The sequence below is a fragment of the Ixodes scapularis genome, unplaced genomic scaffold (genome assembly GCF_016920785.2).
Source record: "Ixodes scapularis isolate PalLabHiFi unplaced genomic scaffold, ASM1692078v2 PGA_scaffold13__105_contigs__length_92229423, whole genome shotgun sequence".
Lineage (NCBI taxonomy): Eukaryota > Metazoa > Arthropoda > Arachnida > Ixodida > Ixodidae > Ixodes > Ixodes scapularis.
This window is the reverse complement of record NW_024609839.1, coordinates 18468290-18540176: the sequence shown is the minus strand read 5'-3', so window position 1 is coordinate 18540176 and position 71887 is coordinate 18468290. Positions and strand designations below refer to the sequence as shown.

Genomic DNA, 71887 nt, shown 5'->3' with positions numbered 1-71887 from the left:
CCACCCCAACCCACTAAAACATAAAACACAAAAAAAAGCATCGGAACAAAGACTAAGTAAAAGGCGGACTTACACTACAAATGCAGTATAAAAAACAAGCATCGGAGCAAAGCGCATGAGGGGAAGAGGGAAGTGAATCTCGCTTTGTTTTAATGCCGAAGCAAACCCACATTTCGCACTTCAAAGGAGTGCGCGCGAATGAACGTGGAAGGCAGCAGGGCCGCTAGGACTGGCAGCCTGCTAAACAACGCTCCTCGAACTATAAGAAAATAATACCTGATCATCTTTCGGCGGCGCCCGAGTCAACGAGTTATCACAGCTCTGCGAGTTATGAGTCGCTTCCACTCCCAGATCTCAGTCTGTGTGCGCTCCGCATTCTACAAACCGTCGCAACAACAAAAAAAGCATGAGAAGTAGGACGATGAGGAGTTTGTGCATGGCAGTTTCTGTCTTCGCCGCTCCCTTTTCCTTTGCTTGGTGCTTGGTTTCTTGTTTCACTCTCGTGTAACGCCATCGAACCCCGACGCCTGCTGCGCGTCCGTGAAAGGCGCCACGTTACCCCCCTTTCCCCCTTTGCTTTGACGCTTGTCTTATGTATTGCATCTTTTTTTTTTTTGTATAAGTCTGTTAGGGCTTTACGCGGGCTAGCAGTTTCCCGCTCATTTTATTTCTGAGCAACTGACTCGCTCACTGGCCCGGTCTAGCTGACCGTAAACACACACACAGAAGAAAAAAAAAAGAACCGTGCCAATTCCATTCCCATTCCATTCCGGGCAAAAGGCACCTAATTCCATTCCCATTCCATTCCCCTCAAAGTTGCCGCCATTCCATTCCCATTGCATTCCGGGGTCGTGAAAATGCGGATTGATTCCGGAATCATTCCAACTTCGGAGTGGCAACTCCGCAACACTGGTACAAATATACGAAAGACAAAGATCAAGTAAGGCAACGCCGAGTAGGCTCTCCGTCGCCCTCCATCCTGTTTTTTTTTTCTTCTTCCGCGCAGCGGAAAGCTTTTCGTGTTAATTTTTTTTTTTTGTCTTTTACACCGTTTTAAACTTTCCAAGCTCTTTGACGTCTCCCCCCCCCCCCCCCCCTGCACAGACATCAAACGCGAGTCCGTAAGCCCCCCCCCCCCCCCCTTTCCCGATTTGAGGGTTCAAAACTCAAGTAACAGACGATGTAGCCTTGTGCGAAGAAGTGAATTTTTTTTTTTTGTCGGTGATGTGCGCTACTTTATTTTAGCACGCTCTGGAGGCATGGCCGAAGAGCGCCCGGTGTGAGTCTTAAAGGGGCCCTGCAAGGACTTTTTTACTGGTTTTTAGTTTGCACCGAACCTGAGCGCACTGAGCGTAGTATATTAGTGAAACTTTTCTTTTCTCGATATGACCTCTATTTTAAAAGTTATAGTGGAATGAAAATTTCAGAAACAAGCAAAAAACAACCTCCCTCATGACGTCCTTGGTTGCTTGAGAGTGGCCGTGAGCTAGAGGAGGGCTAGTGAGCTGATCGAGCGCTCACGGCTGCCGCACTCCGTGTCGAAGGCGCGAGAGGGCGCCACTAAAGCATGTCCTGGATAGGCTGTATGCAGCGGGTAGCCAAAGCGGCTCCCATTACATTTGCTGCGCGATTAAACAGTAATTCGGAATGAGACTTGATTGGCCACAAACGACCGCAAACACGGGGTAAAGATTAGTTCAGAATGGGAGCCACTATGCGCTGCCATACCGCGAAATGGCCAAACTGCAAGACAAAGCTTCTCGCCGAAGGCCTTCGGAACGCTCGGAGCCGGTCGGATCCTCCTGTCCATACAACCGCAGCGCCGCCGCGTACATCTGGGACCTTTCTTTGTCGGCGCCTGATCCCACTACTCCTTTTTAGTATGGGCCGCCTTTTCTGCCGCTTGGTTGCGGGTATGTCGACGGGTCATTTCTTCTTTCCGTACTTTATGAACTGCATTCGTTTCTTTTCTGGTTTTAAATACTGATCAAAAACTACTTTTATAAATAGTTGAAACGGTTCACGCCACTTATATTTTGTATTTCGACTAAAAAGAAGCTTTTAGCGGCTCTGACCAGTAGTAAGCCCAGGGTCCAGACGTCACATTTTGTGCACTTTCGGTACCGCGGGTCTCCCTCGTCGGTGGAGGAGGTTTCCGCGTCGTGCGGTTAAAATATGACGCAATGATATTTAATTACTCTCTCCGTGCCCGCTGGCTTGCCCGAACCCCAAGAGATCTGGAAACCGCAAAAAAGGTAGACGCTTAAATATGATTGCAGGGCCCCTTTAACAGCATCATTTTTGAGGTGTATACGAACGATACTTCTTTTGGTTCACTTGTCTTACTTGTACGAGTCCACTTCTCACTTTACAGTCAACTATCAACATAAAGGGGGGGGGGGGGGTGGAGGTTAGTTCATCTAAAGAGTGCTGACAGAAAGAGAGACCGCGTAAAAGCCGTGTGACATTATATATTTTTTTTTAGACCGATGGCCACCGCTGCTCTCGCTCTCTGTTTTTTTCCCCCCTGGCCTCCATGAATATTGGCATGAAAATGAGACCCGATGAACAATCGATAACCCTTAACCACCACCTTTTCTCTGACTGGTCGAGTTTTCATTCATTCATTCATTCATTCATTTATTTTTCGTGCTCATGAACGGCGAGTAGCCTATGTAATGATGCACAGAGTCAAAAGAAACACACATAAGAAATCAACAGCACATCCAACAGCTAATATCTATTATGGGGGAACAGGAAATAGGTAACAGTTAAATATCAGCAAGAGAACACCTAAACGCTTGAACACTTGAGTTGAAGTTTCCGTCGTCTCCATGACCATCTCTTAATTAGATATTAAAAATTCAGGGCATTAAGGAGAAGGAAAACCTAGATTTTCAGTGCATACTTTGCTTGCCAAAAACACACACATTTTTATCAGAAAGAAAAACGACCATTATCTACGGAAACACATCAAGGTAAGCTGGGACACGTGCATTATGGATTGGCTGGAGATTGTAGCTTTAGAACCAAGTTTTTCTTTTCTTGTGAGTAACAGGCGAAATACCCGAGTCAAACGGGAACTTTCGTAGATCGCTTCTTTAGCTCCGAATCTAGTAGGGGAGGTAGACGCTGCTACTGAGCATGCGCACCGCTAGGTTTGTCTGCTCGATTCCATGGATCATTTCCGGAGGCCTTAAGCTAGCGGGATTGCAGGTGTGATTGCCGGTTTTGGTGCCTTGTCAGCTTAAGGTGAACGAAGTGCACCTACACTCTTTCCCTTAAATAGACTGTTTTATCTTTACAAGGACTAGGATAATAAGCCGTCTGAGAAATGAAAGCCAGTGGTTGCATAACATTTTAAAAAAATATCAAACTTGTTTCAGTTGTTTTCTGGGTAAGTGTACGGAAAAAATAACGTGAAAGTAATTTGTAACGTAACAAATAAAGTAATCTGTTACTTTTCAGCGAAAGTAATTTGTAACTGCAATCCATTACATTTGAGGCTCGGTAATTTGTAATTGTAATTCATTACATTTTTCAAGTAACGAGCAAGGGTCTGGGAGAAAGTAACTAAAATCAGTGCGTCATATTTTAACCGGACGACGCGGAAACCTCCTCCACCTACGGGGGCGACGCGCGGTGCCGAAAGTGCGCGTAATATAGTCTTTGGTCCTGGGCTTACTACTGGTAAGAGCCGCTAAAAGCATCGAAATACAAAATATAAGTGGCGCGAACCGTTTTAACTACCGGGTGAAACAAGGAGACGGTAGGCTCTTTAAATCGACCGGATAATTCGGTTTCTTAACATATCGCGCTACGACTTTGCGCAGCGTTGCCCACACATGGTGCATTTTTTTCGTAAAATTTGCAAAGAGCGGACTTACCTGAGGAAAAAGTAAAGCAAGAAAAAGGCTTAGCTCCTATGGAAACGCAGCGACGCCACCGGTCTGCAATCAACACGGCGCCGTTTTGCACCGTAGACAAGAGATGGCGCAAGGGGTCGCGACGCCAACTGCCGCCAACGAACGAGCAGACGACGCCGAGAGCCGGCGTAATTAGCAGACAAGGAACTGCAGTGCCTTGTTGTTACCGCGCGTGTATTTTTTTTTTTGTTTCTGCGACTGTCGCCGCCTGCGGAACGCGCGCCCTGTTTTGAGTCGAAAAGATCGTCTGCTAAAGAGCCTTTGAGGAATACCTCGGCCGGCTCTCGGCGCCCGTATGCTCGTTCGTTGGCGGCGTTCGTTGCGCCATCTCTTGTCTACCGTGCAAAACGGCGCCGTGTTGATTGCAGACCGGTGGCGTCGCTGCGTTTCCATAGGAGCTAAGCCTTTTTCTTTCTTTACTTTTCCCTCGGGTAAGTTCGCTCTTTGCAAATTTTACAAAAAAATGCACCATCTGTGGGCAACGGTGCACGAAGTCGTAGCGCGATAGGTTAAGAAACCGAATTTTCCGGTCGATTTAAAGAGCCTACCGTCTCCTTGTTTCACCCGGTATTTATAAAAGTAGTTTTTGTTCAGTATTTTAGATCGAAAAAAAAAACAAAGAAAAACAAATGCAGTTTATAAAGTACGGAAACAAGAAATGATCCGTCGACTTACCCGCCACCACGTGGTGCAAAAGGCGGTGCATACAAGAAAGTTGCAGTGCGATCAGGCACCGGCGGGCGGGGAGCGTAGAAAGATCGAGGATGTACGCGGCGGCGCTGCGGTCGTATACGGGCTCGAGGATCCGACCGGTTCTGAGCGCTCCGAAGGCCTTCGCCGAGAAGGTTTGGCTTGCGGTTTGGCCGTTTGGCGGTATGGCAGCGCGAAGGGGCTCCCGTTCGGAACTGATCTTTACCCCGTGTTTGCTGTCGTTTCTGGCCCACGAAGTGTCATGCCGAATTAGTGTTTAATCGTGCAGCAAATGCAATGCGAGCCCCCCTGGCTGCCCGCTTCATACAGCCTATCTAAACATGCTTAAGTGGCGCCCTCTCCAGCCGTCTACAGTTAGTGCGGCAGCCGTGAGCGCTCGCTGAGCTCACTACCCTTCCTCTAGTTCACGGCCACTTAAGCAACCAAGGGCGTCATGGAGGAGGTTATTTTCTGCTTGTTTTTTGTAATCCTATTTTGCCTATAACTTTTGAAATAAAGCAAAATTTGAAAAAAAGGAAAGATTTATTAAGATACTACGTTCAGTGCGCTCAGGTTCGGTGCAAGTTAAAAGTCAGAAAAAAAAAGAGAGAAGGTTTCCTTCTATCCTTTCCGGCATTTCGTTTGCTTCCTCCGCCCCACCCCCCCATTTCCTTCGAATACTTTTCTTCATCTACAACTGACTATACCAGAGATTAAATTTAATAAAACGCGATGACAAACAAAAATCCCAATAACTTCGGGAATATATTTTTTTCCGTTAGAATTTTGTAACTAGATCAGCGAAATCTTGTGTTACATTGAGCCACTTTTAAGGGTAATTAACGAGCATAAAAAATGAAAACGGCGAAGCACCAGCGGACCCTAAACATTTTCTTACCTCACAGATAATGTGGACCACAGGTGGATGACACGCAATTAAACATTTTATTTGGAGAGCCCATTTTATTGCACGGCTGTGTTTTTTTGAAGGAGCATCACTCATAAGGGCGTAAACACATATATTGTTTCGAATATGGTTTATTAGTTAGGAAAACCTCCTCTAAATATTTACCAAGTGCGGCGAAGGAAGTTCAAATAACATCTCTTCAGATGCGGTCTGTTCACAATCTATGAACCGCACCAATAAAGAGGATTCGATTTTGGACGGTGTCAGAGATGAGAAACAGAAAAGGGTGGTCGACGTGAAAATCCAGAGCATCTGGATAGCTGAGGTTTTCAAATACAACCTTGACTTCCGTTGCAGCGGCTGCGACAGTCCCTTCTTCGCTCACATCCACCATAGCTTTGTGCACAACATCGGACACTTTGAGTTTCCCCTGACTTGAGATCCCCGATAGGTCGGATCGATTGCTGAATATGGATATTAAGCCCAGCCTCTTCAACGCATCCACAAGCTTGTAGCTTGTTCTTAGCTCGAACTTCGGGAGTCTGAGTTCCACTTCGTGCGGAGACAACTTCTTCAGAAGTGACAGAAGTGTTCTGACAGAAAGGGCTCCTATGAGCTGAGGAAGTCCGGTCCTGTCGTTTGGAAGAACAATGACCATGCTGTATCGGTCCCCGGAGTATGGAAGCTGGACGGCTTGAGACTTGAGCTCGGGTAGCGTACAATAGTTCATAGTACTCCTGCATGTCATGGTTTTCACCTGGACAGGTTCGATGCCTCCATTGTAGAACGGAAAATTAGATGTTTGATTGGTGTCGAAAGCGTTCTCCCAAGAGCCTTTGAAATATATAGCATTTATGAGGACCATCGCTGCCTCGCGTAAGGAACCTTCGCTAACGATATCGGAAATTTTGCCTTTTGTCTTCGTCTTGACCCATTGGTTAATTTCGGACACAACGTTTTTCAGATTGTTCTCAAAATCAACAGACCGAACCTCGGCACCAAACGTCTCAGCCAGGTCCTGCCTGTAGCTCTCGAGAAGTCTAAGCCTTTTGTCGACCAGAGCTGCGTTGGCTATATTCAGGGTCACGTTGGGCGACTGGAGGTCATTCAGGTACGTCCTGTACGCCCCGAGAACGGCGTGCCGCGTCGTGATTTTTGCCCTGCTTAGGCCTAGGACAGTCTCAAGTTCCGCGGCAGACATACCCTTTGCACCGGCGTAGACCATGGTCAGCGCTGCGAAGATGCTGCTTGGGGAGAAGAAGATGTTTTCTTGAGGCTTCCTGGTAGAGCACAGTTCATTGAGAAGTCTTAAACCGAACTCTGAGCTTGCCCTGGCGAGTTTAGTATCGTCGCTCTGAGTACTAACGTGCCCAGCAGCCGCTAGCGCCGTAATCAAGACCATAAGTGCACCCTGGGGAGACATCGCTGAAGAAGTGAGAATGCGTTGAGATTTCTGACGCTTTTATACCCTCACAGGCGGATTGAAAACCAAGATCAAAACATACCACCACAATCCAGTCGGCTCCTTTTGATAAAGAAATATCCCCATGAACGCCATTGTATTGCGCGAAAAATGGTGGACACTGAGTGGGATTTTCACAAACTATTTTGCGTGTGTTGTACTCCTCACGCTTTGGGATTTCGGTCTTGTAGGTTTTGTTTCTATAAACGGTAATTGAACTTTTTGAAGTTGATTCGCTCGTCTCGTAATAAAATTATATTGTATAACTGCGCGTATAGAGAGCTTGGTGTAGCAGGAAAATTGGGCGGCGCTTGTGAAGTAACAATTGTTTAGTGTTCGTGAGATGTCTTTTACAAAGTTGTATAGCCGCGGTTTAATAATTGTCGTTATTTATTCTTCTCTGCCGCGTGAGTTTTAATTGTAATCAAAATTACAAATGGCGTTTTATATGCCAAAAACGACGCAATAAAAAAGAGCGTGCTGGTTTTAATACAGAAATGAATACAAATAAACAAAACCTTTCGTTACCTTCTGTCTAGTTATTTTTCTTTAAAAACCACGTTGCATTGTTTGCCGGTGCGACTCTAGTGCAGTAATGTCTCGCTATTTTTAATAAAAAAAGAAACCATTTGGCATTTATCATTATTTGGCATATGTTTCGCTATATGTGGACAGGTCTACAGCTTTCGATAGAACACACAAATATTGTCTACGTGTGGTCTCGCTTTAGGGGAAGCGTGTAACGTTCTCGAGTGAGATGGGTGGCCGAGTGGCCACCGATCTCACTCGAGAACTTTAACGTGCATCACGCATCAGTACTGCGTGATGCACGTTAAAGACCCCAGACTAGCGGTTGTGCCGCACTGGCTAGATTTCTCATCTACAGCTGGGAGACTCGTCGCCCCTGTGAGGCAGACCAAGTTCTAGGCTGTATAAACACACACACAACCAAATTTTTTTTAACGTTCTCGATAGATTTGAATGAGGGGCACGTAAGCGACGTTGACTGGTGTAACCCCTGCAGTACCCTCCACCGACGTGGGACTCTCGTGGGTCCCACGTCGTTGCGACGCGGGCATGCCCATTTCGGGCTGCCCACGCAATACCGTCGTGGTTTTCACCCCCGTTATGCGAAGGCAAAGTTAACGTAGATATCGGCAAAGCAAGGACACGCCCACTTGGTCTGCCTACGCAGTACCGTCATGGGTACAAGTTCGGCTAGGAAGGGGCCATGCTCACCTTGGGCTGCCCTGGCAATTCCCCCGTGGGTCTCGCATGCGCTATTAGCCCCGAGAACTTCGCGTGGCGCCCCCTTACGGCCAACCGGTGTGACGTCACGGCGAGGGGAGAATTTTTCCCCGACTCGCCTCGCTCGCCCTGTCGAGGCTGTGACAACGCTAGCTGTCGGCGCGCTCGTTTCTATTTAACTTTTTGGCGTGTTTTTCGTAGGAAGTGTAAATTTTTATATGTGCCTTTATTAAGGTATGGCCTGTAGCTAGAGGCGAGACTTCAACCAACATTTTAAGCATAATTGACAGGGCAGGCAACGCATGAATCACAGCTGGTATATGAAAATAAAAATATGGCCACAATTGCAGGAGCATCACTATAGATTTACGTCTCGCGCAATAAATGCTGCTGATGGTCTGAATGAATTGGCAGGTTATGTATACTATTTCTTTTGTATCTCTGTTTTTAAACAAGATAGCCGATGCAAAAAAAGCTGCATGCAACTCGAGCAACATGCTAAATACAGTATGGGCCATGGGGAGAGAATCACAAGTAAGACAACCCAAGTGCAGGGGCAAAGTAAAAAAAAACAAGGAACATTTATTATGCACATTGCTCGCATTTAACCTTTGCTGGATTCGGTTAATATTTCAATGGACTACACAGGTGGTATCTGTGGACTTGTTTATATAAACCCTCAAGTAATGTATAACAAACGGAAGCGAAGGTGTCTAGCTTGTTATTAGTCCCTTAAGCCCTAAAATTTAGATTTTGCTTAAATCGAATGTCCTGAAGCTAAAATACCAGAAGCTTTTCTCACGCAGACTGTCGCCCTTCACAGGTTCCACATTTTCTGCTACTAATGCTGCATCTACCACTGGACAGGCAATCGAATGCTTGCTTTTACTCCTGTTTTCCTTTGTTGTCAAAGAGTCCAGCTGTAGGGAGTTTGGAGGGTGAGGAAGCTTTTGGGGACCTGCAGCAGTATCTCTTTTGATTGGAAATGACTATTCAATCTAAACTGTGTATTTTCCGAATACCCAAGTCTGGAATAAAGAATGTCAGAAAAAAAAATTATAAACATTCCAAATTACGGCACTATTGCTCTGCATATTTTGGGCAGTGCAAGACATATCATACAGGAAACTGGGGGCAATGCGGCCGTTTTTGCTGGTACCGTACAAACAAATTTGCAGTAAGTGTGTATCTTCTAAGAAATATGCCTGAATACGTGTATAAACCATATAATTAATTTACGAAGAAGCTAGATTTATGTAAAACAACCCTGTTCCACGAGCACTTCAAAGATCATCAGAGGCAGGACCTTTAAAACATCTGCGAATCAGCGTATGCAGAGTGGCAGCGCAGAGTCGGGGTCGCTAGCTAATTTGCCGACCACCCAAAGGCCCATAATATAAATGCCACTTCAAATGCCTTGAAAGCGGGATGTAGTATCGTCCTAAATCATGAACATGCAAGGGACAGAATTCCAGCGTCTGAAACACTTGCGCTACCGCCTTCACCGACCTCTCGCAAGATTGCCTTGTGTCGTGTGGACGGACGGGGAGGCTCATTGACGGAATCGCCTCCGCCGATAGCTTTCGAGATTTGTAACCCAACTTTAAAGGTAAAAGGGACAAGCAGGCGTATAAAATGTACGGAAGCATGTCAATATCGGCCTAACTTAACGTCTTGTACACCGGGTAAACGAAGTCCAGCTCCTCGAAGAGCTTGCGGCACACAACGCCAAACCAGGAAATCAGTGCTGGGAAGCGAGCCTATGCGAGGTCGCGGAGCGGAGTCCTCCCCCTGACGTCACGGTACACCTCACCCAATCAGTGCGCGGCGACCGCAGCGACGCTTGTGTTCGCTCTCGGGGACGCGGACTTGACGTCATGGAGCTGCGGCGGCGCTGCGATCGCGCCGGAGCCGTGTGGTGTGGGCAGAAGGACGAACGTTTTAATATGGGCGTCATAGCATTCTAGCATGCCGCGAAGCTGTGTAGCCGTCAATTGCACTGAAAGGTATAGCAAAAGTAACAGAGTGAGTTTCCACAAGTTCTCGGAGGACCCTGAAAGGCGCAAAAGGTGGATAATATTCGTGGATCGAAAAGAATGGTCGCCTCGCGCGGACGACCGTTTGTGCGGCAAGCAATTTCTTGAAGGCAAGTGTGGCTTCCCTTTTAATCTCCGTCCCGAGGCTTGGTTATGTGCAGGGAAACCGTCGTCTGATCGAGACCACCCAGATTTTGTTCCCACGTTGTTCACGTGCAAATCACCGGCCAAGCGATTGTAGGTGGATCACTACGGTCGTGTGTAATAGAAAAACTGGGTGCTTGATTTAGGAACAGTTGTAATAATATACATAGATACAAACTCGGAAACTTGGGTGCGGGCCGGATGCCCATTCGACCGCCTCCAAGGCCTCGGTAAACACGATATGGCGGATACTCAAAAAAGGGCGTGATGTCCATCACGCTAATGCTGACGCTAACACTAGCTATCAGGCGGAAGGAGATCTTCGGCAGGACGGAAAAGGCGTTACCTTTTGTCGCGCCTTGTGTTCATGGGAGTAAGAAAAATATCATACCTTGATATTTCAAGGTACGATATTTAAAATATTACACCTTGAAATATCATACCTTGATAGGAAGGAAGGAATTGAAAATTGGATTTAACCATGTATAGGGGACGAAAAGATGAAATAAAAACAAGAGATTACAATGATAGTTTATTAGGGGTTCGTTGTTGTTTGAGGCTAGAACGGGAGTGTTGAAAGCTAAGACATAGTCACAAGTTTCGAACGTGCACGAATTATGGGCCTTTTCTGGCGCGAAGTCTTTTCCTTCGATTATATCGAGCTCTAAAGTAACAGCACCCACTCAATTGAATGGATTTACAAGACGGAACCCGTTCCAATCAACGTGCATTCGTACACGTCAACAAACATTGACAGCGCAGCCTTGCATTTCGTTGCGCTGATTCCTAGAAACAGTTCCTTTGACAGATCACTTCAGCTGGAAAACGATCAGCCTTGCGAACCCGTAAACTAGACAGATACGTCGGCCGTGAGCGACTCTCGTTACACTTTGGATCTTTTGCGCCAATTTAAGCATCGCGAGACACCGCAGCGAGACTCGCTTTGTCTTACCGTATATGAATCTATCGCGACACTCGATACTGACGACTCTACGGCGAGAGAAGACGCGAAGTTTCTAACTTTTTGACTTCTGAGGTGGTGAGAAACAACGTCTGCTCTGTCAACCAACCCTCAGATGTGCGCGACGAGGGGTACACGGAAGTGAAACGAACACTTCTGGTTTATGAAGTTTTTATAACCCCCGAAAGAAAACTTCGTCTATATATAAAAACATCTTGAACACTGCATCAACTTCGCCGACGAAAAGCCTGTATGCACGCAACCATATCCAACGAGCGACACCAACAAGAAATTTATTCGAAAAGAAACAAACAAATAACTTCGAAAAGACACCATATGACCTTGCAGACCATGGCATGTCTCATCCGTCTTTGTCATCGAACAAACGCATCACGAGTGGACCCCGAAACGACTCTGCGTCGACTACTGATTCCTCATTGCGAAGGCAGTTAAATGCGCTTACCCAAAGCCGCGTACTGACTCACTTCACCGAAAGATTGCCGGATATCGCTACTCCATCAAACTGGACTTCAAGAAGGCTTTCCTGAATACTGCCCTCCACGAAGAAGACATCTAGAGAACAGCGTTTGTTACAAAGCAGGGTCACTTCGAACCTCTTCAGATATTTTTCGGTGTTTATACAGCACCGGCCACGATGCAGAATGGTATAGACGTCTGTCTCCTGAATCTCATCGCAACCGAACAGATGATCGTCCGCGTCAACGACGTATGCATGTTCATCAATAATTTATCAGATCGCATCGTACTTCTACGCCGAACTATGACTCTCCTCCGCGACCTGGGACTACGGATCGACATCAGAATGTGTATATTCATTGCAAGTACATTTCCTTCTCTTGGCGTAATAATTTTCAAAGAAAGAATTGTCTAAGACACTAAGCTCGCCGCCACAATTCTGGATGGACCACCGCGCACGAAGAAGAACATTTGATCATTCTGTTTCGCATCACACTACTGACGGTACAGCAAAGATTGAGCGCGGATCGCCCGCCCACTCCCAGATCTGCCCAAGACGGACTTAACATTGTCACGAGCTGGTCAGCAGGCATTGGACACGCTAAAGTAACGCTTGGTTAAGGCGCCAATTCTCGCAATGTTTGACCCGGACCTCGCAACGGAAGTTCACGTGGACGCGTCGTACACAGCCTTTGGAGCTGTTCTCTCACACCGACATGGCAACGAAACTCGAATTGTGGACTACGCAAGCGAGAGGGTGCCCCCGAATCAGACCAACATGACCATTCCATGGACATGAAGGCTATCGCTACGCACTGGGCAATTACCGATCGGTTTCACACGTACCTCCTAGGCCTCAAACATTTCTACTTGTACACGGAAAGAGTGCCGTCACATATATCATGTCAAAAAATAAAAAAAAATATCCGAAATGACGTTTCGCACGGGTCGTTCTCGACCTCGCCTCATGTAACTTTACGATCCACCACACCCCGGGTGAGTTCAACGTCATCGCTGATGCGCTGTTCCAAGTTGCAGAAGCCGTACACTCAGTATACGTGCTCTTAGCAGAAGACTCAAGACTCAGGGACGCTCAACGTCACGATCCTACACTTGTCCCAATCATACGGCGGCTAGAACAACAAGCCCTAGCCAACGACACCGCCCGTGTCCCCGGCCCTTGCAGACTCGTCAACGGCGCCCTCGTAGACGTGCAAAGCGACGGCGACACGGAACGCCTCTGTAAGGTTGTCCCGACTTCCTTGAGATCAGCCGTTTTATGAAGCTACCATGACCAAGACAAGCATGTTGACAGCTCTCGCACTAAATCGAAATCTCAGCGCCATTACTAATGGACACGCATGACTCGCAAGACGACAGGAGGAGTGGCCTTCAGCCAGGCACCCTTAACCCTCGTGCCCCGCCACGAACGCCATTCCAACGAATCGCACTGGATAACGTTGAACCTATGAACTAGGAAGAAAAGAAGTATTTTATCACCGCGGTCGATCTTACGACTCGCTTCATTGTCACACGTGCCTGACAAGTCGACGGAATATGCCTTTAGAGTTCTTAAAGAAGAAATCGCACAGTCATTTGGTACGCCACAACTTGTCATTACCGACAATGAGAGAGAGTCCTAAAGCACACTCAGCTTCAAGGTACTGCGCCGACAGGCAGATTTTGCACGCCCTCAGAGTACCTTATGCTCCCGGTACTAATGGCTAAGTCGAACGCGCAAACGGAAATATCCTCCCATGTGTGCCAAAAAAACGCTGGCGGCGACATCGATCATTGGCGCGACTACGTGATAGTAATCACTTTTGAAGTGAACCAACAACCGCACGCAGGACTTTACACATCCCCTTTCGAACTACTGTTCAACTGAGTTCCCCGAACACCGGCGGGCGACGAACGTACCCCGCTTGCCAACGAGATCAGCGACATTAACGCCAACCGCGGCGAACCTTTCGCGAGCCTCACAGATTACACTAACCCTCTATTCGTTATTTTCACAACCACTAGAACCCGCATTATCGGACAAGTATTTAGGCGTGTATTTTATAGACACATTATCGTGGAACAAGCTCATCAAGCAAATAAAAAATAGCGCACTAAAACACTTGGTTTCATTAGACAAACATTATATCCAGCTCCGATTCAAACAAAACTACTCCCGTACAAAATCACAATCCTCCCAAAATTCGAATGCGCAAGCATCATTTGGAATCCACACCAAAATTACGTATTTGCAAAGGTCGTATCTATTCCGAGCAAAGCAGCCAGATTTATATGCAGTGATCATTCATCCGAAAATAGTGTCTCCGCGTTAAGAAATAATATAAATCTTGCTCTTCTAGAAAAAAGACGAAAAATAGCCCGATTGTGTTTTTTTCAAGATGAATATTACTTAGAATCTGATTTTCAGTCTACTTACTGCCGGGCTGCCATTTTTATATTATTCAGATAAGACCATTCCTGCAAGGTTGAACCATTTCAGTGCCGTACTAACACTTTCCTCTTTTCTTTCTTAATACTTTGCATTACTTACTGGAACAAACTTTCCTCTTTTCTTTCTTAATACTTTGCATCAGTTACTGAACCGTATTGTAACTGAGGGCAATCCCATTTTTTTATTTAAAATCAAGTGCATCAATTTGTTAAACTGTGAACCTTTGTAAAGCTGCATCTAAACGATAACTTGCTAATAAGCTTTTTTTGTGTAATATTTAGGTGTTGCTGTTTACTTATTTTTGTTATTTTTCATGTTAAATTACTCTTTTCCTTTTATTTCTGATTCTCCCCTGAAGTAATGCGTCTTCGGATGCTTTTGAAATCGATAAAATGAGAATGAAATGAAATAAAAATTGCACACAAGAAATTTCCTGCGGCTCATAATTACTATTTAAATGAACCTCCTTTGTACAGAGTGCCCTAATTCAAGTAAATGGGTGTAACAATAACAAGCTATCTTCGGTGGGACAAGCACATTATTAATATTAGTCACTAATGGCAATACTAGAAATGGGAACCCCAGAAACCAAACTGTTAGCTGTTAAAACGTTAGTTAGATGGACGCTAGAATATGCCGGTGAAGTATGGGACCCTTACATAAAAAAGTCAGTACTGAAACTAAAAAGGATAAAGAGACTTACTCCTCGTTTCATTTTTTCTAAGTATCGGCGTTTGGGTCTCCCACAGGACTTTATACCAAGGCGGGTATCACCACGCTGGAAAAAAGGCGCAGGAACAACCGGCAGGAAACGCCTTGCATGGTTTTAGACGAAACACTTTTAATATAAAAAACACAGATTCATTCGACCTCATACTTATCGAAATACACGAAATGAACACACTAAAACAATTGAGAATTACAAATTAAAAAAAAAAATTTAAGATTCTTATTTCCACCCGAGCAAAAAGAGGCTGAAATGCCTGGTCAGGGAGCATTGTTGTAATAAACACTGTATCGGAGTTTGAAAGAAGTAGTATTATGTTGATGTTATTCCCCTTATACCAGTTGTATACCTGTGCCGTTTTTGTACCGTCTAGTTTTAAAATGCATTGGAATGATTAGAATGATTGCAGACTTATAGGGGTTTGTAAAGAACAACTTTTGGTGTTCTGCGTGCGCGTGTTAGAATTTGAATGCTGATGTTGTTGCACGTTTTGGTTTTTCCAAGTGCACTCTTCTTTTATAGTCCCCGATGTGGGTCCGATAGTATTGTAGAAAAAATCATTATATATATATAAATAAATTACGCCAGGAAAACGAACTTGGTACAAGCTGGGCTATTCCAGATTAGTTAGTGCCACAGTACTTATCTTTTGCGATTCAATGGCTTTTCTTTGGCTCACACCATTATTAGCAAAGTGACAGACTTGTGCGAAAGACGCCACACATGAGACAAATATACAACAGCGAATTCTGTTGGTTCTTTGACTTGACTGATCTGACTTGTTTGGCAGTTTAGGCACCTAGACAAACTACCAGCAGTGACGCCTTTCCTTGACATTTGTTTGGCGAACTAAGGCCAAGATACCCAGATTCTGGCCAGAAATTATCAAGTTTAGATATAGCTTGGCTTCTAGGCACGGTGGCGAATGAAAATCATGATGATTTATATTAAACCAGTTTCACTATGATCATTTAAATCAAACCTTCATTGAAAAAAGAGTTCCAAAATTAGTTTTATTTGCCGTTTTTCTATAAGTTGCTGCTTTCTACGTAAATTCGTTTTGTGCTGACAACAAATAATCATCAAGGTGGAAATATATATCTCAGGTTGAAAACGATTAACAAGCAATGAAGCATGGCGTTACTTGAATCAAAAGGTACAAAAGAAACAATTTATTTTATGAGCCGTCGTTCCCCTATGCCTAATATTCTTCAAGCCAAAAAATTACATTGCGGTCATCTGTAACATTAATTTCCGTCAAAAAGACTTGTCAGTTCAGCGAGAGAGGTGATACTGCTTGCTTTCTCGCTTATGACAATCCAATTATTCAAGAGTCGAATAGACATCTCCAAACAATAGTTTTTGTAGGAACTATTCACGCCTGCAAGCTACTGCCAGACGAAACTGAATTTTTAGCAGAGTTGTAAACCCGAGACTGGGGATACGGACATTGCTTCATTGAATTTTTAGACAATATTATACTTTAAACATTCCATCACTCAACTGTTAAGCTACTAATGGAGTCAGAAACTTGTACTGCGAGTTAATGTGTGTTAAGTTTTTACTGTTCCCCGCATTGCCGTGTGACACTCACTCGGTCTAAAGTGACGTGACTCGATTATATCACCAATCACATGAATTCAACGTGTCTTCTGGGTCTAGCTTGCCCGGGACGTCTGCCAGGTACGAGCCATCGCAAGGACGGACACGAGAACATAGATGGTTAGGCCTGGGAAGTCTGGACGCTTTTCGCCGTAGACCGAAACCTCGCCGTATTTTTTAGGTTGTGGCTTCAAGGTAGGAAACGTTCTGAACTTGTCTGATTGGCTGGTCCTTATAGAATTGCCCAGAAACGGCCATACGATGCACTTGGGTTGGCTAGCGCAGTGATTTTCTTACGCAGCCCCTTGGGGGGTGTATACCCCCCCCCCCCTTCTTGTTTCATGTGAAGGCAACCCCTTAATTTGCAACGGCTTCCCCCCACCCCTTAAAAATTTAGACACCACCCCTAATATCAATTCCTTGAAAGAACCCTGGGGACATGAAAAATGGGGTCAGTGGCCTTGGTTGCACTGCACCGGGACAAAGTGAGCGCACAGACCCTTTCAGTTTTTCAGTGGAGCGTGAAAGGGTTAGGGAATTGGAACCCCAATCGTCAGCCGAGTGGTCGAAAGCGAACATTGCACACTCACCATGTTGAGTCGTCTACTTTGATTGTTGTTGTGTGTATTCCTGTTTCCGTGCAGGGTTCTTTTTTTCTTTTACGGTTGTTGGTTGCTACGGCCTTGAAAAGTGAAGGCGAAGTTTCTGGGAAGTGGGACAATAGTTGAACTACTCACCCTTTGACTTTTGTTTGTTTGTCTCTTTTTTGTTTCTTTTACTTTTCTATTGCGTCCTGGAGAGGAAAATTGATTTTCGTTTGTCGCAGTGACGGAATCGGTATATAAGGACTGGATGTAATAAATATCGTAGCTGACTTTAAGACGCCGTCTGTTGTTCTGCCTACCTTTTTGTGTTTTAATACCCTTCTCCTCCCGTCTCAGGGTTGCCATCCTGTTCAATATCCACCAGCTTGCCTGCACTCGTAGCATTTGCCGCCACTTCCTTTCGTTTGCCTTCGACTATGGTTAATGCACAGCATTTCATATATGTAACTATATATCCAGTATCTAAGCCACACGTGAATTTCAAGTCACAGTCCTTTACCACCATTAGGACATCGTTATACCGAGGTGATGGTGTGAAAATTCGTACACTGTGATCCACGTCAAAACACTCTCCGATCAGCGGGCAGTACTGCAGTGCAACCGACCATGACTGTCTCAAACTGTAACGTGAGTCCCTCTTACACTGTCCTCTCCATTTCTCGAAATTGTGGTTTAATTGCATTTATATCGCATAGTTTTTATTCATTTGGTTTAACCTGAAACGAGAAGGGGGAATATTGGAGGGAAACGACAAAGGTACAAATATACATACCGATACAAACAAACTTGAAGAGATATAATGGGATATAATGGGAGAAAGAATTTTTTACAGTTGTTTTACAAAGATTATGGAAACATAGTCACGCTAAAGCATTGAGGCCACATCGTTGGGTTCCCTAATCCAGTCCTCAACTGTACGTAAAAAAAAAAAAAAAAAACAAGAACAAGTATCTGAATGCACCGCTTCTCCAGTTGAATTCCTGCACTTTGAAGATGGGAGTAGACATTTGTGATGTAAAATATGTCCGATACATATAGACTAGTGTACGCTCTGTTGCATGAGCTCCGTCATGTTTGTTTATGCTGACGCTATGACATAGTAAGGAGGCTGCGCATTTTGCGAAACTTCGTTTTTTAGAAACCTTCGCGCACATCGTAGTGCGAAAATGTCAGAAATGCATATTCACGAAGCTTCAGGAACAACACTTATGTCAAGAGTACCGTAAAAAGCGAAAATCTTGTTTTATGCGCGCTCCCCTCTTCACAACAGCCTGCGTTCGAGATTATAATTTTTATCGCTGTGGGCTATGATTTCGGACACTGGTCTATACTTACTTATTTAAATCGTTGTCTTGCTCGATTATACGCTGTGTATTTGTTTCATCCACGAATATTTTCTGCGAAAATGCAGTGGCTTGAATCGAAGGTGGCCGGCGTAAAACGGACCGTTTGAAAACTATATATATATTTAAACTGGATAACGGGACACGACCATCTGAGACGCGTCTGGAGGTTAGCCTATTTAACATCGAACGACAAGTGTTACTACAATGAAAGCTAATTTTTCCCTCCCAGGTATATCAGTTCCCAGGGAAATGTTTTGTCTTAACTTATTTTATAGATTTAATTCTAATTCATACTTTTTCAGCGCACGAGGATTATTACGAAAAGACGTTCGCGTTAAAATTCTGGCAAGCTGTACAAAAAAAATAACGGTTTATATTTTTTATTTGCAGATTTCTGCTGGGAAACCAACTGCTAGAGCAATAAAGGAACGTAAAAAGTGAACGCTTCCGGATTCCACAGCTCTCAGCGCACCAAGCGGATGGTAAGGCGTTAGCACTGCAAACTAGTCGGTGACAAGTTGAGAGTTCAGAGCGAGAAAGAAGGGAGGCTGGGGAGGGAAAAGCAGATAGATTGCTGGAGAGGAAGAAACATCCCCATCGCTCCAGCATTTTGCCTGTGGGGTAGATGCTTTTCGAGGAGCCACCCCGTGGAGCTACGTGCCTGTCCTAGCAACGCCGGAAGAAGGAAGCGGTTGACTGGCTGGGCCAAGCCGAGCCTCCCCGATGGCAGCGCAACGCGCCCACTTCACGAGAATGCTCAGAAGAACGACATTCATGCTTTCATATTTACAATGCATAAGAAATGTACCTCGAGCCTTTTTTTTTTTTGGTACTAGTTATTTTGTTGTTAACTTGTACAATCGACTTGGCCAACCCTCCACCGTATTAAAATGAAATGTTTTTTTTTGGGGGGAGTAGGGGGGAGGACTCTTTTTTTTCATAAGATTTTAATTATATATTTTCGCTTTTTTTTCTTCAATAAGAATACAACGATGTACAATAAAGCCGTTGCGTAAAACTGCCAGGAAATTACTTCAAATTTAGTCTTCCAAGTACGTAATTAATTAGTTACAAAATTACTGATAAACGTAAGGGATTACGAGTCAACTCCTTGCATCTAAGAGATCACTTACAAGTGCGCTCGCATCTAGCATCAAGCGCCACTGCAGCCTTCGATCATGCACGAGCTAAGGTATTTTACAACAGTGAGTCAGCATCCACTCGCACGCGGTAACAAAGCGCCTGGAAGTACAAAACAGGCTTGAATGAGCCGAAAGGCAGCTCGCGTTGTGATGGCAAAACAATAAAAGTGCTTCGCCTGTAGCTTTTCTGTTCTTATTATTTTCGTTTTTTTTCGCAAATCTTTATCTGCCATTGATATTCTGCGACCTTAGCATCCGCGAGCAGCGTGAAAAAGCGCAATAACGCAGAACCGAAACGCGACCGACAAATATTGCATTTTACTCGCTAGAGGGGCTACTTAATCTGGAGAGCTACATACCTATCTCGATCAAACCGGAAATTACAGTGTCATTAGTATCTCGCAGACGCAACCGACACGCAAGATAAATGCACACAGCAACGCAAAAAAATATTAAAAAACGGCTGCGAGCGGTTGCAATTGCCTGATTCACTCTCAGTCAAACTAAGCTGATGCATCCATTTGTTTAGAGTTCTGACGACTGGAGCGCCGCGAGTATTGTCTATATGCGCGGCTTCACGAGCTCCCATCGCAAAGCCGCGGCGGTTGCAACACTATTTCGTATGCTAGTATTACCAGTACTAGTATTAGTATTCCAGTATTAGCAGTGCGACCGCAGCCTGAAGAGATTGTGGTACATTCATGGGGGATCATTTTTGTCGTCTCCTTTCTCTTGGCTACGATGATTGTGGGCCCGGCTAGTGCACCATCTTATTAAAGAAATACTCCATCCAGCCACGCATCCACAACAAAAAAAGTTAAGCCCAGGACACAACATTTCACGAAATTCGAGAGATTTAACTGTTTTTTTTATTCTGTACTTTCTTTTTTGGTCATGTCAAAAATCGACAGCAACCGGCGAGGCCATGAGAAGGTTTGAGCAACGTCCGTGCAAACCTGTCCCCTACACCTTGATGTCGCACTTTCCCTTCTTGCCGTGCGTGTAGTCGTCGATGAGCTTGGTGAAGAGGGCCACCCTGGTGTGGAGGATCGGGTGCTCGCCCACCTTGCAGCCCTTGGCCCCGCCGGACACAACGCCGTACAGCGTCCACAGGTTGTTCAGCTTGCCGACCACTGGGGCTCCGAGGTCGTGCTGACGACGAAGAGAAGAGGGGGGGCATGATTAGCATACTGGTGGTCACTTCTTGAACTCCAGGTTCCATCAAGGCTAAAGCATACAAGCGAGCTCGCAATCCTTATTGAAACTGAAAGTTCCCTCTAGGGCGCGACTTCACAATTTGCTCGAACTCCAGATGGCTTCCAACCGGTTGAATTTTCGGATTGTTGCTCAAGATCATCTTGATTTCATGGTTCTACATAAAAGACTGTTTAGTTGAATGCAGTGACTGATATAGCGACTGTCTTGTTCGTTCCCGTTCTATCGAATACTGCAATGTACGGCGACAACTGGATGTATGTTTCCTCGTAAAGCTGATAACGTGCATGTTAGTAAAACACTTAAGTCACGAATCAAGTTGTAGTAGCACGTATACAGGTTTTTACAGGGTACATCGTATGTACCTTGTAAAAATGTTGTATCCGTACTGCTACGAGTTGATTCGTGATTTAAGTGTTTTATTAACTTGCACATTATGATCCCACCCCCTCTCTCATACCTTCGGGCCGTGAGGGTACCACTAAATAAAAACAGAAATCCCATTGGCATTTATTCTACTTAATCATTATATCTGCTGATGTCACACTCTCACCGCATAGGGACTCGCCATCTCCTTGATGCCGTGATCAAACAGCTAATGCATATTACAAGAGAGGCTCTGTATACATTCTCTCATGCGTGTTTCTTTTTTGTATGGAGGGTCTCTTATATTGGCCAAACAGAAATTGTTAAAATACATGTTCTACGGATACATATATATGATTGAAATATACATGTGTATATTGTAAGCGTGCTGTGCACGCGCTTCTGGCGGGTCAGCAGATAATTCTGTCAGTATTTATGCTTCGAACTCTGTGTCCTTTGTCTGATGCATGTGCAATGTAACCGCGGCTAAATGCGACAATGTACCGCCAAAAGTGAATGCATGCAATGCATGCTTCTTCGTAAACAACAAGGCACACATCGCAGATGTCACTGTGATGCTTTTCTGATCTCCCCCTCATGAAACTGACTACCAATGTCACACAGTTAGCGCTTTCAGGTACCCGTATCACCTTTAGGCTAGCCGTTTGACATAGGTAACAATTTTCATGAGCGCAAACGTTGGTAGATCGAGAGAGGCTCAATCGTCGCCTAATTAATCATTTGAGCTATTCTTGAGTTTTTTTTAACTAAACGGACTTCTCGCGGTGGTGTCCCTCACCTTGCAGGGCGATCCCACGTCGTACACGGTGCAGAAGACGCTGTTGGGCACCTCCTCGTCGTGCTCGTTGTAACACGCGTTGTTCTCGACGGACTTCACCCTGGCCTGCTTCAGACCGGAGTTCAGGTCGTCGCCGGAGTGGTCGTGGCCGTGCTCGTGGTCGTGGTCGTGGCGGGCGTGGTGGTCTAGAGTTAGAAACCGGATTGCTCAAGGCGTTAGCCGTCTGGCCTCGCTCATGAGTAGTTGTGCCTAGCATCCTTGTAGTCACCAACAGAGTGAGAACGGCAAAGAAGGGTTTCAGTTGAGCCGCCTCCAGCGCGAGCTTCTTATCTCTTATGGTGCTTCGGCGTCTCGTGGGCCTCGATAATGCACGCACAGCCATAGCACGGTGGAAGTCAATGAGCGCGTATTAGAGGCCGTCCGTCCAAAAAAGACGCTCTGCCGTTCTCAACTTGTCAGTGACCAAAGGTCACTCAAGGGACTCTAGTTCCCGATGTGTGAACTATTCGCGTTTATCTTTCAGCTTAACCGACCGGAGACAAAGAAATATTCTTGTGAGAAACTGCTTAAGGTTGCCCGGGGAAGTGAGGACGTCATATCTTACCGAGGTCATGGTCCCATCCGGTGACATAAAGCGAGAGGTCCTTGAGCACGGGGGTGTCTGGCTTAGGCATGCAGGCGGGCTGGATGTAGTCACCCAGCGGCATCTTTTCTTTCAGGGTCAAGATGGCGATGTTCGACTGTTTAATTGCAATAAAACGAAAATTCCCTTTAGTCCTTTGCACGTCGACGAACTCCCGAAGTGTCTTCTGGAGTGTATATAAATATAGAATGAATGTCATGAGTCGGCTCTTGTATGAAAAGTGCGTTTGTCAGAAGACATTTCCCGACACTACTGGTACATCCTGGAACGCATCCATCGCTTGAATCTACTTAACCTTTGAAAAATGTCTTTTTTTATCACAACGTGGTGGTACACATAATTTCGCCCGCGTTTTAGTTCAAAGTGAACTTTATTTCGTCAATATTACTTAAATTATTCGAAAGTTTAGTCTTTTACCACCACAATTATACAGACAATTGTTCTAGAATAATCTAAATCACGGTGTTTCTAAAAATATTACAACAGTAAACGTACATTATATTGTGTAGTTAACGTATCGATCAATAATATAAAGCACAGTTTTTGGCCTCTATAAATAAACTAGACATCGCAGAAAGTGGAAACTTCATGAGAATCTGGCGCTGGCGGTGTTGATAAACGAGGGTGAAGCGTTGGGCGCGTTGGTGATTTATAAGGGTTAAAAAGCGCAACCGCACGATGGACACAAAAAAAGACACAGACAAAGCGCTAGTTACAACGGAATTTTATTTTTGTTGTCACTCAATACATATACCGGTGTCACTCTTTGCTGACTGTGCTGTGTTATACAAAACAAAAATCACTGAAGAAATACTTGTCAGCCATGAAACCTGGGACTGGAGTGTGTCAGCGCACCCTGTTATCGTTGTAGCATAAAGGATTGCTGTTCCCTAACCAGGGATGCCTAGTCTCAGGTGCTCCAATCATTGATGTCACAATTGTAGCCTTCTAGGAACGTGTATTTGGATACTTTTCTTAACTTGGTTTTGTTGCCACCGGTATATATATTGAGAAACAACGAAAATGAAGTTCAGTTGTAAGTACCGCTGTCTCTGTATCTTCCTTTCTGTCCGTTGTCCTGTTGCGCTTTTTAACTATTGTGTTCATAAAATATGAAGATGTAAGGACGTGACACTAAATGAATCAAGTGATACAAAAGAAAAACAACAGTTATTTATGAGTCGACGTGAAACTAAGCCTAATATTTGTCCAAGCAAAATGTTTGATTGCTGTCGTCTGTAAATTTTATCTTAGTGCAACAACTTATCAGTAAAAAGGTGATATTGTTTTTTTTCTTGCTGACAAAGCTTTTTTACTGAAATCTATTGTGCAGTCGTCCAGTATCTGAAATATCGGTTTGATGAGTATTAGGCTTGGGCGGACACCAGCTTATATATAATGTTTCTTTTATTTTGTAACTTTTGGTTCAGGTAACGTCATTTGCTCGAATTTCAGCATTTTAGCCCCGGCACTAGTGTCACATTTTCATGGAGTTTAAGCTTTGTTTGATGAATCCTTTCTCTGTGCGGTCCAAAAAAACAAGATGCCCCTGAACAAAATTTACATTTTGTTCAGGGGCATCTTTAGTTACGCATTTATAAACGAAACCTCGCTATGCTGATACAATAGTTGTTTATGACGAGACCAGAGCAGACATTTACTTCTAATATATTGGTTTCTGCAACATGTGCACAATTGGCGGTTGATGACCACAATGCCAAACGCTATCTGTCAGTAGACATTCGAAACTTGTAAATGAGGCACTAGCTAGCCGTTCAGGGACGTAAGAAGAAACGACTGTGACCTTGGAATGCGGACATGAACTCGTGGAAACAAGGACACCGCAACCGGAAGTAGAGTGTTCTAAATATACAGGTTGCGAAATTCTCTTTACAACTGTTAGAATGGCACCTACGTCATGTCCTCCGTCATAACCCTTGTACAGGCAGGCTTCGGCAATGGTTGTGGTCACTTGACTCTGGCTCTTGCCGTCCCTCGTGTGAGAACCCAGCATGACCTTCACGTCGCTCACCTTCTGGTGACGCCTGGGTGGAAAAGTGAAGGTGTACTTGACATTCGAAAAATGCGCTATATGGCAACGACTTGCTCACATACAAATCGGCGTTTGCACACATCATGGGTGTGCACTGTGCGTGCGCAGAAAACAGAGGCACGCGAGGTAAAGAGCTTGCGCACGAACAGTGCTGAGAGCAGCACCACCGCAGCGATATGACGTCAGAACTGTGTTTTGGTCTATTGAGTATTGCAAGGCCTCTGGGCGCCGCCATCTTGGTTCTGGTATTTGCAGATTGTCTGATAGTTAAGCCTAGGCGTGCCCACAATTGCGAGACTGTTGCGCCAAAAAAGGGTTTACACGCAGACGGTGGCCAGATTAGCTATTGCAGTGTGACTACTGGCGAAAGTCTATAACCACTAGTTTATGTCAAGTAAACATCCGACACATCTAAACTGCGACCTTACGAGGAAGCTTTTATATAGTTTAATAATTTCATCGTTTACAATAACGTACAGCCTTGTATGTTATCGAGACCTCAAAAACTGACAATGTACCTTGTCTTACTCCTATGAAAATAAAGAATTAAAAGTTACATTGCTTTTCGCCTTCGCGCTCAGCCAACACCTTTAAAGGATGACAAAAGGATCGAAGCAGATACGGAGTTTATGCAGGTTTTAGATACTGGCGCTGACAAATTCCTTAATAGTGTACTTCGATTAGCGACAATTATGTGCATCTTTTCTGGGTGTGGCACTTATTGACTAATCGTCCTGACATATGTGTCAGGGTAACTAGACGCGAAACAGAGAAGTTGTAAGTGTGCGCATGAATAGAATACTGCTCGCTCTATATATATGTTATGAGTTTCGCAGCAAACTGTTAACCTCTCTTGTGACGCAGGGGCGGGGGAGGGAGCTTAAAGGAAAAGGTTTGGCGCCAAGATGGCGAGTGCGGTAGCAGACGATGGAAGTGGAGCACTACTGCTCCGAGGCGCTGCGCACTTGGGCGCTGAGACAGCAGCATTCAGACTTTGACGAAATGAACATATGATGTGTGGAGTAACGTTTGGCTTCTGGAAATGATTTCCGAACGAGTATTTTTGTCTTTGTTTTGTTTTGTTTGTGTGCTAGAAAAATTGCTACAAATACCCACAAATATGCAGACGTATTGGTTGCGGAGGAACTGTAAACCTCACGTTTCTTGTGGTTTTTTCGCCGACGGCGTTGAATCATATATAGAGATATGCACGACGAGGGCCATTGCAATGATCTAAGATAAAACACGCACTTTGTGTTTTTTAAGACCCGATTTCTTCTCACCATATTCTTTCCGCTCAATATGCTTTGTCATGGACGTTAGTTGCTTTTACTTCTAAAACAAATTTTCACAGAAATAGCCATGTGTCTTGTCTACCAGCTCACCAGAGGCACTTGGCGGCAGTGAGGACGTGTTTGTCGGAGATGAGCACACCACTACAGGCGTGGTGCCCGTCGGCGCCGATCAGCTGCGCGTGCCACGGCCAGCTTCCTGGTACGGCTTCCTCACCTCCCTGGATCCTATCGCCTGCCGCCACCCTGGGCTTGATCTTGGGGTTACCGCACACTCCTGGAAGAATTGCCAAGAAAAACATCCTTGTTTTCTTGATCATTTTAATTTAATTATTTTATCATACCGCGCCCATGGCGATTTACACAAAGTAGGAATATAAAATGCAGGAAATTCAATGCAGTAAAAAAGAAAAAGAGACGAAAAACAAAATCTCAGGTGGCTATGCTTAAGAAGGTTCCAAGTGTAGCTCTAAAGCTAGATGACTCCTGAATAATAACAATGTTATCAGTAATGGTCTTGCATCAAGCAATTTATAATTTCAGAGGTTAAACCTTTTAAGGGCTTTGTTCCTGATGTCACTAATAGACCAATCACAGCAACGGTTCGGCGCGTGAGCGAGCTTCAACAAGCCCCATGGTTGCCGCCATAACTTTAGTCCACGGATGCGACGGACTCGGTGGAAACGCGGAGGGTCCGTGTTCACGTAGATCCAAAGCCAAGCTGCCGCCGTTTCCTTGTTGCCTCGTTGAAGCATTCTACCGCCAGAACAAGCAGAAGTGGTCTGTTATTTATCTACCCTAAGGTAGTATGAATGAATTGTACACTCTGTATTTTAGCTCCCTAGTATTTAACACGCGACCCATTTGAAGGATTTGTCCCATGCTTTTACCCCAAAGTTTATTTGCTGTGTTTAAGAAGGAATATTGTCCATTGTGACCACGGGCTCATGAAATCCCTCTGGAGCAACAAATCACGTGTTAATTAAGCCGTCATTCAGGCGGGATGCTGTTCAGCGTTGGCAGGTTATTTGCGGATGTTATTTGCACGTGCGTGTTGTTTCGTTCATAACACACCTCAGGAAGGAAGATCAATGTTGCGCAATCTTTTCTGTCGGACATTTGTCGTTGGTTTCTATTGTTCACAATTCGGCTTTCTATCTTGGCAAAAATGTCTAGGGTATGTTTTTAAACGAGGCATTTGTTTGCACTTTGAAAATGTGTTTAGTAATATGAAACGTTGGGCTAATTGGTAATAATCTATATTGACAAACAGCGCGAATACGCTGTTAAATTTGAAAATGTGCTTTAGCGACGTTAGTTCGTTGCTTTTACCTTCGACTCGGGTTTTAAAACATTTGGTGGTACCAGCTCCTCAGCCGTGTTCTTCTCTTACCCACGAGCGCTTGGCGAGCGAGCAAAGGCAATGAAAAAAAAGCTCGATAATTTCACTTTGTGTGACGAGTCACGGGCAAGACGTTGTAAAAACTATAAATGTAGAAAACAAAGGTGCAGCTAAGGTAAAGACAGGTCGTGTGTTTAACGAATGGGTGCCGAACGAGACATGCCGCATCGGGACGCAAACACGATCTGTGGAAAGCACGATCTTACGGCACCTCCAGCACGGAGTCCACCCGCGGGTTCTGTCAGTTTTGTCCTATTCTCAGCGACGGGGCAATCAAAATCCGCGTGAGTTCGTTGCTGCCCACCCAACATTGAATTCATAACTCTCTCGAACAAGCAAATACTCGTTTTCCGTCCCCTGCTGCCTGCTCGGCGAACTTTGGCAATTCATTCTTATCTGAACTGCCCGTCCTCTGGAAAGCAATAAGACCCGACACGTTTGTGCCTGGTGCTCTTGTTTCTGAGCTAGGGACACAACACGGATAACATGCCATACCGGCGGAGCGAAAAAAACAAACAAAAACATTGATGAAATGACAATGCTAATGCCGTCCGTGCGAGGCTGGCCGTCACCCAAATCTTCAGTGCATCTCCGCCCGCAACGGCACCAACACCGCTGCGTTGAGACTAAAGTTCCCAGAACGCGTCACGGCAGCGGCGGCGCAGCGAAACTTGCTGGTGAAATCGGTCTTTTGAACGTTTTGAGAATTTTCACTGGATGTCGGTATGTGCAATTTAAGCGAACAAAACAAATGCTATATTATAGGGAATGGCAGTTTTTGGCAATTTAACGAACGTTACTTCAGCATCTGATGTAAATCTGTTCATTACTAGAAGGGAAACGATGTGTTTACTTTCAGAAAATTTGCCACAGCAAGCTCTGATCTCTTCTTCCTTTTTTTACTTTGGGAGCATAATAAAGTATCGTTTGTCCGTATACACCAGATGTTTTATACCGCTTATCTCATACGCCAGACGTAACTTTACTTGGTTTTAAAGTTACTCTTTTGTTACATAGTTACCGACGGAACATGACTGCTTAATGAGGTGTCGCGCACCAAGGCCGCCGTAGATGATGCGCCATAAAGTTCGCAAGAGTAGTCATTGTCATTTAAGCCTGGAGGAAGCACTAGACCGATATTACTCAGACATTGCCCAGGGTGTCAAAATACGTTTGGCTATTTATTCAACTCACATTTCCAGCTGGACAAAGCACTCAGAGCTCTTTTCTATAAGGTGTACACATTAAGTTTGTCTTCGTGTTCTGGTGGCGTAGCGAGAAAGCATAGGGAAATGACGCTATCTAAAAAAAGTGAAAGAATGACTTGAAGAAAACTGATTCTTCCCAAGCTCTTCTGCATTTGCTTGGGCTCTGACCAAAATTTTTGTTTTCTTGTGACAGGCGCTAGTGCTCAGCACTAATATCTAGAGTGCGACGGTTGTGCACAATCTTGCGTTATAATTGTTTTTGTTGGAGTGGACAACTTAATAGAAGTTTGAGACACAAAAACGAGGCCCGGAAGTGATGGCCCTTGTCGGCTTCCTGTGTGCTAACTCAATTTACGTGCCTAAAGAAGTATCTGTTGTACGGAAGCTTCGAAAGCGGAAAGACAGTCTTCCCCAATAGGCGGCGTCTGATGTTTCCGCTGTAGATGAAAAATGAATCATCCAATCGAACAACGAACGTACAGCTTCATTATACATTAAAAGAAACTTTCAATCGAAGACAAAATCTGTATGAGAATGAAGTGTTTCGTAGATTAATTTGCTTGAACTGAGTGAGCGTTATCTACTCGCAATCTTCAAATTTCTTCTTTTAAAATATTCTACTGCTTCTACTTAGACCGTATACCACAACAAAAAAAAAAAGATATCCACTTACCACTATAATGGGCCACGGCCGACCCAACCAGCAGCGTTAAATATATGATGGCTTTCATCTTGACAGATTTCACTTCTGCTTTTTTACTGCTGGAGTCGTGCGAAGGTTTCGCTCTTTTATTGCAAGTGCTATCAGTAGGTTCAATGGTTATGGGAGATTCCCACGCCGTCAGACACGCATTGATTGTTTGCCTGCATTGATAACGTGGCCCTTTTCTCCGTTCACAATCAAGCTGACAGTGCGGCGGACGGTACGGGCTCGGCGGACCAATCAAACGCATTCCTTTTCACCAGCTTACCCCGCTTTCTGCGTGACGGTGTGGGGAGGGAACGTGATCACGTGGGCAAAGACTGACCGGTGCAAGGTCCAGGGAGCACGTAGCCTTCGCCGAACTCTCAGCTTAGGGGTTAATGGGGCATAGCATCTCCATGGATACGAAGAAGAAAGGATTGACGCACAGCTATGCTTGCAAGCCTTATCTCTGTTCTAACTATAGTCGACGTCTTGCTTTTGTTCGCGGTTATCGAGCGCTGTAAACCCTTTATCTTCGCGGCCCCTATTTTTCGCGAATCGGTCATTGAAGACATAATCGCGGCTACTAAATTTTGCGAATTCTTAAGTAGCGAAATCTTTCGCGTGCCCTTAAATTTTGCGAATTTTTCAAATCGCGAAATTCGCGAAAATTAAGGGCTCGCGAACATCAAGGGTTTTACAGTATTTTAGGAATTCTCACTCAGACTGCACGCCGTTTTTGTCCCTCTTCACTTCTAACGGGTTGTTTGCGGCGATTTCCGACTGTTTTATTCCCGGGGACAATCGTTCTGCATGTGAATAAGGAGAGTATAATACGATACGCCTTAATGCATTTTTTTAATTAATTGATTAGTTTAGTTCTGCAAAAGGGCTGGATTATTCTATTAAAGAATTTTACTCGTTTTCGTTCAGGAACGGACGCTTAATAATTCAGCTTTTAAGAAATCAACGAGAATCCAAGAAAACAAACCAAAAACTACATTTAATCAAAGTCTGACTTGTTTTTCACAAGAAAATATTTCCATGGCCTAAACAAAATCATTTAAAACTCAGTTTCTTTGTTTTTCCACAATGTTTTCTTAGGAAGTATTTAAAACCCGCTCAATAACTCTCAAAAAAAATTTGTATATAATGCACTTTTTAATGCTTTGCTCAGATATTTGCTTGAGCTTCTCGCATTCATTTATGAAGAATTCAAAATGTAATTAAAATCATTAACAAGAAACATAGCAACGCCGACGGAATGGGGTGGTCTAGTAACATGTCAGTTATTTTTCTGTGAACAGGGTTTTATGTGGGACTGAACATTAGGCTTCTCTGTTAGCGTAGTAAATTTTGTGTACTTCATTTCCGGGTATACAAGTCACGATTTTTGCCTAAATATACGTCATTGCGGGTAATAGAACGATGCGACTCATGTATGTTTTTTTTTCGCAATTACCTTAAATATTAATTTAAAGGAGCAGAAACGGCCCTATACCCTCGGTATTTCCGCGGCTGAAGGGACTCCTCGCGTCATCCTTCGCGTCACTACGGAACTCTGTGAGTTATATAGGAACTTCTTTGTTGTTGTTGTTGTTTTGTAAAAAATGCCCATTGTAATAGGTGAAAATAGTAAACCGGTACAAATTTTGAAGCGGAAATATGATACCCGATAAAACTGCGAGATGAATAAACTTTTGCAAAGTATTTTTTTCCTCTTAACATAAAATAACATAACACATGCGCAGCAGCACACCATTCTAAGTGTTCCGCTAATGGTGAGTGAAACGCGTGATTCAAGAACAGGTTCTGAAATTGTGGCCTTGAAAGATTGATCAACAGCTTCTAGTACTTTGTGTGCGAAGAAACAAGTGGAATTTTCCGGTTTGTGAGAAACTACGGCTTGACCGTCGATTTAATATTTGTGGATGATCAGGCAACTAGCGTATTCTAACTTGCATTGAATTTCCGTCAAAATAAACAAAAGTAGATTTGAGCTCGTCTTTTGTATGGCCATATTTTAGTCTACCTGCACACTCAGGGTAGCACTTTGGAGAAAGGCTCAACTTAATCAAAGTTTGGCCACCGGGGTCCTAACTTAAGTCTAAAAAGTGTTTTTTTGTTCTCCAACGTTTCGTTGGCTGTTTTACGTCTTTTCTCTCATTCGCCACATAACTGCCAAAGTGCCGGACCTAAGCCAAAAAAGCCACGTACCAAGCTTACAACCAAGTGTAAAACTAATTCTGACACTTGTTTGTCAATTTGGGCCAAAATTCCTAGAAAGATTAACTAAAGAATATGGGGCCCGGTTATACCAATAATAATCCTTGGAGAAGGGGAACAAAGGGGGCAAAGGAGAAACACACAACTCGAAACACAGCTAGGTGACCGTTCCGCGACTGAAAAAATTCGCCTGCGTCTGGTATTGAACCAGAAATATCTCCATATCCCCTGGAGCGCTGTACCAAGTGAGCTAACGAGGAGTTAGACGTCAGTATTGAATACATTTTTTAACAGGTGACACCGGTCTAACACCAGCAAGCGTGAACGGCCTGCATTTTAAGGTTATAATATTAATACAGCTAATGGAAATGTGCAGCGATCCGGACAAGAGTAACCATAATAATCACTGATGGAGGGGAACAAGGGGTACAAAGGACATATATGGATCTGCAAACACAGGTACGAGACCGGTACGCGACTGAAAGAAAGAAATTCGCCTGGTCCTGGTGTCGAACAGGGAACCTTCTCCTTTTTTTGGAGCTCTAAACTCCCTAAATCACCAGACGAAAAAACAAATTTTGACCCCAAAAGGTGTGCTGCTTCCGTAAAGCCACATAAAATACCCCCAAACGACAATGAAACGCGTCACATTTCATATTAGAATTGAACCAAATATCGCGGCACGATTCATGTTCCGAAGTATCTCTTAAAATTAGCGTGTCGTACAAGATTCAAAGAAAGAATAAAACACGAACAAGATTCAAAGAAAGAATAAAGACGTACAAGATTCAAAGAACCGTGCTGTCTGTCCTTGTTCTCAAGTACTGACTTTTTTGCACTACTGACGTCTAACCCCTGGTTAGCTCAGCTGGTAGAGCGCTCCACTGGAAATGGAGAGGTCTCGGGTTGCATACCTGGACCAGGCGACTTTTTTTCGGTTGGGCACCAATCACTTACGTGCGTTTGTAGATTTGTGTTTATCCTTTGTCCTTCATGTTTCTCTTCTCCAGGGATTAGTTTCGTCATTCTTGTCCAGCTCGCTTACACTTTGCATTTAATTGCATTATATTCATAACCTTAAAATGGAAGCCTTTTACCTATGTTGGTGTAAGACTGGTGGCAACTGATAAAACCTGTTTCCTCTTATGACGTCTAACCCCTGGCTATATCTTAGTTGGTAAAGCGCTCCACTGGAAATAGAGAGGTTCAGTGTTCGATACCAGGACCAGGCGGACTTGTTGGTTGCGCTTCAGTCACCTAGTTGTGTTTGGACTTTGGTGTTTGTCCTTTGTCCTTCTTGTTCCTCTTCTCCAGGGATTTTTTAGTCATTCTTGTCCAGCTCGCTTGCACCTTTGCATTTAATTGCATTATAATCATAAACTTAAAATTGAAGACTTTCATCCTTGTTGGTGTTAGACTGGTGGAAGATGATACAACCTGTTTGCTCCGCTCACGCCTAACCCCTGGTTAGGTCAGCTGGTAGAGTTCTCCACTGGAAATGGAGAGGTCCCGGGTTCGACACCCGGACCAGGCGGATTTTTTCGGTTGCCCACCAGTCACCTAGCAGTCTTTGGAGATTTTTGTTTGTTCTTTGGGCTTCTTGTTCCCCTTCTCCAGAAAAGATTTCGTCAAGAAGACATAATCAACCAATACCGACTAGTTTAAATCTCGCCGTTACTACAAAATGTCATTTACAAAGCACAACCAATTTTAGATAGGATTGAATATCTTCGAGACTGCTTCCCTTTTATCTCAAGAGGTCCCACTTCCGGATAAGAACACAATGCTCATTTAACCGTGACGCTCAATCGAGGGTGCAAGGTTGACTCAGTACGTTACACCCCGACTTCCACGAGAGGACTCTGAACTCTGAACAATCAAATTGATAACAAAATAGATTTGATTAATACTCCATTATACAACCTAAGGTCAATGTACTTGTAGTTCTATAAGGTTCTGCTTGCTAAGATGGTATTTACATTTTTCAACACGAAAGAGATATTTTGTGTATGCAAGCAGGGGAATATTTTTGTTTTTGTTCACTTTCTTTTTTGGTGCTTGAAGTACCATGTTAGCGGCCGCAATTGCACTATAATACATGTTTTTAGAAACTCTTTAGATAGTTATATTCATTGACAAAGCTGTCTTTGCAGTGTTTTAGTTCTGTTTTTGATATTGTTTTGTTTATCACGTAAAGGAACTAAGCTCATGTTCTAGAAATCTCCGCATCTTTTAATTTTGTAACATGTTTTCTTTTAGATGCTTATATTGTTTTCATTGCTGCCATTATAAGGAGGCCGAGGGCTCGTCAAGCTTGCTGTGGGTAGCTTTTTCTTTCGGCTTCTGCCATGAATGAATGGAAATCAAAACAATTTATTTTTATTATTATAGGTACAAATAAAACAGGAAAAAATAACAAGTTACAAATATTTCTTATAACTACTATTAAACTGGAACGAGTGTGAATAAATAAATTCATAAATTGGGTGATGCTGCATTCACACCGGCGTTAGAATAGCTACCGCAAAGCTGATCCGGTTATCTTCATTATCAATATCGCGTGAATTTGTATCAGGTCTTGGAGTAGCCGCATTCACGAAGGCGGTTCCGCCGCTAGTGTGAATGCGGCATTACAGACTTGGCTTCCCTTGTTCCTGTTCCTACCACTGCAAAAAAAAATTATATATATATACATATATAGGAATATATATATATACCATTTTTGCTTATACTCTTGGGTTAAAATTAACATGATAAACTCTCATCAGCTCGCCTGCGCACTGACTATTTTCTTCCGATTAAATTCTTTTCTTCACTATCTAGAGTCGGTGAAGTTTTTTATATCGTGAAGAGCTCCTGAGTCCGGAACATTTATACATCCTTAGTTCTTCACCGAAAGGGAAACAATCTGACTGCAGAGATTTCACTTGTGTTTACCAATACGGCTTCGGCAAAAGTACGGCTTCGCCCAAAGTTAAAATTCTCAAACTTTGCATGTTTTGCTAAATTCCCGAAATACCGTCATTATGCGCTCGTGTCAGAAGCGTAGACATGCGGACATTATTACGGTGTCTCTTGTAATGTCTCCCTTGTGGTTCCCGATATTCTGTTCATGTTTGGAACAGAAACTGCCAACACGCGTTTATCAGCTACACTTCGTTTCACCATAACTTGACAAAGGGCGAACGCTACGGCCTTGCCGAGTCAATCAGATCGACGGAGCTAAGCACGTGACAGTCCTTGCCAGTTCTACAGTGACGTAACCCAAGCCAACAACACCTCATGGACTAGGAAGGCGTCAGCGCTCTTTCTGCATTGCCGAAGGAGAAGGCCGTTGGGGTCGCGCTAAAGCGCAGAAGAGAAGGCAACACGGGTGGGTTTACTGTCACAGAAGCGAGTCATTATGGAGTTTAGCGAGTCGTTTTCTGAGCACACGGTTCCGAAGTCACGAACGGTGCAGCTTGTCCGTTCCGTGAAACCGTACGTGAAATTTGACATACTTTAGCGAATCGTGAAACTGGCGTGACCGTGTAAACGATGATGATGATTTGTTTGACTGGTGGCGCCATCTTCTACTAAGCATGTGAAACATTCTGCAACGTGTGAATCCGTGGCGGCTCGTGCTTTCGGCGTACGTCTGATGTAAACAAGACGGTCGACGTAACTTAGGAGGTCGGAATTTCAGGAACTGTGAAGCTATATAGAGTAAAAAGCATCTGAACGAGAGTAAAGGTATGTGGTGTGCCTCCGTCGTCTTGAACTTGAACGATCGTTCACGCTGTGTGCCGTCTAACCAAATCATTTCGTTTTCTCACGGTCGCCACGGTAGCTAGTCTGCCCGCAGATCGCAAAACATTTACTAGCACGCGCAGTTTACAGCATTCACGATCGCTTACGATTGCGAGCAGTCTTCGAAATGACTTGGTTCAACCTCTCAAATCAATCACACTAACATGATGGCAAATCACCTGCCGCTGTCCTAAGGCTAATGATCGGCTGGGCCGGCGAAGTTAGTCGCCGAACCGACCGCTATCTTTTTTTTTTTTTTTTACGCTAGTCCTGAACGGTGCTGGCTGCGTTGCGGTGACGACTCCAGCGGCTGGAATGGAAGAAACGAACGAGAAGAGCATCCGGACGTCCCGAACGACTCGCGCGCGCATGCGCAGTGGCGTCGCCGATGCGTTCGAGGGCGAACCGTTCATGTGGGAACGACCTGCTAAAACTCCCCCTTAGAGAGTTTTAGGGAACCGTTTCTGCACATCCGATAAGGTACGATGTGCAAAAATCGGTTCTCTAAAACTCTCTGCTCTTGATGCGAGCGTGTTCATTTCCTTAAATGCCAACTGCGCACATTTGGCTTAGGAAGATGATTTTCTGAGACTGACAAATGAATGTTGCGGAAAATCATTCATGGAAAATGAAAGAACAGGGTAGGTGTAAACGAGGTCTCGAAAAAGAGAGAGAGAGAGAGGGTTTAGTTCCAAGCACAAAATTGTGGATGATGTAATTACTCCCTGAGGATGGATTATTTATGAAGAATACTTGGCCAAATCACTCGATAAAGAAATATTTAAAACTGCATTACACATTACAGTACCAACACGATTGCCGTAGTAAAGGTATGTAATAATTGCATTCTTGCCTGAAACTAACAGCAGTGTTAGTTTGAAGCAAACGTATTTGTGCGTGAACACGCGTGTCAACATTGTTTCACGTGCACTTCTTTTTACACGGACATATGTGGCTTTCACACGCCTCTTTTTTTTCTGCTTTACGACGGCCTAAACTATATTTAAAAATTAATTGCGATTGCCCAGAATAAATTGTTTAATAAAAGAGAATTGGGGTTGTGTGTATGCTTATACAGCCTAGAAATTGGTCTGCCTCAACGGGCGACGAGTATCCCAGCTGTAGATGAGCAATTTAGCCAGTTCAGTACAACCACTACCCTGGGGTCTTTAACGTGCACCACGCAGTAGTGATTCACGACCGCACGCCGGTACGAAGCTCATCCAGATTGAAACGGGCAGGAGTGGGGATTAAACCCAGGATCCCTGGGTTTTGCAGCGCGTGCTTTCGCTCCACGTGCTCCGAGCTGGTGTGCGCTAACCCACTCGGCCACCAGACCCCCGTAATGAAAGAGACGTTAACCAGGTATAGCACTCAACGTCAGATCCGTCCGGAAAAGGAATTACACGAGCTAGACGGGCTTCATATGTACAGGTTGTTAAACTACTGGTCGTATCCCGAGTCCTGGGCTAAAGCGCACACCCAGCTCGACGCGCGTGGAGCGAAAGCTCGCGCTGCAAAAACCGGGATCCTGGGCTCAAGCCCCACCCCTGCAAGTTTCGATCTAAATGAGCATCGTAACGGCGTGCGGTCGTGTATCACTACTGCGTGAGCACGTTAAAGACCCCAGGTTAGCAGTCGTACTCCACTGGCGACACTGCTCATCTACAGTGTAAACCAGTGTCGCCCCTACTGGCAGACCGACCTTACGCTGTATGAATCACTAAAACGTCCAATTAGACATTTTTGGCGGTGCTGCATGGCGTTGCGTACGCTCAAGCGTTTCATCTGCCATTGGTTAGAGCTGAGCTAGCTGGGTCATATTCTTGGGTTGCGCCAGCTGAACAGTAATGAACACAGAACATTCAGAACCGCTGGACTATCAACTCTATTACAGCCGTCTTTTTCTTTCACTACTCTCAGTGTTGGCGACCTAGATTGAAGCCCTCTTCTTCCTCTTTTACAACCTGCATTAAAGCCTTCCTCCTCTTATTCTATATATATTTACAAACGTGCAGCTCCTTCGAGCCCTTGCTTTGAGACATTCGATATCTTCATCAATAATTTGTGTCCTTTTTTCATCTGGAAACTTAGACGAGACTTCTCGTACTAAGGCAACTTGCTCTAGCGCTTTAAGCCTTGGTGGAATGGAAAACTTCGGTCCTTTTTCAAGTACATATTTGGTCTGTGTTGAAAGAGTGATATCTCCAATGGTTTGGAAAGTGTACATTCCCGGGCTTGCTTTGGCTTTCCTAACCAGCTGGAAGTGGTGTTTCCAAACTGGTAGAAACCTTATGGTCCAAATGCTTTCCGTCTTGTACCTAGTCGGAGTGAGGCGACTAAGAAGCACTTCGTGACTGGGAGACCTCACTCTCAGAAAGACCTAAATGGGCGGACTTGGCGCCATGTTTCTGATCTTAGAATCTTTGAAACCCGCGGGGGGTGTTCCTCAGAAGGTCCGAATGAGCCAAAAAATTGTCTGACCTCATCCATAATAATCTTTCGTTTGATGCTGTGTGATAGTTATCTTGCTCGGAAGATGTTGGTCGCGATCATCACGATAAGGGTTTGAGAGTCCAGAAGGTTAAAACATATCTAAGGCGTGCTCAGAGAACTACAACTAAATCCTACTACTGGTTGGAGCTGAGCTAGTTGGATCATACTCTTGGGTGGTGCCAGCTGAACAGCAATGAACACAGAACATTTACAACCGCTGGACTATCAACTATATTACAGCCTTCTTCTTCCTTCGCTACTCTCAGTATCTACAACCTAGTTTAAAGCCCTCTTCTTCCTTATTTACAACCTGCGTTAAAACCTTCCTGCTTTTCTTTTATACCTATTGACAAACACGGAGCTGCTTCCAACCCTTCAGGACCCCCGCAGAAAGTTTTTCTTGCTTGTGCAGCGCCAAGGAAAGCACACTGGCGCATTATTCTTCGCTTTCATCGATGGCCAATGCTTTAAGGATTTCACGGGCGAATGTTTTTTGTTTTTTCCTAGAACCTTGATGTTTTTCAAATTCGGAGTGCACGGGCATTCTCGACAATGTTCCGGTAGATGTACCCCTGCTAATATATTCCTTAACGAAGAAGCAGGATCGCGCAGCGCGATGGCCGACGCAGGTCGCAGGTAGAAAAGCGCTCCGCTAGGCCTAACTTCCTACCCCACCCAGCATTCGTTCGGTTGAAATCCGAACCCCACGGGGTTCCACCCCGGACCCCATCGTCAACCCTGGACGACGCCGTAGACGGGTATCCCGCTTTACCAGCGGACGCTGAGGACCAGGCCTCCTTGAACCCGAACTGCACCCCGAGAAGGGCATTCAATGGCAAGATCCGCGTCATCACAAAAACGCAGGTAATGAACCAGGCAGCCAGGAATCATACCCGGCACCGTCAACTGAAAACATCGCAGCGATGCAAAGCTCAGCGCAATCACCACTGCGCGTGGACCCAGCAGAATGGAAGATGTACCTTGAATTTCAGCAATTGCGAGAAACCTTCAACGCGTTTTTGCAGAACCAAGAAGAGGCAGCATAATTCATGTCTCTCAAGCAAGAGCTAAAAGAGTACATGGCACGCAAGCAAGAAATTCAAACATTTCTTCAAAGCAAATCGAGCACGTCTTCCGAAGGCGAAGCAGCGGCAAATCCTCCCGAGAAAGATGACGAAGTTGGAAACAATATGACACCAATGGATGAAGACAAAGGCAACGACAGCGAATGGCAGCCCTCTCGTAGGCGCAAGCACCGCAGCTCAGACAACGCGCAGAATACTACATCACACACTGCACCCACGCAGACAGTTGTGCTCAAGCCAACTAAAGGCCGAAGTATATAGGTTTACCGGGAGAGACATCTGTGCCGCTATTGAGAAGACCGCGGCGTGCGCAACAAAGATGGCTTCTCGGTACATATGAAATCCAACACGATTTCAATCACCACAAAGAATCCACTCATCCCAAGTAAGCTGCTCTCCATCGGAGAAATAAAAAAGGATGACAAGACGTACGAAGTCACACCTTACATGGCTGTGGCTAGCAATCAAGTCAAGGGAGTGATCTATCTGCACGGCTCCGACAATAAGGAAACGCCCGAAACTCTCATGCAAGACCTCATGTGTCGAACAAATAAGATTGTGGCGGCCAGAGTGATAGGGAGATCCGTCAAGACCGTCCTTATCACATTTGAAGGCAAGTCCATTCCAAAATACGTACGTTTCTTATGCGAATCCTACCCAGTATCATCGTACAGACCACGACCCGTAGTCTGCCTCAACTGTCACGAAATCGGACAATAAGTCAGATGTCTGTCCCAATAAAACTAGCCGTTGCGACAAGTGTGGACACGACCACAGCAAGGACAGCGACTGCGAGCTACAACCCAAATGCCACAACTGCGGAGGCTCTCATGTGGCCACCAGCAACGATTGTCCCAAGCGCAGGATTCCGCCGAAGAGGCGAACGACGCACACAGCCAAGCCTCTACAAGACAACAGAACAAACAAACCGGCCCCCACAAAAGGAGCCCCGGGCCCGTACCCAGGGATACCAACCACACCAAGTAGGGGAGCATGGAGCACTTCCTTATGTTTCACCGATACTGCCGCACCTGTGGTACTTGGCATGCCATCCAACAAAGAAGCAGAAACACCCTCAGCAACCGTAGAGCTCGCCCTCTGGCAAAGCAAGGTAGAGGCAAGAATGACCTCTAGAAACTTCGATAAAAGAAATGAAGCAAATGTTAGGGACCGTATTGAGCAAGCTCAATGTATAATCAGTCCTATCAGGATACACGCAATCACACCGACAAAAAGATATATATGCCTTGGATCATGCAATCGAACTGCAGAGGATTTCAAACCAAAGCCGCGGAACTTAAACTTCGATTCCAAGACAAGGGAGTGGAAAAACCAGCAATGATTCTCTTGCAAGAGGCGGATAGTGAGAACATAACACTTCCGGCCGGGCTATGTCACATTCACAACGCCCACCATAACAAGACACAAAGGAGCCACGCCCCGTTCTTACGGTAGAGCTGCAACACTGGTTCATAAAGGAGTACACCACGCAAAAATTGACACGTCAAATATCAGCGATAATAATAAAAAGGTGATCGGCATCAAGATCAAGATCGGCAGCAAGACCCTGAATGTCTTTAATGTCTATATCAGACCAACTATAACGAAAGATAAAGACTACAAATGGCTCGACCAACTTTTAACGGACAAAACACAACGATTCTTTGTGGGGATTTTAACGCCAGACACACGATGTGGGGATACAAAACGACGAACAGGAGAGGAAGATCCATCAAAAAGTTGTGTGAGACTCATAATCTCGTACTCCTTAACGACAAAGACACGCCGACAAGGATATCCCACAACCCTTCACAGGCCGACACGTCGCCGGACCTAAGATGGGCCTCTAAGGGCTCCGAATGTCCTGGCACGCCTCGCCAGACTCCATAGGCAGCGACCACGTTCCGATTCACATCGAACTACAACACCAGACAACACCGCGGAAGAAGACCCACTTCGTTAAATGGGACAACTTTCGAAAAGTCATCGCCAACCTCGCCGGCCAAGACTTAGCCCAAAAGATCCAGACGGCACTCGAGCAAGTCATGGAAACTTATAACATAAAAGACGACGCCCCAACCCCGGACCTCCATCTCCTAAACCTATGGGCAAGTCGACTTCAAGCCCTACAACGCTACCGGAAGAAGAAGAGCTCTAAACAGCTACGAATCAAGCTTAACCTAGCCACAGCCAAAGCCAGACACTACAGACTTGAGCTAAGCCGGCATAGATGGAGATCACACTGCAACTCATTTAACGAGAAAACGTGCCTGAAGAAAGAATGGCGCACGTACAAATGCCTGGCGGGTAAAATTAGATTTCCAGAAGAAGAGGTAGCAGAACTCGCAGGAGACATATTCTTTCCGCAGCCAGCAACGGCACCCCCAGCGGACTGCTACGAGCCTAGCAAGATCAAAGTACCTACCGACGAGGATCTCCCATTCACCATGGGAGAGCTGCAAGCAGCTCTCGCCAAAGCAAAGGTGAACACGGCACCGGGGCCAGACCGAGTTACGGTTGCGGCACTACGAAACCTGCCTGAAAAGGACACCGCCGACCTTCTAGACTGGATCAACAGGATCTGGGAAGAGGGAATCATCCCGACAGAATAGAAGACATCCAGTGTCCTTCCGATCACAAATCCAGGCAAAATTCCATCCGACCTCCGGAATCTCCGCCCAATTTTTCTCACTTCAAACTTCTGCAAGCTTATGGAAAGAATGGTCCTAGCTCGAATCACATGGATCCTCGAAACACACCGGAAACTGCACCCTATGCAGGCAAGGTTTCGTCCCAACCTCTCGACTCAAGACAGCCTGGCGCTTATACACAAGGACATGACCGAAAACCCTGCCAATGCAAAGCCCAGAACGATGGTCGCCATCGACATAAAAAAGGCTTTTGACGCAATACCTCACGACACAGTAATCCGCGCAGCAGAAAGAAGAGGACTACATGGACGCATACTCAACTTCATCAAGGCATTCCTGAAGGACAGGCAGTTTCACGTAATCATAGGTCGCACCAAAGGAACCCCCAAACCTAACCACATCGGGGTCCCCCAAGGGGCGGTAATATACCCCCCTTTATTTACATGGCAATGACGGACCTGGCCTTCGAACTCCAAGAGATCGATGACCTAGGATTTACTATATATGCTGATGATGTAACATTATAGACTATTAAAGAAACCGCCTCGAAACATCAGGTCATACTTCAAGAAGCCTTAAACGTCACCGACAAATTCATGAAAAAAAATCGGGACTGTACATATCTACAGAAAAGACTGCCTATATGACCATAACTAGCAAACGAGCCCGAGGCAAGCATAACATCCAGCTATTCCTTAACGGTGCTCCCATACAACCACAACTCAGCGTCAAGAAGCAAATTAGGGCTCAGTGGAAGGACGGACTCAGCCTCCTCAAACGGATTACCAGCGAATCATGGGGATGTCAGGAGGATTTGCTCCAATGTTTAGTCCGAGCGCTGCTCGTCTCCAGAGCAGTGTACGGAATAAACTATCTTAGGCTCACAGCGACGCAAAGGGAGAAACTCGAGGTTCTCAACAGGTCCGCCATGAGGGTAATCACAGGCCTGTCAAAATTACACCCATCAAGGAACTGCACAAAGCAGCTCAGGTCAACACCATCGAAGAGATCGCACAAGAAATGAAGATCAGTCAGTACAACAGGCTGGAGAAGACATGGCACAGACGCATCATACTAGAAAAACTAGGCAGAAATACGCGGTGCATTCAAAGCAACCAGCCATCACAGTCTCCGTGGGAGGACGAATCTGTCGTCTCCCTCAAAGCTTTACCCATGAATCAAGGGGAAGGACACAGGAAACGTTGCGCAGCTGCAGCAAAAAAACACCTCGAAGATCTCGGAAGACTTAGGGAACAGGAAGACGTCGAAATCCTATGTACGGACGCAGCTAGAGACAATGACGGGAGAACGGCCGTAGCCTGGTTAGCAGAGAGCTCCTCCAAAAAAGAAAGTAAGCTCGCACCAATGACACCCAGTGCAAAAACAGCAGAACTGCTCGCCATCCAGTTAGCAATTGAAGCTCATGCAGAAAGCACCAACAAACACATGTACGTATTCACCGACTCGAAGGAAGCGGTTAAGGAATGCCTTCACATAGGCAGCAAGAACAATATTATACGAAAAATCAAGGATTTAGCAAAAACACTACGTCTTATAGGAAGGCGGCTCGAACTGTCATGGATTCCGGGACACATGGAAACTCCAGGAAACGAAGAGGCGAACGAGGCCGCGAGGGCTAGTCTACAAGGTGACGTACCCTCACAAGGACTCGCCTCCTCTTCGGTCAAAGAGAACCCCGTGGCACCGGACCCAGAGGAACAGAAAGAGATGGAGCGGATAGCCAGGAAACAACGACTGCCATCCCTGCTGCCCATGGACGACTGCCCCATCCCAGCAGGTTTCACCAGGTGGGAAAGGGTATGCATCCGAAGGCTCCAGACATGCACAGCCCTGACCCCAGTTTGGCGTGCTCGATTTTATAGGCCTACTTCAGCGAACGATCCCGGCCCAGACCCGCTCTGTAAAACTTGCAGCGTACCTGCTACCTGCCAACACCTTATAAGGGACTGTCTGGCCACCAGCAAGGAAAAACAAGCTGCCATACACGAACTGCCCGCGGAAGCCAGACCCACAAACTACTGAGAATGGACAAGACCGGCCGGTGACAACGTCAATAGGAAACAAATATCAACCTCTCTGTTGGGCTACGTATGCTCGGCGGGCCTTCCTCAAATCATTTAACTTCCTCTTATTCCCCTACCCTCCATCACCCTATTTTCTATCCCCATCAAGGCTAGATGATATTTATCAAGAGGCCTTGACATAACCCTTTCATCAATAAAAAAACGTTTAACCACCACCGGGAGCCGAACGAAGGCTGAGCTCTCCGCGTGGCCGCAAATTGTTGATGAAAGACTTACTTTCGCCTCATTCTTTTGATAAACATTTCCTGAACTGAGAGTGTTTCCATCAGAGACCCCTAAAGACCCGGAGGGCGCCTACGGGGAGCGCTGTCCCCGGATGCGGCATACCTAGTTTCGCGCCATTCTACTAGATGGCGCCACAGCTCAGCTGTAGCGTTCGGGGGCAGAACGAATGCTGAGCAATCCGCGTGGCCGCAAATTGTTGATGAACGACTTACTCGCCTCATTCTTTTGATAACAATTTCCTGAACTGAGAGTGTTTTCATCAGAGACCCCTAACAGACCCGGAGCGCGCCTACGGGGAGCGCTGTCCCCAAATGCGGCATACCTAGTTTCGTTTCATTCTGCTAGATGGCGCCACAGCTCAGCTGTAGCGTTCGGGAGCAGAACGAATGTTGAGCTCTCCGCGTGGCCGCAAATTGTTGATGAACGACTTACTCGCCTCATTCTTTTGATAACAATTTCCTGAACTGAGAGTGTTTTCATCAGAGACCCCTAACAGACCCGGAGCGCGCCTACGGGGAGCGCTGTCCCCAGATGCGGCATACCTAGTTTCGTTCCATTCTACTAGATGGCGCCACAGCTCAGCTGTAGCGTTCGGGAGCAGAACGAATGCTGAGCTCTCCGCGTGGCCGCAAATTGTTGATGAACGACTTACTCGCCTCATTCTTTTGATAACAATTTCCTGAACTGAGAGTGTTTTCATCAGAGACTCCTAACAGACCCGGAGCGCGCCTACGGGGAGCGCTGTCCCCGGATGCGGCATACCTAGTTTCGTTCCATTCTACTAGATGGCGCCACAGCTCAGCTGTAGCGTTCGGGAGCAGAACGAATGCTGAGCTCTCCGCGTGGCCGCAAATTGTTGATGAACAACTTACTCGCCTCATTTTTTTGATAACAATTTCCTGAACTGAGAGTGTTTTCATCAGAGACTCCTAACAGACCCGGAGCGCGCCTACGGGGAGCGCTGTCCCCGGATGCGGCATACCTAGTTTCGTTCGATTCTACTAGATGGCGCCACAGCTCAGCTGTAGCGTTCGGGAGCAGAACGAATGCTGAGCTCTCCGCGTGGCCGCAAATTGTTGATGAACGACTTACTCGCCTCATTCTTTTGATAACAATTTCCTGAACTGAGAGTGTTTTCATCAGAGACTCCTAACAGACCCGGAGCGCGCCTACGGGAGCGCTGTCCCCGGATGCGGCATACCTAGTTTCGTTCCATTCTACTAGATGGCGCCACAGCTCAGCTGTAGCGTTCGGGAGCAGAACGAATGCTGAGCTCTCCGCGTGGCCGCAAATTGTTGATGAACGACTTACTCGCCTCATTCTTTTGATAACAATTTCCTGAACTGAGAGTGTTTTCATCAGAGACCGCTAACAGACCCGGAGCGCGCCTACGGGGAGCACTGTCCCCGGATGCGGCATACCTAGTTTCGTTCCATTCTACAAGATGGCACCACAGCTCAGCTGTAGCGTTCGGGAGCAGAACGAATGCTGAGCGCTCCGCGTGGCCGCAAATTGTTGATGAACGACTTACTCGCCTCATTCTTTTGATAACAATTTCCTGAACTGAGAGTGTTTTCATCAGAGACCCCTAACAGACCCGGAGCGCGCCTACGGGGAGCGCTGTCCCAGGATGCGGCATACCTAGTTTCGTTTCATTCTGCTAGATGGCGCCACAGCTCAGCTGTAGCCAGAGCCGTTTATACTGAGAGAGTTTGGCCGATGGGCGGAGCTTGTTGGCCGCTAGAACCAGCGGATTTCGCGATAACACAATATGGCGTTACTTCTTTGTCTTGTTCATTCCTGTGAAATCGCGTAGAATTCCTATGAGTCAGATCCACAATATGGCGGACGGAAGTAGTCATCCCCCGGTTGTCAGACTACGCTGCTGTGGTTGTCAGACTGAAAAAAATCTCCTTAAGAAGGCCAAACTCTCTCAGTATAAACGGCTCTGGCTGTAGCGTTCGGGAGCAGAACGAATGTTGAGCTCTCCGCGTGGCCGCAAATTGTTGATGAACGACTTACTCGCCTCATTCTTTTGATAACAATTTCCTGAACTGAGAGTGTTTTCATCAGAGACCCCTAACAGACCCGGAGCGCGCCTACGGGGAGCGCTGTCCCCAGATGCGGCATACCTAGTTTCGTTCCATTCTACTAGATGGCGCCACAGCTCAGCTGTAGCGTTCGCGAGCAGAACGAATGCTGAGCTCTCCGCGTGGCCGCAAATTGTTGATGAACAACTTACTCGCCTCATTCTTTTGATAACAATTTCCTGAACTGAGAGTGTTTTCATCAGAGACTCCTAACAGACCCGGAGCGCGCCTACGGGGAGCGCTGTCCCCGGATGCGGCATACCTAGTTTCGTTCCATTCTACTAGATGGCGCCACAGCTCAGCTGTAGCGTTCGGGAGCAGAACGAATGCTGAGCTCTCCGCGTGGCCGCAAGTTGTTGATGAACGACTTACTCGCCTCATTCTTTTGATAACAATTTCCTGAACTGAGAGTGTTTTCATCAGAGACTCCTAACAGACCCGGAGCGCGCCTACGGGGAGCGCTGTCCCCGGATGCGGCATACCTAGTTTCGTTCCATTCTACTAGATGGCGCCACAGCTCAGCTGTAGCGTTCGGGAGCAGAACGAATGCTGAGCTCTCCGCGTGGCCGCAAATTGTTGATGAACGACTTACTCGCCTCATTCTTTTGATAACAATTTCCTGAACTGAGAGTGTTTTTATCAGAGACCGCTAACAGACCCAGAGCGCGCCTACGGGGAGCACTGTCCCCGGATGCGGCATACCTAGTTTCGTTCCATTCTACAAGATGGCGCCACAGCTCAGCTGTAGCGTTCGGGAGCAGAACGAATGCTGAGCGCTCCGCGTGGCCGCAAATTGTTGATGAACGACTTACTCGCCTCATTCTTTTGATAACAATTTCCTGAACTGAGAGTGTTTTCATCAGAGACCCCTAACAGACCCGGAGCGCGCCTACGGGGAGCGCTGTCCCCGGATGCGGCATACCTAGCTTCGTGCCATTCTACTAGATGGCGCCACAGCTCAGCTGTAGCGTTCGGGAGCCCAACGAGAGCTGAGCTCTCCGCGTGGCCGCAAATTGTTGATGAACGACTTACTCGCCTCATTCTTTTGATAACAATTTCCTGAACTGAGAGTGTTTTCATCAGAGACCCCTAACAGACCCGGAGCGCGCCTACGGGGAGCACTGTCCCCGGATGCGGCATACCTAGTTTCGTTCCATTCTACTAGATGGCGCCACAGCTCAGCTGTAGCGTTCGGGAGCAGAACGAATGCTGAGCTCTCCGCGTGGCCGCAAATTGTTGATAAACGACTTACTCGCCTCATTCTTTTGATAACAATTTCCTGAACTGAGAGTGTTTTCATCAGAGACCCCTAACAGACCCGGAGCGCGCCTACGGCGCTGTCCCCGGAAGCGGCATACCTAGTTTCGTTCCATTCGACTAGAAGGCGCCACAGCTCAGCTGTAGCCAGAGCCGTTTATACTGAGAGAGTTTGGCCGATGGGCGGAGCTTGTTGGCCGCTAGAACAAGCGGATTTCGCGATAACACAATATGGCGTTACTTCTTTGTCTTGTTCATTCCTGAGAAATCGCGTAGAGTTCCTATGAGTCAGATCCACAATATGGCGGACGGAAGTAGTCATCCCCCGGTTGTCAGACTACGCTGCTGTGGTTGTCAGACTGTCAAAATCTCCTTAAGAAGGAAACTCTCTCAGTATAAACGGCTCTGGCTGTAGCGTTCGGGAGCAAAACGAATGCTGAGCTCTCCGCGTGGCCGCAAATTGTTGATGAACGACTTACTCGCCTCATTCTTTTGATAACAATTTCCTGAACTGAGAGTGTTTTCATCAGAGACCCCTAACAGACCCGGAGCGCGCCTACGGCGCTGTCCCCGGAAGCGGCATACCTAGTTTCGTTCCATTCGACTAGATGGCGCCACAGCTCAGCTGTAGCGTTCGGGAGCCGAACGAATGCTGAGCTCTCCGCGCGGCCGCAAATTGTTGATGAACGACTTACTCGCCTCATTCTTTTGATAACAATTTCCTGAACTGAGAGTGTTTTCATCAGAGACCCCTAACAGACCCGGAGCGCGCCTACGGGGAGCACTGTCCCCGGATGCGGCATACCTAGTTTCGTTCCATTCTACTAGATGGCGTCACAGCTCAGCTGTAGCCAGAGCCGTTTATACTGAGAGAGTTTGGCCTTCTTAAGGAGATTTTGGCAGTCTGACAACCACAGCAGCGTAGTCTGACAACCGGGGGATGACTACTTCCGTCCGCCATATTGTGGATCTGCCTCATAGGAAATCTACGCGATTTCACTGGAATGAACAAGAGAAAGAAGTAACGCCATATTGTGTTATCGCGAAATCCGCTGGTTCTAGCGGCCAACAAGCTCCGCCCATCGGCCAAACTCTCTCAGTATAAACGGCTCTGGCTGTACCGTTCGGGAGCAGAACGAATGCTGAGCTCTCCGTGTGGCCGCAAATTTTTGATGAACGTCTTACTCGCCTCATTCTTTTGATAACAATTTCCTGAACTGAGAGTGTTTTCATCAGAGACCCCTAACAGACCCGGAGCGCGCCTACGGGGAGCACTGTCCCCGGATGCGGCATACCTAGTTTCGTTCCATTCTACTAGATGGCGCCACAGCTCAGCTGTAGCGTTCGGGAGCCGAACGAATGCTGAGCTCTCCGCGTGGCCGCAAATTGTTAATGAACGACTTACTCGCCTCATTCTTTTGATAACAATTTCCTGAACTGAGAGTGTTTCCATCAGAGACCCCTAACAGACCCGGAGCGCGCCTACGGCGCTGTCCCCGGAAGCGGCATACCTAGTTTCGTTCCATTCGACTAGAAGGCGCCACAGCTCAGCTGTAGCGTTCGGGAGCAAAACGAATGCTGAGCTCTCCGCGTGGCCGCAAATTGTTAATGAACGACTTACTCGCCTCATTCTTTTGATAACAATTTCCTGAACTGAGAGTGTTTTCATCAGAGACCCCTAACAGACCCGGAGCGCGCCTACGGGGAGCGCTGTCCCCGGATGCGGCATACCTATCTTCGTGCCATTCTACTAGATAGCGCCACAGCTCAGCTATAGCGTTCGGGAGCCGAACGAATGCTGAGCTCTCCGCGTGGCCGCAAATTGTTAATGAACGACTTACTCGCCTCATTCTTTTGATAACAATTTCCTGAACTGAGAGTGTTTTCATCAGAGACCCCTAACAGACCCGGAGCGCGCCTACGGCGCTGTCCCCGGAAGCGGCATACCTAGTTTCGTTCCATTCGACTAGAAGGCGCCACAGCTCAGCTGTAGCGTTCGGGAGCAAAACGAATGCTGAGCTCTCCGCGTGGCCGCAAATTGTTGATAAACGACTTACTCGCCTCATTCTTTTGATAACAATTTCCTGAACTGAGAGTGTTTTCATCAGAGACCCCTAACAGACCCGGAGCGCGCCTACGGCGCTGTCCCCGGAAGCGGCATACCTAGTTTCGTTCCATTCGACTAGAAGGCGCCACAGCTCAGCTGTAGCGTTCGGGAGCAAAACGAATGCTGAGCTCTCCGCGTGGCCGCAAATTGTTAATGAACGACTTACTCGCCTCATTCTTTTGATAACAATTTCCTGAACTGAGAGTGTTTTCATCAGAGACCCCTAACAGACCCGGAGCGCGCCTACGGGGAGCGCTGTCCCCGGATGCGGCATACCTAGTTTCGTTCCATTCTACTAGATGGCGCCACAGCTCAGCTATAGCGTTCGGGAGCCGAACGAATGCTGAGCTCTCCGCGTGGCCGCAAATTGTTGATGAACGACTTACTCGCCTCATTCTTTTGATAACAATTTCCTGAACTGAGAGTGTTTTCATCAGAGACCCCTAACAGACCCGGAGCGCGCCTACGGCGCTGTCCCCGGAAGCGGCATACCTAGTTTCGTTCCATTCGACTAGAAGGCGCCACAGCTCAGCTGTAGCGTTCGGGAGCAAAACGAATGCTGAGCTCTCCGCGTGGCCGCAAATTGTTAATGAACGACTTACTCGCCTCATTCTTTTGATAACAATTTCCTGAACTGAGAGTGTTTTCATCAGAGACCCCTAACAGACCCGGAGCGCGCCTACGGGGAGCGCTGTCCCCGGATGCGGCATACCTATCTTCGTGCCATTCTACTAGATAGCGCCACAGCTCAGCTATAGCGTTCGGGAGCCGAACGAATGCTGAGCTCTCCGCGCGGCCGCAAATTGTTAATGACCGACTTACTCGCCTCATTCTTTTAATAACAATTTCCTGAACTGAGATTGTTTTCATCAGAGACCCCTAACAGACCCGGAGCGCGCCTACGGCGCTGTCCCCGGAAGCGGCATACCTAGTTTCGTTCCATTCGACTAGAAGGCGCCACAGCTCAGCTGTAGCGTTCGGGAGCAAAACGAATGCTGAGCTCTCCGCGTGGCCGCAAATTGTTGATAAACGACTTACTCGCCTCATTCTTTTGATAACAATTTCCTGAACTGAGAGTGTTTTCATCAGAGAGCCCTAACAGACCCGGAGCGCGCCTACGGCGCTGTCCCCGGAAGCGGCATACCTAGTTTCGTTCCATTCGACTAGAAGGCGCCACAGCTCAGCTGTAGCGTTCGGGAGCAAAACGAATGCTGAGCTCTCCGCGTGGCCGCAAATTGTTAATGAACGACTTACTCGCCTCATTCTTTTGATAACCATTTCCTGAACTGAGAGTGTTTTCATCAGAGACCCCTAACAGACCCGGAGCGCGCCTATGGGGAGCGCTGTCCCCGGTTGCGGCATACCTAGCTTCGTGCCATTCTACTAGATGGCGCCACAGCTCAGCTGTAGCGTTCGGGAGCCGAACGAATGCTGAGCTCTCCGCGTGGCCGCAAATTGTTGATGAACGACTTACTCGCCTCATTCTTTTGATAACAATTTCCTGAACTGAGAGTGTTTTCATCAGAGACTCCTAACAGACCCGGAGCGCGCCTACGGGGAGCACTGTCCCCGGATGCGGCATACCTAGTTTCGTTCCATTCTATTAGATGGCGCCACAGCTCAGCTGTAGCGTTCGGGAGCAGAACGAATGCTGAGCTCTCCGTGTGGCCGCAAAGTTTTGATGAACGACTTACTCGCCTCATTCTTTTGATAACAATTTCCTGAACTGAGAGTGTTTTCATCAGAGACTCCTAACAGACCCGGAGCGCGCCTACGGGGAGCACTGTCCCCGGGTGCGGCATACCTAGTTTCGTTCCATTCTACTAGATGGCGCCACAGCTCAGCTGTAGCGTTCGGGAGCAGAACGAATGCTGAGCTCTCCGTGTGGCCGCAAATTTTTGATGAACGACTTACTCGCCTCATTCTTTTGATAACAATTTCCTGAACTGAGAGTGTTTTCATCAGAGACTCCTAACAGACCCGGAGCGCGCCTACGGGGAGCACTGTCCCCGGGTGCGGCATACCTAGTTTCGTTCCATTCTACTAGATGGCGCCACAGCTCAGCTGTAGCGTTCGGGAGCAGAACGAATGCTGAGCTCTCCGTGTGGCCGCAAAGTTTTGATGAACGACTTACTCGCCTCATTCTTTTGATAACAATTTCCTGAACTGAGAGTGTTTTCATCAGAGACTCCTAACAGACCCGGAGCGCGCCTACGGGGAGCACTGTCCCCGGGTGCGGCATACCTAGTTTCGTTCAATTCTACTAGATGGCGCCACAGCTCAGCTGTAGCGTTCGGGAGCAGAACGAATGCTGAGCTCTCCGTGTGGCCGCAAATTTTTGATGAACGACTTACTCGCCTCATTCTTTTGATAACAATTTCCTGAACTGAGAGTGTTTTCATCAGAGACTCCTAACAGACCCGGAGCGCGCCTACGGGGAGCACTGTCCCCGGGTGCGGCATACCTAGTTTCGTTCCATTCTACTAGATGGCGCCACAGCCCAGCTGTAGCGTTCGGGAGCAGAACGACTGCTGAGCTCCCCGCGTGGCCGCAAATTGTTGATAAACGACTTACTCGCCTCATTCTTTTGATAACAATTTCCTGAACTGAGAGTGTTTTCATCAGAGACTCCTAACAGACCCGGAGCGCGCCTACGGGGAGCACTGTCCCCGGGTGCGGCATACCTAGTTTCGTTCCATTCTACTAGATGGCGCCACAGCTCAGCTGTAGCGTTCGGGAGCAGAACGAATGCTGAGCTCTCCGTGTGGCCGCAAATTTTTGATGAACGACTTACTCGCCTCATTCTTTTGATAACAATTTCCTGAACTGAGAGTGTTTTCATCAGAGACTCCTAACAGACCCGGAGCGCGCCTACGGGGAGCACTGTCCCCGGGTGCGGCATACCTAGTTTCGTTCCATTCTACTAGATGGCGCCACAGCCCAGCTGTAGCGTTCGGGAGCAGAACGACTGCTGAGCTCCCCGCGTGGCCGCAAATTGTTGATAAACGACTTACTCGCCTCATTCTTTTGATAACAATTTCCTGAACTGAGAGTGTTTTCATCAGAGACCCCTAACAGACCCGGAGCGCGCCTACGGCGCTGTCCCCGGAAGCGGCATACCTAGTTTCGTTCCATTCGACTAGAAGGCGCCACAGCTCAGCTGTAGCGTTCGGGAGCAAAACGAATGCTGAGCTCTCCGCGTGGCCGCAAATTGTTAATGAACGACTTACTCGCCTCATTCTTTTGATAACAATTTCCTGAACTGAGATTGTTTTCATCAGAGACCCCTAACAGACCCGGAGCGCGCCTACGGGGAGCGCTGTCCCCGGATGCGGCATACCTAGTTTCGTTCCATTCTACTAGATGGCGCCACAGCTCAGCTGTAGCGTTCGGGAGCAGAACGAATGCTGAGCGCTCCGCGTGGCCGCAAATTGTTGATGAACGACTTACTCGCCTCATTCTTTTGATAACAATATCCTGAACTGAGAGTGTTTTCATCAGAGACCCCTAACAGACCCGGAGCGCGCCTACGGGGAGCGCTGTCCCCGGATGCGGCATACCTAGTTTCGTGCCATTCTACTAGATGGCGCCACAGCTCAGCTGTAGCGTTCGGGAGCAGAGCGAATGCTAAGCTCTCCGCGTGGCCGCAAATTGTTGATGACCGACTTACTCGCCTCATTCTTTTGATAACAATTTCCTGAACTGAGAGTGTTTTCATCAGAGACCCCTAACAGACCCGGAGCGCGCCTACGGGGAGCGCTGTCCCCGGATGCGGCATACCTAGTTTCGTTCCATTCTACTATATGGCGCCACAGCTCAGCTGTAGCGTTCGGGAGCAGAACGAGACTTCCTCTTCTGCCTCTGATGAGTGCAGACGTGTTTTTCTCGCCTCGGTTCTTTAGGCCTAACAAGCCCAAGCGAAAGATTCTTGCCCGCGTCAGCGGGGTTCGTCCCGAACCTCAGCAGCCTGGAGGACGCGGAAAATGGAACACCCGGTCACCAAGCCGGCCCAGATAGGGATCCCCAAGATTTTTCGTGGACAGTTCTGAAGACCCCAGCAGGCACTCTCCGAGTAGGAACGAAAAACCGCGCCATGACAACAACGAGCCCTTACCCGACTGGAAGCAGCGGTCCGGGAAACCCCACCCACCCAATAATAGCGGGACAGGCTGCCAGCACCTTTACGATAGTACCACAGCATGAGGCCCAGCTATACCTGGCATTCAAGAACAACCGGCAGGGGATAGAGGAATACCCCACGAACAAGACAGAGATTGAGGCCTTCCTCAAAAACAAGAGCGCTTTTGAAGCGTACATTTAAAAGAAAGAAGAAAACGACATACTGATGCAAACATTACAACGTTCCCAACGTGACCTACCGGGAGATGAGATGCTGACAGAGAGCGGCACAACTCCGGTTAGGCCAGTGCATACGACAACACCAACCGCCGAGAGTAATGAGGGAGCATGGCAAGGAGTAAAATATCCGAACAAAGGTCACGATATCAAGATGGATCAATCTCAACCTAGTAAGTCAGCCAAAGGGAAACCCCCAACTCAAACCATTGTGCTAAAGCCAACATGCAAGCAGAGCGTACATACTTTTACAGGAAGAGACATATATTCAGCGATAGAGAAAACAGGAATTCGAAACAAAGATGGCTACTGGGTTCACATGAACGAAAAGTCTAACATAATAGCCATAACTACCAAAAACCCGCTGATCACGAGCAAACTATTGAGCATCGCCCAAATCGAAAAGGGCCAAAAAAGGTATGAGGCCACACCCTATATATCAATTTCAAGCAATGAAGTACGAGGAGTGATCTATCTCCATGGAAAGATGTGAATGAGACATCTGAATCGCTCATGGAGGGGCTAGACTGCCACACTCACAATATAATCGCAGCCAGGCCCATTGGTAAATCCGGAAAGACAATTCTCGTCACCTTTGAAGGAAAAGCTACCCCGAAGAAAGTCCGGTTTCTTTGCGAAGTGGTCAGTGTGGCAGAGTACAGGCCCCGGCCTTTGGTATGTTTTACATGCCACAAGCTCGGGCATAAGTCGGACGTGTGCCCCAGCACCACCAAGAGGTGCGACAAATGTGGACACACACATGGGGACATCGATGACTGTGAACTCGAGCCTAAGTGTAACAACTGCGGTGGCCCACACATCGCTACAAGTAATGATTGCCCAAAGCGGCAGATTCCACCCAGAAGGAAACCGACAAGGAGGCTTCCTCCAAACCGACGCTCCTCAGGGAATGCAACTAAAACGGAGGAATCATGGCCTCCCCTCCAAGGAAATGCATGGAGTACACCTTTCAGGTTTGCCACAGGTACGCCACCGATGGTCTTTGGACGCACCCAAGAGGAAACCCCATCATCTATGAAGCATACGACGGTTTCCCCCGGGAACTTCTCTGGAGACGTCGATTGGATGAAGTTCAGCGAAGCCCCAATGACAGGCCTAGAGGCGAAGCCCAATGCCATGGAAAGTGCCATTCACGACATTAAGAGCATGTTGTCCAACATCATCAACCGACTCAATAGATAGTACTCTTCCTCTATCCAATGTAAGTTCTCCAAAGAAACAGAAACAACGCCCTCCCTGGATCTTTCAGTGGAACTGCCGAGGTTTCCGCACCAAGGCAGCCGAATTGAAACTGCGTATAGAGCGTATGAAAGACGATGCGCCCGTTGTTATACTACTGCAAGAGACAGTAGGGACAACGCCCACGATTCCTGGATCTTCACCCTCACCGCACCCTCCATTCCACGATCCAGCAATGAACGCGGTGGCTCTCTGGACACTCCCGGAATGGTCCTCACCCTGGTAAGAAAACACATTCCCCAGTCCCAAATAGACACCTCCTCTCTCAACAATGAGGAAAGAGAAATTGTTGGTGTCCGAATTCGGCTAGGAAATAAGACTTTCCGCATCTACAATGTGCATCTCCGCCCCAATCAGTCAGATTCTGGTGGTTGTGCGTGGATTAATGAAATAATGAATAACACAAAAGAATCGGTCATCCTTGCGGGTGACTTCAACGCACCCCATAACCAATGGGGCTACAAGAAAACCCTTCGTAGGGGGCGCCTCATTGCATCACTCTGCAAGAAGCACAATTTCGAACTTCTCAATGACGCCAACACCCCAACTCGCTTTGGCGCTTCACCACAACAGGATGACACGTCCCCGGATCTGACATGGGCATCCCCGGGCCTCAGAACCAGGTGGAGTGTCTATACGGACACTATGGGGAGTGATCACGTCCCTCTCTGTACCACACTCTACATTGGCTGCAGCCCACGCAAGGAAATACGTTTCATTAAGTGGGACACTTTCCGTGAAGCACTCTCTACTCTTAACAACACTGACCTTACCCTGCGCATCAAAGAAGCCATGCGCAAGGCTCAATCTACATATCAGGTCAAGGAAGACTCCACATATCTGGACCTTCATCTCCTAAACCTGTGGGCGAGCCGACTTCAGGCACTCCAACAATACCGTAAGAACAAGCGCAGCCAAATCCTCAAAATTAAACTCAACCTCGCTACCGCCAAAGCCAAACGATACACCCTGGAGCTCGACAGATCCACGTGGCAGAAACACTGCAATTCATTCAACGAAAGGACAGTGCTCAAGAAGGTCTGGCGAACCTACAACGGCATGGCCGGGAAAACTAGGAACAAGAACACGGGCAGCAACTTGGCCCTGCATCTGAACATTTCCGAGGATGAGTTGGCAACACTGGCAGCAGAAACATTCTTCCCTCAACCTTCTACTCCATCGCCTTCTGACTGCTACCAGATCCAAACAGAAAATGTGCATCTTACCGAAGACTCCGTCTTCACTATGGGGGAACTGGTGTTTGCACTGAACACGGCCAAGTGCAATACCGCCCCTGGCCCAGACTGCATAACCATTAATGCTTTACGGAATCTCCCGGAGGTCGATATGCAGGATCTGCTGAACTGGTTTAATGACGTGTGGCAAACAGGGCTGCTCCCCAACGATTGGAAGCTCTCGACCGTCATACCCATCCCCAAACCGGGCAAGTCGCTTACTAACATCAAAAACCTGCGTCCCATGTCCTTAACATCTAACCTGTTTAAGGTGATGGAGCGCATGGTCCTCACTCGAATCACGTGAATTTTAGAGACTCACAACAAATTGCATCCTATGCAAACCGGATTCCGTCCTAACCTCTCCACGCAAGATAGTCTCGCGCTCATACATCACGACAATATCGCACCCCTTACTTCCAGTCCCCGCACGATCGTTGCGGCCGACGTGCAGAAAGCATTTGACACAATTCCTCATCACGCCGTAATCCGCGCCGCTGAACGCCTCGGCTTCACCGGTCGCATTCTAAATTTCGTGAAGTCATTCTTAAAAGACCGCCAATTTCAAGTCATGGTAGGCGCCACCTCAGGGCCCATCACACACAATGCAACGGGAGTGCCTCAAGGGGCAGTTCTCTCGCCCACCTTCTTTAATATTTCTATGGCCGAGCTCGCCTTCCGACTTGACGAAGTGGAAGGCCTCGGTTTTACAATATACGCTGACGATATTACTTTCTAGACGGCCGGTACCCCACTAGCTACACAACAGAATACACTTCAGCATGCCCTGGACGTGACATCACGGTTCCTCGAGGACAACGGCATGGCCCTGTCCCTCACTAAAACTAATTACATGATTGTAGCCCGCCGCCAAGGGCGGCGTAATAACTACAGCGACCTATTCAAGCTGTGTCTTCACGGGATTACACTCGAACAGCAGCCCAGCCTCGCCATTCTTGGCCTCACCATTGATCAAAATGGAGGGGCCCAAAGCTGGGTGCGCTCCATTAAAGCCCATTGGAAGCACGGCTTATACATTATCCGTCGTACCACAGGCAAAACCTGGGGTGCCCAGGAAAAGATCCTGCGTCAGTTGATCCGTTCACTCCTTATTTCTACGGTTGTATACGGATACAACTATCTCCAATTGACTCGTACGCAGGAGCGTACACTTGAAACTCTTAATCGCGCAGCTATGCGGGTCATCACTTGCTTGCCCAAAATCACCCCCGTAGCCCAACTCCACTCGGCAGCACAGCTCAACTCCATTAGAGAGATTGCCACTGAACTGCTAATCACTCAGAAACTCCGTCTTCAGGGAACCGAGGCCGGCCGGCTTATACTGAGTCAGCTGGGAGATCCCGTATTCCAGGTCCCCAGCAACGCGCCTCCTAACCCTCCGTGGGAGGACACGCTACTTGTAAACCTAAAACCACTCCCACAGTCACACGGCCCGCGTCCTGCCAATCGCAAGCGGGCGGCTGCAACTCGGCACATCAAAGCCCTTACCATACTGGAAGCGGAAAAACAAAATTTACTAATTTACACTGATGCTGCCCGAGCGGATGATGGAGAAACCACTGTTGCGTATTACTCACACACCACCCGGCAAACATGCAGCAAAATTGCACCGTACACACCAAGTTCCAAGACTGCAGAGCTCCAAGCAATTCTGTGGGCCATTCAGTCACACTCACATCACCACGGTAGGCGTATGTACATATTCACGGACTCACATGAGGCAGTGCGAGAGTGCACCTGCCTGACCAGCAGCAATGGAACCGGCCGGGAGCTCCGATCCGTATGTAAATTATTCCGCTCCAATGGGGGCCACATAACAATAACCTGGATACCCCGCCACGCCGACATACCGGGTAACGAGAAGGCGAACACAGCCGCGAGGGATTTATTACTTACTTTTGAACCCTCACAAGGCTGTGTCCGCCCCTCCGATCCCAATTCCGCCCAGGTTCCCATGGACCCACTGGAGCGCAGGGAGGCCGCTCGTCTCGGCAGAAAGGCGCTACTTGCTGCTCTCCTTCCTCAGGAGGAATGTCCCCTCCCGTCTGGATACACTAGATGGGAGAGGATTTGCCTCCGTAAGCTTCATACACAAACGGCACTGACACCAGTGTGGAGGGCCAGATTTCACCGCCCTATTTCCGAGGATGATGTTGGCCCTAGCCCACTCTGCCCCCAGTGCAAAGTGCCGGCGAAGTGCCCTCACATTATATGGGACTGTCCCAAGCACTCCATGCACAGGGCTAAACACCTCAATCTAATCCCGGCGAGCTATCGCCCCACAAGTTACGCGGAATGGACATGCCCACACTCCACAAAGCCCCCCGATCACCGAAAACAGATTCTCGACTCGCTGCTTGCCTTTGTGCGCACAGCAAACCTTCCCCTGTACATATAATTACCTTTCCTTCCTTAACCTTTCTCTCTATCCTCTTTGGTCCTATCTTCCCTCCCTAAGCCACCGTTCCAGATGAATACACTTCAAGCGGCACGGCGGTTATTTCATTTTCTGCTAATAAAAACGTTTCAATCAATCAATCGGGAGCAGAACGAATGCTGAGCTCTCCGCGTGGCCGCAAATTGTTGATGAACGACTTACTCGCCTCATTCTTTTGATAACAATTTCCTGAACTGAGATTGTTTTCATCAGAGACCCCTAACAGACCCGGAGCGCGCCTACGGGGAGCGCTGTCCCCAGATGCGGCCTACCTAGTTTCGTTCCATTCGACTAGAAGGCGCCACAGCTCAGCTGTAGCGTTCGGGAGCAGAACGAATGCTGAGCTCTCCGCGTGGCCGCAAATTGTTGATGAACGACTTACTCGCCTCATTCTTTTGATAACAATTTCCTGAACTGAGAGTGTTTTCATCAGAGACCCCTAACAGACCCGGAGCGCGCCTACCGGGAGCGCTGTCCCCGGATGCGGCCTACCTAGTTTCGTTCCATTCGACTAGAAGGCGCCACAGCTCAGCTGTAGCGTTCGGGAGCAGAAGGAATGCTGAGCTCTCCGCGTGGCCGCAAATTGTTGATGAACGACTTACTCGCCTCATTCTTTTGATGACAGTTTCCTGAACTCAGAGTGTTTTCATCAGAGACTCCTAACAGACCCGGATTGCGCCTACGGGGAGCGCTGTCCCCGGATGCGGCATACCTAGTTTCGTTCCATTCTACTAGATGGCGCCACAGCTCAGCTCTAGCGTTCGGGAGCAGAACGAATGCTGAGCTCTCCGCGTGGCCGCAAATTGTTGATGAACGACTTACTCGCCTCATTCTTTTGATAACAATTTCCTGAACTGAGAGTGTTTTCATCAGAGACCCCTAACAGACCCGGAGCGCGCCTACGGGGAGCGCTGTCCCCGGATGCGGCATACCTAGTTTCGTGCCATTCTACTAGATGGCGCCACAGCTCAGCTGTAGCGTTCGGGAGCCGAACGAATGCTGAGCTCTCCGCGTGGCTGCAAATTGTTGATGAACGACTTACTCGCCTCATTCTTTTGATAACAATTTCCTGAACTGAGAGTGTCTTCATCAGAGACCCCTAACAGACCCGGGGCGCGCCTACGGGGAGCGCTGTCCCCAGATGCGGCCTACCTAGTTTCGTTCCATTCGACTAGAAGGCGCCACAGCTCAGCTGTAGCGTTCGGGAGCAGAACGAATGCTGAGCTCTCCGCGTGGCCGCAAATTGTTGATGAACGACTTACTCGCCTCATTCTTTTGATAACAATTTCCTGAACTGAGAGTGTTTTCATCAGAGACCCCTAACAGACCCGGAGCGCGCCTACCGGGAGCGCTGTCCCCGGATGCGGCATACCTAGTTTCGTTCCATTCAACTAGATGGCGCCACAGCTCAGCTGTAGCGTTCGGGAGCAGAAGGAATGCTGAGCTCTCTGCGTGGCCGCAAATTGTTGATGAACGACTTACTTGCCTCATTCTTTTGATGACAGTTTCCTGAACTGAGAGTGTTTTCATCAGAGACTCCTAACAGACCCGGATTGCGCCTACGGGGAGCGCTGTCCCCGGATGCGGCATACCTAGTTTCGTTCCATTCTACTAGATGGCGCCACAGCTCAGCTCTAGCGTTCGGGAGCAGAACGAATGCTGAGCTCTCCGCGTGGCCGCAAATTGTTGATGAACGACTTACTCGCCTCATTCTTTTGATAACAATTTCCTGAACTGAGAGTGTTTTCATCAGAGACCCCTAACAGACCCGGGGCGCGCCTACGGGGAGCGCTGTCCCCGGATGCGGCATACCTAGTTTCGTGCCATTCTACTAGATGGCGCCACAGCTCAGCTGTAGCGTTCGGGAGCCGAACGAATGCTGAGCTCTCCGCGTGGCTGCAAATTGGTGATGAACGACTTACTCGCCTCATTCTTTTGATAACAATTTCCTGAACTGAGAGTGTCTTCATCAGAGACCCCTAACAGACCCGGGGCGCGCCTACGGGGAGCGCTGTCCCCAGATGCGGCCTACCTAGTTTCGTTCCATTCGACTAGAAGGCGCCACAGCTCAGCTGTAGCGTTCGGGAGCAGAACGAATGCTGAGCTCTCCGCGTGGCCGCAAATTGTTGATGAACGACTTACTCGCCTCATTCTTTTGATAACAATTTCCTGAACTGAGAGTGTTTTCATCAGAGACCCCTAACAGACCCGAAGCGCGCCTACCGGGAGCGCTGTCCCCGGATGCGGCATACCTAGTTTCGTTCCATTCAACTAGATGGCGCCACAGCTCAGCTGTAGCGTTCGGGAGCAGAAGGAATGCTGAGCTCTCCGCGTGGCCGCAAATTGTTGATGAACGACTTACTCGCCTCATTCTTTTGAGGACAGTTTCCTGAACTGAGAGTGTTTTCATCAGAGACTCCTAACAGACCCGGATTGCGCTTCGGGGAGCGCTGTCCCCGGATGCGCCATACCTAGTTTCGTTCCATTCTACTAGATGGCGCCACAGCTCAGCTCTAGCGTTCGGGAGCAGAACGAATGCTGAGCTCTCCGCGTGGCCGCAAATTGTTGATGAACGACTTACTCGCCTCATTCTTTTGATAACAATTTCCTGAACTGAGAGTGTTTTCATCAGAGACTCCTAACAGACCCGGAGCGCGCCTACGGGGAGCGCTGTCCCCGGATGCGGCATACCTAGTTTCGTTCCATTCTACTAGATGGCGCCACAGCTCAGCTGTAGCGTTCGGGAGCAGAACGAATGCTGAGCTCTCCAGATCAGATCAGAAAACGTTTATTAACAATGATTGGGGTCCGCCACACCTCTTGACTGAAGTCATCTGGTGTGACGGGATGATTAGGAAGAGATGAAGGGTGTGAGGAGGAAAGGGGGGTTAGATGAGGTGTGTGAAGTTCAGTGCCTTAAGGTATGTGAGTAAAGAGTCCAGGATCTTAATCCTGTTTGCGTTTTCTTTCAGGGGGGTTACCCACTCTTCGTATGTTTCAGGTCGTGCGTTTTCCGGAATGCTGAGGAGTGCGTCTTGTCTTAGCTGTTTGTTTGCTTCGCAGTCCCATATTAGATGTTTACAAGTAGCCGGGGTTTTGCAAGTCTTGCAGTTGAAGTCGGGACCAGGGTCGTCTTCGTCGCGTGAACTATAAAATTTCCTTCTCAGCCCAGGTGTTAGGGCTGTGTTGGTGGCGATGCGTCGAATGCATACCTTCCCCCACCTTGAGTAATTGGATGGAAGAGGGTAAGCCTCTTCTGGCAGCAGCGATGCCAGTCGTTGTTTCCGAGCTGTTCTACTTGCCTCTTTCAGTTCATCGAGGTCCAGATCTTCTGGTTGGGTTGTGACGGGGGAGCCCTCGTGACCTGATGCGGCGTGGGATGCTTGTAGCTCAATCCGCGCGGTCTCGTGGGCCTCCTCGTTTCCCGGGATTCCCTGGTGTCCTGGGATCCATGCGATGTGCAAACTGCCTCCATTTAGGCGAAGGATCTTAGCTGTATGTTTGATGTCTTTCGCAATCTTATTCCTACAATCTGTCCTTCTGCACGCCTTGACTGCTTCGCTGGAGTCTGTGTAGACGTACATGTGTGCGGCCGGATTGTACTGAACCTGCTCTTTAAGAGCCCAGTGTACAGCCAATAGTTCAGCAGTTTTTGTGCTGCTGCTATTGAGCAGGTATTTGCTTTTTGATTCGCCGGTGCCCGCTGAGTGCATTGCTATGGCCGTGGTTCCGTCCTCGTTCCTCGCGGCGTCAGTGTAAATTACTTCCGCCGTTCCCATTTTAAGAATTGCCTCCACTTCTTTCCTGTGGCGTTTTGCATTGCTTTCCCTGCGTTTTGGTTGGGTCCTGTTTTGATTCTTCGGTGTGGGTTTCAGGTCCACCACCGCCTCATCCTCCCAGGGAGGGTTCGGTGATGCGATGTGGAGGCTTTGTTGTGGTGTCTTTCCGAGCATTTGGAGGATGATAAGGCCGGCGGGTGATCTTTCGAGTCTGTCGAGTTGACTTCTCCTCGCTTTCTTTTGCAATATCCTCGAGGGAGTTCATCTGAGCGGCGCTTCTTAAATCCGTAAGTCTGGTGTACTTGGGCAGCCCAGTAACCACTCTCATGGCTGAATGGTTAAGTATCTCCAGCTTTCTTATCTGGGTTTTTCTTAGCCGCAGAAAATTGAACCCGTACATGACTCTGGTAATGAGCAGTGCTCGTATCATATTCTTCAAGGCACTCTCGTTTGCTCCCCACGCCTTGTTAGTCGTTCTCTTTATAAAACTGAGTCCCTGTTTCCAATGAGATTGCGTTTGTTTTACCCAGTTATGAGCGCCTCCGGTTTCATCAAAGGTTAGTCCAAGAATTTTTATGCTGGGCTTTCCCTCGACACTCGTTCCTTCAATCTGGAGGCAGATGGTGTCACCGATGTTCTGCTGCCTGGCTTTTTTGCTTGCAACAACCAAATAGTTTGTCTTTTCAACCGAGATCTTCATCCCGGTTTCCTTAAGGAACCCAACTGTGATGTCAAGTCCTTTTTGCAAGAGTTCCTCTTGTGTTTTAGCTTCCCCTGTTGCCGTCCAGATAGAAATATCGTCAGCATAGATTGTGAAATTTACTTCTGCCGCATTTTTCTCCAGTGCTAGAGCGAGGTTCGTCATGGCCATGTTGAACAACGTGGGGGAGATAACGGCACCCTGGGGTACTCCAATCGCATTATTTGAGATCGGTCCATTGGTGCTGCCCATGTGAACACTGTAAGTCCTGTCCTGCAACAAGGACTATAAAATTCAGCAGTCTGCCTCGGATGCCCCTTTTTTCGGCCGCTTTTATGACCGTTTCATGCGGTATGGAGTCAAATGCTTTTTTAATGTCAATTGCCACGATGGTACGGGGTTGTCCTTTTGGGGGAGTAGATGTTATGTCTCGGTGTATCATGGCCAAGCTGTCCTGCGTTGAGAGGCCTTGCCTAAATCCTGTTTGCATAGGGTGCAGTCTACTTTGTGTTTCCAGGAGCCACGTAATACGGGCTAAAACCATTCTCTCCATTATTTTACACAGGTTAGAGGTGAGAGAAATCGGTCTTAGGTTTCCGATATCGTTGGCTGGCTTGCCGGGTTTGGGTATCGGAATTACTGTGGAGTGTTTCCACTCTCTGGGTAGGGTGCCTTGTTCCCAAAATTGATTGTACCATTCCAAAAGTTCCTCCTGTTCTTTTTCTGGGAGGTTATTTATAGCAGCAATAGTTACATGGTCGGGTCCCGGTGCTGTGTTGCATTTGGCTGTGGCTATGGCCGCCAGCAGTTCCCCTTTGTTAAAAGGAGCGTCTTCTGGTGCTTGGTCGTCCGTTTGCGATCTTTCGTAGCAGGTGCTTGGGGGGGAAGTGGTGGGCTGCGGGAAGAAGCTGTTTCCAGCTTGAATTGCTAACTCAGCTTCTGATATTCCAAGTTTGAGAGCCAGGTTGGCTCCCATCCCTTTTGCTTTTAGTCTTCCCGCACATCCCTTTGTACGTGCGCCATGCTTTTCCTAGCCCCGTCTTTTCGTTGAAGGATCCACAGTGCGTTTGCCATTTTAGCCGACTAAGCTCCAGTGTGTACCTTTTTGCTCCAGCCGTAGCAAGATTGAGCTTGATTTTGAGTTTTTCGTCTCGTTTCTTTTTCCTGTACCGTTGTAAGGCTTGAAGGCGACTGGCCCATAGGTTAAGTAAATGCAGGTCTGGCGCGGGTGCGTCTCTCGTATTCGGTACCCTTCTTTTGCGCCGGCCATGGCCAACTGTATTCTGCGTGTTAGGTCTTCTCTGCTGCTCTCTCCTAGCAGTATTCGAAACCTATCCCATCTAATGAAGTGGACCTTCTTTCTCGCACCCACGCTGATGTGCAATTTGATACGGATTGGAAGGTGGTCGCTTCCCATGGGGTCCGCTTTGTGTTCCAGGTCACCCTTAGGTTCCTGGTTTTCCATGTTAAGTCCGGTGTTGTATCCGCTTCCCTGGGGTTGAGTCCTAGTCTGGTTGGTGAATCCGGCTCATTCCTGAGAAGAAGCCCTAGCTGTTTACACTTGCTGTTGAGGCTTTTCCCGCGTTGGTTTTCTCGCTTATATCCCCATGTTGTGTGTTGGGCGTTGAAATCGCCGGCCACCAGCGTAGGAATATTGCCGTGTTTCACGTCATCTAACCATGACATGTCATTTCCTTCCCGTCTGTGCGGTCTGATATAGGTATTAAAGATTCTACATTCCTTACCCCCTATTCGTACTTTGACACCCACAACTTCCTGCGTGTTGTTGCAGAGATGTTGCGTCATGAGTTGTGCCTGGGAGATGTCCTTACTTATCAGCGTTGTTACTGTAGGCATGGGGTTCTCTGGTGCATCATGGTCGGTGTTGGCGGTGGTTTGCGTATAGGTGTTGTAACCCCTAATTTTGATCGAGTCGGTTTTTGTTTCTTGCAGCAGGATGATAAGCGGTTTGTTGTCACCCATTTTGTTCAGTCTTTCCTTGAATTCTGCTTGCTTTTGTCGGAAGGTTCGGCAATTCCACTGTAAGACCCATGGAGTCTTTTTACTTTTAGAACTTTGCGTACGGGTCCTATGTATTTCTTGGTCGGTTCATAGCATGGAGGGCCTGCAGAATGCAGTCCAGTGTATTTTCCATTTTTCTTACTCTTTGATCCAGTGACGCCATTTTCTGCGTGACGCTGCTGTTCTGTAGCATTTGTGTCGCCATCGCAGTCGATTCGTCGTGATATAGAGTTGTCTCAATTGACGCCGGATCGGGTGTTTGCCTGTTTAGTCCTAGCCTGAGGGGAGCAGCCCAGACGCCTGTTTGAGGCTTGGCACTGTCTTCAGTTCCACGGTTCGATGCTCTCGGTGGTGGCGGAGGGCCGTTCAAAAAGGGCCTTGGCGTTAGTAATTTTCTTGGCTGTGGACGCCTAACCGGTATCTGTCTTTTGGGGCAATTGTTGCTAGTTGCAACGTGCGGGCCCCCGCAGTTGAAACATTTCGGCAGCAATTCGCAGCCTTCTGCGTCTCCATGAATGTGTCCACAGTTGCCGCATCTTTTTGTGCCGTGGGGGCACACATCGGACTTATGACCAATGCGGTGGCATGAGTAGCATACTACCGGTCTGGGTCTGTACTCCATTACATTGAACACTTCACATAGGAAACGCACATGCTTCGGAATTTTCTCACCTTCGAAAGTGATCAGTACCGTCTTTCCGGATCATCCTATGATCCTAGCTGTCACAATGTTGTTTGTGGGACAGTCTAATCCCTCCATCAGTGATTCTGGTGTTTCATTCAGATTTTCGCCATGCAGGTATATAACTCCCCTCACTTGGTTACTGGAGATGGCCATGTACGGTTTCATCTCATACTTTTTCTCCGCTTTTTCTACCGCTCCAATGTTGAGTAGCTTGCTCGTGAGCCGAGGGTTTCTGGTGGTGATTGCGATAGTATTCGACTTCTCGTTGAGGTGCACTGTGAAACCGTCCGTGTTCTGGATGCCGGCTTTCTCCATCGTCCGGTAGATGACTCGTCCGGTGAAGGTGTGAACCTTCTCCTTGCAGGTAGGTTTCAGCACCACTGTCTGAGTTGGGGACTTCCTTGTATCTGCAAGGGCTTCTCTCTGTGTTGTAGGCAAGGTGCTCTGTTTGCATGAATGCGATAGAAGTAGTGGCCATTCTTCGTTGTCATCTTTCTGGCTCGCGTCGTTTGTACATGCTGTATTTGTTTCTTGTTTACCTGCCTCCGTCTGCTTCTGCCGCACAGTGGAAGGCAGGTTGCGGTTCAAAAGAAACTCTTCGAACTCTTTCTTATGATTTGAGTACTCCTGAAACGAATCCTTTTGCGTGAGCACCTGTACTAAAAGCTCCTTGTTCTTCATAAATTCTTCAATTGTTTCACGTTGTTTCGTACAGTCCGTTAAAAACTGACTGTCTTGTTGGGACATCTGATGGTAAATTAGCTGACCTGTAACGGCTGGTGGACCGCTGTTGCCTTGAGAATGACTCACCAGAGTCGGATAAGGGTTCGCCGTCGTCTGGCTCATGGCACGAGTCCTTGCACCGCTGAGCTTGCCACTTGGTGTTTTCACTATGGTTCCGGGAAAATCTGGGGGATCATTGCCTCGACGCTGCGAATAGGCATATGAGTCTTCAGTTTGCCGGTCCAGGGTTCCAAGCTGCGGCCCCTTGCCGGGGCTGCCTTGTTTTGCGCCAAGATTTGCGCAAATTATCGAACTAGTTAGAAGAGCGATAGAAAATGGGCGCTTCGTATTCCAATCGTCGTCGTCTTCCCTGAGCTCTCCGCGTGGCCGCAAATTCTTGATGAACGACTTACTCGCCTCATTCTTTTGATTACAATTTCCTGAACTGAGAGTGTTTTCATCAGAGACCCCTAACAGACCCGGAGCGCGCCTACGGGGATCACTGTCCCCGGATGCGGCATATTTAGTTTCGTTCCATTCTACTAGATGCCGCCACAGCTCAGCTGTAGCGTTCGGGAGCAGAACGAATGCTGAGCTCTCCGTGTGGCCGCAAATTGTTGATGAACGACTTACTCGCCTCATTCTTTTGATAACAATTTCCTGAACTGAGAGTGTTTTCATCAGAGACCTCTAATAGACCCGGAGCGCGCCTACGGGGAGCGCTGTCCCCGGATACGGCATACCTAGTTTCGTTCCATTCTACTAGATGGCGCCACAGCTCAGCTGCAGCGTTCGAGAGCAGAACGAATGCTGGGCTCTCCGCGTGGCCGCAAATTGAGAATGACCGACTTACTCGCCTCATTCTTTTGATAACAATTTCCTGAACTGAGAGTGTTTTCATCAGAGACTCCTAACAGACCCGGAGCGCGCCTACGGGGAGCGCTGTCCCCGGATACGGCATACCTAGTTTCGTTCCATTCTACTAGATGGCGCCACAGCTCAGCTGTAGCGTTCGGGAGCAGAACGAATGCTGGGCTCTCCGCGTGGCCGCAAATTGATGGTGACCGACTTACTCGCCTCATTCTTTTGATAACAATTTCCTGAACTGAGAGTGTTTTCATCAGAGACTCCTAACAGACCCGGAGCGCGCCTACGGGGAGCGCTGTCCCCGGATGCGGCATACCTAGTTTAGTTCCATTCTACTAGATGGCGCCACAGCTCAGCTGTAGCGTTCGGGAGCAGAACGAATGCTGAGCTCTCCGCGTGGCCGCAAATTGTTGATGAACGACTTACTCGCCTCATTCTTTTGATAACAATTTCCTGAACTGAGAGTGTTTTCATCAGAGACCCTCAAAAGAGGCGACATGCAAATTAATGTACATTTTCGTTCAGCCTAGGCAAAATATATAGCCACAGATCTTGAGTTCACTTGAAAGTTGAAATTTCCTAAAACCTCGAGGGTTTATGGCACTGAGTTGTTGATGAATTTTTAGAACAAATTTTGTAAAGCAAGGATAGTTCTAAGCTTGGTTTTATGTTAACTTTATTGGAAGATAAGTGTTGTCTAGTCAACTACTCAAACTGAATAATATTTACTTTGCGACTGACGGCCTTTATCCACTCGTCCCGGATCCTTGTAATGGGAAATTCATAAAAGCTGACTCCCACTGCCTTGCCCCGTTCTGACTTGCAGAACGGTACGCAGCAGGGCGTTTTCAGGTGAAATCAAACAACCATGTCCGGTGACCATTTTTAATTTAGATGGAAAAAATATGTTTTGCTGGCTTTATGCCCAGAAGAATAAACCCAATCCTTATTTTCGGAAAAAAAATTGCCTTTGCGAAAAAGTAACCGAGCTGAATTCCACGCACGACGCAAACAGAATCCCAATCTTTTGCTGTCGATTTGTTTCACGTTAGGCAGTTTAGTGTTCAGTGGAGCAACCATCTCTGACGCCGACTTGATCCAGATTTCGTGGGCCGTCGGAGGCTGTACAACCTTGTCTGGTGCTTGACACGAACCCCGACTCAATCACAGGCATTCTCGCCATGTCAAGTTGCGGAACAAATACACCTCGCTGACGTGCACTTGTGCCTCTGCAGCTCGTGTAGTTGGTATACATGTTCTTAAAGTGGCTTGCTGCACCATCACTTACGTAGGTCATATGAGTATACCCAATTGGATTTCACGATTCTCCGAACCGTTGTCTTATCAATTAAGTTACAGACAATCTCATTCAATCGCCAATTTTTTCTCCTTTTTGTATGTATCTTTATTTTCTACGCGTTGTGCGGCCCTCCACGGTGGCGGATCAATTGCCGCCTCATAATTTCAGGTTCTGCCGCGCCCTACTTTCTGTGTCATGTTACCGCCAAGGTTATAGGCTGATCTGTTTGTAAAGTCGCTCCGGTTGCTTCCTTGACGTCGCGTAGACGAAGGCGCTCTACGCCGGCTGTTGAAACAGGCACAGCGAAACATGTTCCAGGGTGGCGCACCCCGATTGCTGCGGCTCACGGGCATTTTTGGGTCGACTCCACGAAAATGTATTACGAATTGTCCCTTCAAAACTACCGTCCACCTCTGTGCTATTAATTGTTTTTTCCTGACCACCCCGTAGCATTTTTACGTTTTTTTAATAACATTGAAATTGTGAAGAACGGGCACGCCTCATTAATGGCAACCGCGTTAGCGTCCATTTGGCCAGGTTTCTCGCTTTATAACTTAAAAGCCACACAAATATTCCCTATGTTATTGCAGACTCTGTTAGTACATATTATAAACGTTAATTGTAGAGAGTTTAAAGAATATTAATGATAGTATATTTAAAAAAATGATTTTCAAAATAATGAATTTTTAGTGAAATGCTTTTGTGTGAGCAATTCCTGTAAATTTCTCCCGGTAACCAGGACAACAATATTTTATGCAAAGATTACCTATATGCAGGGCAACACACCGGCGAAGTTTAAAAACCTCAGCTCTTATAGATACGGCGAAAAATATTCTTTGATCCAGAGCGTTATTGCGCAATGTGCCGTGTTTGCGATTTTGTGTTCTCGAAATAACTACCCTAATACTGGGTGATTAATACTTTTTGTCAATCGTTCCTATGCTTAATTTGTCAGCGGATATTTCTGGGTCCGTAGCCAGAACAGTTCTTTCGGGGAACCCCCCGAAATGTCAACATCGCGCGATACGTAAAACGGGACGTGACTGAGAGGGCGTTTACAGTTTTTTTTCTCGCAAAGACAAATATTTTTTTTCGGAAACAAGGATTGGTTTTATTCTTCTGGGCATAAAGCCAGCAAAATATAATATTTTCAGCGAAATAAAAAAAAAGTGAAAGCCGTTTACAACTCCCTGTAACGCCGAATGGGAGCGCAGCTCTTGAGGAGGAGTAGGGGAGGGTACTGAGGGGAGGGTATATCCCTCCTCTCTCCTCCTTTCTCGTGATCCTGCCTGATACTCCTGGTTCCCTCCTCCTCTCATCCTCCGCCTCCTTCCCCCCGCTTCCTTCTCCTTCACCTCCTTCCCTCGCCTCCTCCTCTCTCCTCCCCCTCGTCCTCCACCTCCCTCCTACTGCTGCCCTCCTTGCCGCACAAGCCGGAAACGGCCGCCTAAGAGCTGTGCTCCGAAATATAGAATCAGAACAAATATTTTGGCAGGTTGACATTTTATTGATTGGGGAAAAACTGTGATGTATATTGGACACTGCGTTGCATATCCAGCCAAGCTTTACGCCAATAACGTAGAAAACCAACGTACGCCCTTGTTATACCAATGTACCTTAAAGTTTGCTCCGCGAGGTTCCGATTTAAGTCCTGGATAAAAACTCCATTATTAATTTAACGAAAACACCATGATCAGCCGCCGTGGTACGATGTTCAGCAGCTCCTCGAGTGTAGCAGCCAACCAGGACATGAAAGAAAAAGCATGTAGTTAAGCAGTGGGCAAATTTTCCCAGGGTTCGTGCTTGACACCCATGCTTAGACAGTGAGAAGTTAAAACGCTGCCTACCTATTTGTCTGCTGTGCATGAGCAGCAAGGAGTTTTCACTTCTAAACTAAAAGGGTTTCAAGGTGACGTGATCGCCAGACTAAAACTGGGATGGTTTTCGTCGCTCTAGTAGATGGGCACTCGGCGGAGTATAATACGAAAAAGCGCTTACAGTAAGTGAAACAAGCGTGAAAAAAGAAACTTTCGAGATGCTACAGGCAGGCACACGACCCGGGGGGGGGGGGGGGGGGGGGGGCGTCACGTGACCTGGGCGGTGCCGTGACCTGTTGGGTCACGTGACCTTAGGGTTACGCCGACGTCGACGCCGCTCAAGCCGGAAACGGGCGCCTAAGAGCTGCGCTCCAAACTGGTCACCGGACATGGTTCTTCGATCTTATCTGAAACGCCCAGCAGTAGACCATTCTGACTCTTCTCCTGTGAGCCCGTCTTACATTTTTCAATATCTGACCACCAATACGCGATTTCAACTGCCGCAAGCGTAGAAAATAACTTAGTCCAAAAGCAAGAACGAGACAAACCACGTGTAACAAGCTCGGAAAGAAGCAAGAACGAACGCTTCCCGAGGCTCTGAGCAATGCTCCGAGGCGCACCAAGTACAGCTGAGACGGATCGCCATCTCTCGGTGGATGCGCAAAATCGAATGTCGCCGAGGCGCGCGCTGTGGCCTTCGCGGGTGGAGTGGTCGGAAGTAATAGAGTTGGTCGTGGTCCAATGTGCCCCCCGGACATCAGGTCTGCAGCATTGAACGACCGGACAAGATCCGAGTTTGAGGCATGTCGGTCTAGGAACCCATCTGTGGAAGTTTTACGATCAGAAAGTGCACTTGAGGAAAACGAAAGCCCAGGCTTTCAAAATGAGGTCGAGATGTATGTCAAGCAGCAAACTTCTATCGAAGCGTTCGTTGACAGAATGACGCAAGAGTGTCAAAGTAAGCTTGATGAGGCGCTGGCTCGAGCGATATATGCCAGTTGAACGTCTTTATCAGTTATAGAAAGCAGATACTGGGCGAGAAGCGCTCAAGCTCCTCAGGTCCGCATTCGTGCCGCCTTGCAGGCATTCTTTAAGTGGACGACTCTTGGAGGTCGGGTATGCCTGAGTGATGACGCAGGCAGAAGAGAAAGTCAACGCCGCACTTTGCGTCACTGCACTCAAAGACACCTAGACCAATGTACGGGACGAGAGCATCTTGGACTTCGTGAACCAATGTACGAGAGGAGAACAACTTGAATTACTAAA

General features: G+C 47.4%; 3 protein-coding genes across 3 annotated transcripts; all 3 read right to left on the bottom strand.

Moving 5' to 3' along the window:
* Positions 1–5737: 5737 nt before the first annotated feature.
* On the bottom strand, positions 5738–6946 carry LOC115330631 (leukocyte elastase inhibitor-like). Its single transcript, XM_040218352.1, has one exon. The coding sequence runs from the start codon at positions 6944–6946 to the stop codon at positions 5738–5740; it is 1209 nt and encodes a 402-aa protein (XP_040074286.1).
* A 13625-nt stretch (positions 6947–20571) lies between these two features.
* Positions 20572–29461, bottom strand: LOC8044157 (chymotrypsin-like protease CTRL-1). The gene is made up of 6 exons (XM_029979481.4): positions 29377–29461; positions 26187–26370; positions 24664–24793; positions 22710–22845; positions 22106–22290; positions 20572–20877 (listed from the first exon to the last, which is right to left on the bottom strand). Exons 1-6 carry the CDS (start codon positions 29432–29434, stop codon positions 20689–20691), a joined length of 882 nt encoding a protein of 293 aa, XP_029835341.2. The 5' UTR covers positions 29435–29461; the 3' UTR covers positions 20572–20688.
* Positions 29462–62616: 33155 nt separating this feature from the next.
* LOC121835411 lies at positions 62617–63378 on the bottom strand. The gene has a single exon (XM_042289585.1). The coding sequence runs from the start codon at positions 63376–63378 to the stop codon at positions 62617–62619; it is 762 nt and encodes a 253-aa protein (XP_042145519.1).
* Positions 63379–71887: the final 8509 nt, after the last annotated feature.

What these genes read in the sequence shown, in the direction of transcription:
- LOC115330631 (XM_040218352.1), bottom strand. Translation starts at nt 6,946, where the DNA reads ATGTCTCCCCAGGGTGCACTTATGGTCTTGATTACGGCGCTAGCGGCT.
- LOC8044157 (XM_029979481.4), bottom strand. Translation starts at nt 29,434, where the DNA reads ATGAAAGCCATCATATATTTAACGCTGCTGGTTGGGTCGGCCGTGGCC. An exon ending in ACTGCCGCCAAGTGCCTCTG is followed by an intron (nt 24,794 to 26,186) that starts GTGAGCTGGTAG and finishes TTTTCCACCCAG; the next exon opens with GCGTCACCAGAAGGTGAGCG. An exon ending in ACGTGGGATCGCCCTGCAAG is followed by an intron (nt 20,878 to 22,105) that starts GTGAGGGACACC and finishes CTTCGTCGTCAG; the next exon opens with CACGACCTCGGAGCCCCAGT.
- LOC121835411 (XM_042289585.1), bottom strand. Translation starts at nt 63,378, where the DNA reads ATGGCCATGACGAACCTCGCTCTAGCACTGGAGAAAAATGCGGCAGAA.